This window comes from Rhineura floridana, chromosome 5 (genome assembly GCF_030035675.1).
Source record: "Rhineura floridana isolate rRhiFlo1 chromosome 5, rRhiFlo1.hap2, whole genome shotgun sequence".
NCBI classification, from domain to species: domain Eukaryota; kingdom Metazoa; phylum Chordata; class Lepidosauria; order Squamata; family Rhineuridae; genus Rhineura; species Rhineura floridana.
In genome coordinates, this window is record NC_084484.1 from 10,742,237 (window position 1) to 10,814,325 (window position 72,089).

Genomic DNA, 72,089 nt, shown 5'->3' on the forward strand with positions numbered 1-72,089 from the left:
GTCACCAGAAGGCCACTGTAGGAAGAAGGGAGCCTAGTGTTGTGGAGATGTTAGATGGGAGCATTCAGGAGTAAAGATGGACACCCCTGAAAGCTGTAATTCTAAAGACATTTACTAAGCCTCAACAGGACTTACTTTTGAGTAGATATGGTTAGGATTGTGCTGTTGGTAAAGCTTGACTAAGGATCCTCTGCAAATATATTGATATCTAAGCAGGGTTGGCAACACCCTGCCTGGAATGCCCTGCCTGTCTTTTAACATGGCTGCTCCAAACTTCTTTACACACTTGACCCTTCACTGCAGACAAAGGTTTGAGAAATTAGTAAGAGTTAAGAAGATTCTCTACTCTTTCCTGCCTATTCTGTGGGCTGCTATAAACTCACTTTGACAGCCAACCCAACCGAAGTGAGTAATAATTGACAGAGAGAAAACACACATGGTTTGGTCTACCTTCACAGGCAGTAGCTTGGGAACAACATCAATTGAAGCCACACTTCTCAGTATGTGAATTCTCTTTTACCACTATTGGGCAAGAAACAGACTGTAATGCAACCAACAAGGTACATCATCAGTGGGTTTAAGGGGGTTGAGCTGATCACATGGAATCACTGTTGTTGCTTCTATGGATGTATGGGAGTAAGGTCAGATGTAAATGAAATGCAAATAGAAAAACAAAAACAAAATACAGTGATGATTTCCTAAATGCAATACCATACCAACAACAACAAGATTCCTGTGAGTAAGACAGAAAACTCAGCATCCAACAATCAGTCAGGGTTCCTAACCAAAACTAAAAAGATCCTGGTAGCCAGTCAGCCAAGGTCACAAAAATCCCCATGCAGCAGAACCTGACCCGGGGGCTGCAGTTAGTGCAGAAAGCTGCAGCATGAGTCAGACCCTATCAGCACATAATATCTCTGCTTTGAAATCTGCATTGGTTGCTGATTTGCTAACAGGCCAAGTTCAAGATGTGCTTTCCATGTTATGGGTGCCACACAGTACTTGTTCTGCTCTTGTAAGAAATTGATCCTTTAGTGTGGCAGCACCTATGCTTTGGAATTCCCTGCCCACTGACATTAGGCAGGCACCTTCATTGTATTCTTTTTGGACCTGCCAAAATCAATTTTGTTTAGGCAAGCCTATCCGGGTATGTAGAAGCTATTATGTTTTTATCTGCTTTAACTCATTGCTGGTTTTATTATTTTGAATGTTTTTAAATACCTGCCTTTAACTGTTTTTGCCAATAATTTTATTGTTTTAATTCTTTCTACAAACCTCTTTGAGGTTTTTTTTACAATACACTGGTATATAAATGTTGTAAATAAAATACATAAATAAATTTGAGAGTCACTGTGGCCCTTGGGGCTCTTTCCACTTTTAGGAACAAAGAAATCTGCCTTATTTAAAGCACATTCAACATACTGTACATTTGAAGCACATAACTCCCTTCACAGAATCATGGCTAGTGTAGTTTGTTAAGGGTGGAAGGAACTATAACTGTGAGGGGGAAACTACACCTCCAAGGATTCTTTGGGAGAAGTCATACGCTTTAAATGCAAGTTGGATGTGTTTTAAATGTATTATGTGGATCTGCTTTAGTTCATAAACTTTGCCTGCATATAAATCATTTTAATTAAATTTTAAAATAGAAATAAGCTACAAAGTTTACTGGGTGATCATGGGCTACACACCATCTCTCAACTTCATCTGACCCTTAGGGTAAAAACAACAAAGGGAGACCATGACCACCCCGAGGACGACCATGGGGTTGTCTCAAGTTGTCATTGGCCCGACGCATAGGGCAGGACACACTCTTGACTTGGTTTTTGCTCCAGATGGAGGAAGGGGTGGACTGGAGATAGGCAGGGTGGATGTCACCCCATTGTCATGGTCAGATCACTTTCTGGTGAAGTTCAGACTTATGGCTGCGATCCTTCCCTGCAGGGGTGGTGGACAGATTAAGATGGTCTGCCCCCCGAGCCTAATGGAATCCACTGGATTTCTGAATGCCCTGGGGGAGTTCCCAGTAGATAGAGCAGGTGACCCTGTTGAAGCCCTTGTCACACTATGGAACAGTGAGACACGTTGGGCTCTTGACACAGTTCCCCCTGAGCGTCCTCTCTGGCATTGTGGAGCCCGGTCTGCACCTTGGTACACCAGTGAGCTAAGGACAATGAAACAGGCTGGAATACGGCTAGAGCGCAAGTGGCAAAAGACGTGCTGTAAGGCTGATTGGGCACAAGTAAAACATCATAACCATGCCTACTTCCTCCATTGCATCCTCAATTAGCCATCCAGTGGAACTTTTCCATATTGTCAGGAGTCTGTTGACATCAACTCCAGGAAATGGAGTTTTAGACCCTTCAGAGGCCCACTGTGAATTGTTTGCAAGACACTCTGAGGGTAAAGTTGCTCGCCTCCGTAGCAGTCTTGATGCCCCCTCCACATCTACTGTAATCCGCAGCGAGGTGTCCAGTGCAAAGTCTTCTGCAACTTGTTGGGAACGGTTTCAGTTGATGCAGCCTGCTGATGTGGACAAGGCGCTTCTGATGATGCAGCCAGCAACTTGTCCTCTTGACCCTTGCCCTTCTTGGCTTATTAAAGCTTGATGAGGGGGTTTGACCGAGTGGATCCAGAGTGTGATCAATGTAACATTGCGGGAGGGTGTGGTTCTGGGTGCCTTGAAGGAGGTGGTGATCCGACTACTCCTGAAAGAGCCCACCTTGGACCCATTGGTTTATGACAACTACCCACCGGTTGCAAATACCCCCTTTTAAGGGAAGGTGATTGAGAGGGTTGTGGTGCATCAATTGCAAGTACTCTTGGATGAAACAGATTATCTTGACCCATCCCAGTCTGGGTTCAGGCCTGGTTATTGGACTGAATTGGCCTTGGTTGCCCTGATGGATGACCTTTATCGGGAGAAGGACAGGGGGAGTGTAACCCTGTTATTCTTAGTTGATCTCTCAGTGGCTTTTGATACCATTGACCAGGGTATCATTCTGGGCTGACTTGGTGAGCTGGGTATTGGAGGAACTGTTTTACAGTGGTTCTGATCCTATTTCCAAGGTCATTTTCAGAGAATAGCATTGGGTGACTGTCTTTTGCCCCCCTGGCAATTGTGCTGTGGGGTGCCGCAGGGTACCATCTTGTCCCTCATGCTGTTTAACATCTATATGAAGCCCTTGGGAGCAGTCATCAGGAGATTTGGGGTGAGGTGTCAGCAGTATGCTGATGACACCCAGCTCTATTTCTCTGTAACATCTGAATCAGGAGAGGCCATGCAAGCCCTGGACCGGTGCTTGGACTCAGTGGTGGGCTGGATGAGGGCCAATAAACTGAGTCTGAATCCTAGCAAGATGGAGGCGCTGTGGGTTGGTGGTTCCCATGTTTGGGTAATTGGTCAGTTGCCTGCTTTGGATGGGCTTGTACTCCCTCTGAAAGAGCAGGTCTGTAGTCTGGGGGTGCTCCTGGATCCATCTTTGTTGCTAGAGGCCCAGGTGACCTCAGTGGCTAGGAGTGCCTTCTATCAGCTTCGGCTGATAAGATAGCTGCAGCCATTTCTGGACCAGGATAGCCTGATCACTGTTGTCCACGCACTGGTAACCTCTAGGTTGGATTACTGTAATGCACTCTATGTGGGGCTGCCCTTGAGGTTGGTCCGGAAGCTGCAGCTAGTGCAAAATGCAGCGGCGAGACTGCTCACTGGGGCAGGGTATCACCAACATGTCACCCTGCTGCTGAAAGAATTGCACTGACTGCCCATTTGCTACCGGGCCAAGTTCAAGGTTGTAGTTTTGGTGTACAAAGCCCTATACAGCTTGGGACCAGGATACTTGAAAGACCTTCTTACCTCTTATATACCCAGCCGATCACTGCGCTCTGCAGGTGAGGGCCTCCTGCAGATACCATCTTATCAGGAGGTTCGTTCTGCACAATATAGGAAATGGACCTTTAGTGTGGCAGCACTTACCCTGTGGAATTCCCTCCCTTTGAATATTAGGCAGGCGCCATCTCTGCTATCTTTTTGGCGCCTTTTGAAGACTTTCCTCTTCCAATGTACATTTTAAGTTGAGACCTATCCCAGTCTGTGTCTGTGTTTGAATTGCTTAATATGTCTTTTAATATCTTTAACCCTTTAAAAAATATATATATTTTAAAAGTTTTTTTAATGTTTTTAACGTTGTAACTCCTAGTTATATGGAATTAGCATTGCAACTTTACTCCCAGAAAAGCTTCATATTGAGAAAGTTTTCAAAACAGGTTATGAATAAGACAAATAAACTGCCCTCTTCAACAGTCCAGCAAAATTTAAACTTGTTTGACTCCTTAATTAGAAATTATAACACTGCAGCACGTACACTTTTTAAAACGTCTGTTGAAAAATTATTTGAAGGATAAAATGTATAATATACCATTTTTGCAAGTAATGAAAAATACCCTGCATGTACACTTTTATTATAATTATAACTAAAATTGTTTACTGTGTATGCCCACCAAGATCCTGATGTGATCTTCTGTTGTAGTTCAATCCTATGCAAGTTTACTCAGAAGCAAGTCCCAATCCTGTACAGGGAAAGTACTCTATGCTGCTGAGAGCCATAAATTTACTGAATTCCTGATGTGAGACAAGCAGGAAAAGGAAACTGTTCTCAGAACTTGAAATGGGGTTTAAGTATGGCCAGGGGTCAAATCTTGTCAATCACAACCCAGACTTCACTTATTGGCTAAAAATCTGACAGATTATTAACAGAAGTTGGAGGGAGGCGGCTGACATTTTAGCTTATATCTTTTGAACCAGACCACATTTTTAAAAAATCAAAGCTAAGAGTCCATAGATTAAGGTGACTCACCCAGAGACCCAGAGAGGACGCCCCCAAAACTGGAGTCTTTGGGCAAAAACCAGACACCTGGCAACCCTATTGCCCAACTATCTAGAACGCTTGGTGCCCACACTACCATGGCTTTACAGAGTTTAAAGGAAGAGTTGTGAAAAGGCCTTTTCTTCTCCAGAAGTGCAAACTATAAAGCTGAATTGACCCGCAGGCCAAGCTGCTAAAAGGAATCCTTTAAGCCATCCTCCCACATAGGGGTAAACTCATTGGCACAGGAGATGGCTTACTGGGATGGTTCTTTATTTCAAAACACTGAATAGTTTGTTATTTAGGACATTTCCACCGGCACTGAACATACAATGTTAATTTTGAGAAGAACTAATAAATATTTACAGCAATCCTAGTTAAATATATTTGTGTGTTCCGTCTCATGCAGCACATAAACATATTGTAAGAGGTATGCTTTTGTGTTGTGTTAGCAGAATGAAATAATTCTGCTTTTTGCAGTAGAGATGGGAAATCTGATTCTAGGCCATTTTTGTGGGCAAATGCATTATGTTGCTTAGGCCAGGAACAGTGAAACTTTTGTAGCTTCTCATTGATACAGTGCATGCTGAAACCTACCACAGTAAGCACATAAAATACTGTTGTTATGGGAGGAGATCAGAAAATGTGACATTCAACAAATGCACCTATAATGGTATTCTTAAATTGCAAGTTCTATGGTAGGGACATAGAACTGAGGAATCTCCCTGGGAGTACGAATTACTAGAAATGGCATTGGTTTAAATAGTTGGGAACAAGATACAACAAGATTTCAAGCAGTAACAAATGCCTCTTGCCCACAGACTTTCACAGTGGGAACTAGGATATCCTCAAATTTTCCAGGTTGAATGCTGTTCCTATCAACTGCAGTTATGCTGTTGAATGATGCTGTGCAAATATGAAGACAGTAGAAACAATTCTGATCTCTATCTGCATATTGTCCATGTATTTTCTAAATTCCAAGAACTATACAGATCAGGAACAAGACAAATGTCCCATCAGCTTATCTGTTCATATTACACTGTTGTACTCTATTATACAAAGATAAAGCAAAAATGTCAGTTGGTAGCTAAAGCCTTCCTGAAGGATATACGATTTGCTGTTTAGTCTTTGGTACTAAAATGTACTGTGTGCAAGTTTTTTTTCTGACATGTTGCTCATTACATAGGAAAATATTATAGTCATTTTTAAAAAAATAGGAAAGAGGCACTGAAATATTTTAAGAAAATTTTAATAACACTCAACTCATTTCCTAAATCCATTAGCATCTTTTATAAAACAATTGTAATTCTATTTCCTTTAATAACTTAAAAAAAACAAAAAAACAAGCTTTGCTTATCACTGGAAGAGCATTTAAACTGAAGTCCTAAAACTGCTGCATAAATAGAAGTAGTAATCATCATCACCTTCCAGAAGATTTGGCCTAATTGAGCAGTTTGAAATTTGGTTTTATATGAGTGAATGTTGAGAATCTCTGTTTTCACTTAGTTGGAACCAATCTATGCAAATACAAATAATAATTTAGTGATTTAGTTGAATAATGCTGATTGTGTGGATTCTTTTCAGTTTGGCTTCATGTCTGGTTTTGGAATGGAAGCAGCCTTGGTCATCTTGGAGGATGACTTATGCCAGGGAATGGATGGGGAGGGGGATTATCCTGGACCTCTCGGTGGCTTTTGGTACCATTGACCATGGAATCCTTCTGGACCAATATTAGATTGGTCTAGATTTGGCCTTGGAGGCAAAGTGTTAGGTGGCTCTGTTTCTTCGTGAAGAACCCGTTTCAGAAAGGAGGTGCTGGAAAATTTCTGATCCACTCTTTGGTGTGTGGAGTCCTTCAGGGTTCTAGTCTATCCCCATACTTTTCAACATGTGCATGAAACTATTGGGGGGAGTCATCTGGAGGTTTTGACTTAAGTGTCATTAATATGCAGATAAGACTCAGCTCTATCACACTTTCCACCTCCTCATCCCAGGGAGGCTGTTGAACCTGAACTGATTCCTGGAAGCTGTACTGTGTTGGATGAGAATGAACAAGCTGACATGTAAAATCGTGGCATTGCATTTGCAACCAGTCAGAACACATTACACTAATATTTTACCAGTTGCTTTGCTTTGCCAGATTATGTTTGGGCCCAAATCAAAGTGCCAATGATGACCTTTAAAGCTGCAAATAGCTCTCAGCTGGTGGATTACAGCCTTATTGACTGGACGTAGACAAGCTTGGGAAGAACCTAGATGAGACAATTGGAGACACCCTTATTGGGAACATATCTGCTGCATATCACCCTCTGAGGTTATATCAAGGGCAAGGGTTCCAACCCCTTTTGTTGTTTTTAATGGTATGGAGGGGAGATGAATGATTGTGGGTGCTCCCTGGTGAGGGCAGGGAACTCCAAGAGCATGGAGGGTGTCCATTTCCCCCTCCTTTTAGTGTAAGCTTGTACATTTGGTTATTTCTGCTGTATTTCTATATCTTGGTTTACCATTAGTTATGGTTCCCATATGTTGATTGCTTTCATTCATGTTGATGTTTAAGAGGATCTTAATTGTTCTTTGCTGCTTTAAAATGTGGACTTTTTATTTTTCTAATTATTTGTGATATTTTTATAATGTAATATGCTCAGACTTCTTACGTATGGAGCAGTATTTAAATTACCTAAATAAATAAACAAACAAATAAAATATGTATATGCAGGCTTCCTAAATTAACCAGATACATGCTGTTATATAACTGTGTAAAAATACTTATGTATTAAAACTTATAAAACTAATTTGCAGAACCATAGAACCACATGGGGCTTGACTCTTTTATATGTATTATAGGTATAATATACTTGTTTTCCATGTAATTTTGTAATCTTCCAAGAGAGATGCCAGATTTATTTCTATCACCTACAGTCCCACCACTTCTCCACATAATGGGGTACACTACTGCATGGAGAAAAGTTAGAGTGAACTATAGATGGAAAGAGCTGTCAGTTTCACTTCTCTCGTTTTTCCAATTTGAAATTCAGTTCTCCAAATTTCTGCAGCAATTTGTGATTTTTTTATTTTACAAATCCTTATGAAAATTCTTCAGATTTTAGTGCACATTTCTCCTAATAAACACATTTTTGTAGGCAGTTTTGACTAATGCACATGTTTTTTGCGAGGTAATTCTCATTTGTATGCACATTCTCCCTTAATATATGAATCTTTTAAAGCATTGTTTGGTTGGCAAACTACATTGCAAAATGTGAGTAAGTGCTAATTTTGAAGGATGGCTATGTTTCAGTTCTCATATTGTTTTATTAAGTGTGAATTGGATAGATTCAGCTTGAAATGTGAACTAAATCACATTTCTCAACCATCTCTACTGTGAACCAGTAGTACCTACAGTGAGCTGTCAGCCATCTCTGTGAACATGATTGTACCACTAGGAAAAGAATGTTTTAATCTCTCTCTCTCTCTCTCTCTCTCTCTCTCTGTGTGTGTGTGTGTGTGTGTGAGAGAGAGAGAGAGAGAGAGAGAGAGAGAGAGAGAGTCTCAGGCTATTAACTCTTGATTTCCATATACGTAAACAATGCTACTCTTGAGCAAGAACTTTAGGAATCATTACCGTTGTGACATAAATGCACACATTTGAAGAAGTCATGTTAAATATAGCTTTTAATCCTTCATCAAAATACAAAATATATTCAATGTTTTGAACATTTCTCAGCGCATTGGGAAAAGAGCGAGCCTTGTTTGTTTACTAGCATCGGAACTGCACATCCCACACTACTCCTCCTTCTGGTGTATCAATCTGACAATCTTTCTGCCTTATCTTGGAAGGAAAGGGGAAAACATTTGCAATAAAAAGCACTTAAAATGATCATTTGGGATTTGAAACATTTCCGCAAGAATAATATTTGGCAAATGCTGTGATTTTGTCAAAAAAATGATGTGTTTTCTTTTTTCTTCTTATGAGAAAGGAATGCATAAAATATTGGGCCTGTCACTGCATTTAGATTTTCTCCTTTTTTGTGCATGTATGTGCTGCTTCATTTTTCTGGTAATATCAAAAGAACACTTTTGCATGCTGCAAAGTAATCACACATACACATTTTGGTAAGACATGAAGGGCAATTTCATCATAGAATAAAGCAGAGTATCGGGTTGGTGGAGAAAAATGGTGCTGTATGTGAGGGAAGAAACATTTCTGAGAACAACAAATAAACACAAGATCAATGTGAAGTGTGATAGGTAAAGTTGATATGATCTTGCTTTTCCCTTTGCCCTCCCTTCTTCATCCCTTCTCTAAATGGAGATTATTAACTTTCAGTCCCAGTATCTGCCTTCTCATTTAGAAAAAAAAATGATTCATTGTCTTCCCAATCACAAATGACACATCCATGTGAGGAGGTGGGTGGCAAGGAATCTAAAAGAACTGGAAATGTTTTCTGTGGGCCTGTTCCTTCTTTGGGCTGTCAGTCCTTTTTCTGTATGGTGGAAGAGTGGGCACACCCTATTTACATATGTTAATAAGTGATGCAAGGGCTCCAAAGGTAGGCCCAATTACCACTTGTCATGGGAGAGTGGTAAAAATATGTCTGAAGCTTGTCCTGCTTTAATAAATAAGCCAGTAAAAAGATCAGAGATGCAGATATGGGTTAATCAGACCCCCCCCCCCAGAACTATTGTGATTGACCCCAATACAAATCCTAGATTTGGAATACCTTGAAGATATGTAGCAGGAGCACATCAGATCTCGGGCATGACCTTTAACTGAACCAGACTGTCATCTCCTCCCCTCGCCAGAAGGGTTGATGTGTTCAGAAATATAAAAAACAGCTTCAGAAACTCCAGATCTAACAGGAAATAATGTGGTCCAGCTTGAGGTAGCAACTCTTTAGAAAGGCAGGAAACAGCTGATGTTTAGTATGAGGCTAGCTTTATGCAGAAACCGCAAGAGGAACTTTGAATAACAGCAACCACTTGACTGCACTCTAAGAAATAGAACCTTTTTAATCTTAGTGGTTTGATGGCTTATTAGGTAAAGAAACCAATGTCTTATTAACCACTTTTTATAGGAATATTATTAGCACTATGTAGTAACAAGTTATTATGTTGAGGTGGCTTTTAGACAGGGTAGAAGGGTATATAATTATGTTTCTGTATTTCTAATGTTGTTCTTGTTCTTGTGAACCGCCCAGAGAGCTTCGGCTATGGGGCGGTCTATAAGTTTAATGAAATAAATAAATAAATAAAATATAAGGAGCTTTTTAGATTGTAAGGGTGCTCGCTCTCTAACTTGGCTGCGAGATGGAGACACAGGCTTGGTAAAGTATACTTTTATATTGTAAGATCTGATCAATGCTCTTTTAATCATTCTTAGGGAGAGTATTTTCTGTATTAGGGATAGATAAATAAAATAGAGTTGTATTATTCATGGTTGTTCTTGCTGGCTCTTCTTCAAAATAAGTTGTCTCTCTTATAATACTAAGAAGGGTATTGGAGGCTCTTTCATAAGGCCTTGCTTACTCACAAAGGGAACCATTGTTCTTAGGAACAGTAACGCAATTTGGGGTACAAGTGCCTGATGAAGAGGTTACCACGACACACTGTCTTTCCTATTCCTTTTATGAGATGGAAGAATCATGTGACTACACTTCATGTTGAAAGATGGAAATAAATAAACTAAAAACTCACAACCCAGTCATTTCCATCTATGGAAATGGTGCTTCTCACTCAATCAGAAACCTTTGAAATGCAATCCTGCAGACAACTAAGCTGTTTAACCCTCTTTGACTTTCATTCTATTTACATCGGATCACAGCCTTTATTCATCATTGGACTAAAGATGCGATCTTAAAGTGCACCCCATGCAACACTCTGCCATGCCATGCTAGCAGAATGGAAGTAAGGGTGGAACAGTGCTCTGTTCTTTTTCAGATCTCCCCCTATTCACATTTTCCTTTCCATTTGGAAGAATGAGAGGAGAATTCACTATGCTAGTTCCTTCTGAGCCATGTCTTCCCCGAGTCTACCTCTGGCACACACCCTTTTTGGCTGTACTGATGTTGGAACTCCAAGTAGGGTAGGGGCTGTGGAAATTTTCACTGTGGTTGGGAATAGACATCTGACATTGAAGCTCCCTCTTCAAGGTTGGATCCTTCTCCACACTTTCTTCCTATAGCCCTTGGGTTGCAACTTGCAGGGACCATAAACTTAGGTATAAGTTCAACACACTGTTTTAACATGGTTCACCAATAATTATACCTAACATTTGTGTAGCCCTTCCAAGGATGCAAAGCATTTTCCATTAGGGATGTGTATTGCCAAAGAGTCAAAGGTTCATTTTGGATTCAGGTACTCAAAGGAACACCAAGTTTGCTCTTTAACAAGGTTTATTCAAACAATGAGAGCATAAAGGACAAAGTAAAGGAAAAAGCAGATAATCTTATGGCCCTTTTCAGCTGTTGGAGAATACCCTCAATTTGACAGTGATTCCAAACTACCAACAGTCAACATGCATCCTCTCAAAGCATCTCACCTCAAGGTATGTGGTGGGATCTCTTTGGACAGGGCACTATCAAGCTTGTTCCTGCAGGCATTTAAGGTAGAATTTGGTTTTATGATTATTTTATTGTGTTATTGTTGATGTTATGTATGGCTTGTTTTCATGTACACTGCTTAGTAACACAAATAATCAAGTGGTATATAATGTTTTACATAAATAAATATACTATTTCTCTATGTCAGTGGACCTTCATCATCCATATTCCATTCCTGTGGCCTTGATAGTGTTCCTGCAAGGCCATTGACTAATTTAACTTCAAAGAAGTGGCAACCTGCCAAGATATATAGCTGGTTGCTCCTGTGCTGATCTCGTGCACTTAAGATGCTTGGCAACTGTCCAGTCTACATACTGTATTTCTTGGTGCTACATAGTTCCTAGTGGCCTTGACCTGAAGCCCACAACCCTTCTTATGACATACTACATTCCTCTACAGAATTAATTCCTTAAATGCCATAGCTTACAAACATTCTAATATTTGCAATGGCATAGCTACACGTAAAAGCATATATACACTTCTATGCAGATTCAGGCCCCTTCATAGGGCTCAGATAGGAGGTGTCCAGCAATTATGCTTTTAATGCCCTATCTCCTCAAAATCACAATATTCTTGTGCATATATTCCAATACAGGATGGAAAGATCTGTCAATTTCTGTGTTCTGTCACAGGGTAGCTACTCCTGTTCCAAGGTGACTGCCAATTCATTGGTTAGAGATAGGGATGGGATTCATTGGCTAGGGTCAGTGTGAAAGCATTCCATCAGTGAATAGGCTGGCATTGATTTGAGTTCATTCTTTTGCCACTAGCTGCTGTTTTTACTGATCTGTGGTTTTCTTTGCTCAGAAAAAATATCAATATTAATATCGATATTTTTAAAAGAAATATCAATAAATTATAATTCTTAAAATTGATATTTTAGAGGCAGATTTTTTTTAAAAGCCCATTTTCAAAATTAGCTGCTGAAATTCGCTACATTAAAATCTGATCCTCAACTATTGAGAAAGAGTGAATTAATGGAAAAATGGATACCAAATCCAAATTGGGTGGAAATCTTACACATCCCTAGTTAGAGGCAGTTATTAGTTAATCCAGGCCAGGCAATCAAGAGTACCAAAATATAAGCATGTAATAGCATTCATTGCTGAATATGCACATATAAGTCAGCATAAAATAGCTCACACTCCTTGACAGCAGTGTCTGGGAGGTACCCTGGCTGTCACTCTTATCATTCAGTCTGGATGAATCTTTAGCTGTGCAGCGTGATGTTTCTCCCCCTCTCACTGGCCTCCACCACTGACTTCTGTGTCTCTGCTGTTCTTTGCTCCTTGTCTGAAAGAGTAGCCTAATATGGTCTTATGATCTCTCCTGTATAGTAGAATAAGTTTAGAGATGCTTTCCTCCCAGCTACTCTTGTGCCTTTCATGATCTAATAGGGATACTGTGCAGATCTGTTATGAAAGAGTCCATAGCTTTCTCTTTATCAGTGAGGTGACTAATACATTTCTACACAGCCTACTTAACAGCTAATTCCATCCACTACTCAGAGTGGATGAGCTGTAATAATCCTATGCAAGACCCTACATGGACATTCAATATGGCATTTGAGAGCTAATTTCTGAATCTCACCTATACCTCCTCACCTGTAGAACAATCTTGCACATATCTTACAACACATTCTGTTCTCTCAGTCTCTCATTTCTCCAATCTCAAATTCAGTTGTCCACATTCTGTAGCAATTCACTTTTTTTAAAAAAGAAAATCCTCATGAAGATACTTCCACATTTTTGTGCAACTTTCTCCTAATAAACACATTTTTATATGCAGTTTTTGACTAATGTGCACATTTTTGCAAGCTATTTCTCCTAATGGAGTGCATTTTTATGTTATTTCCATTAAGATACTCATTTGTATACACACTTTCCCTTAAATAATTTTTGGTAAACATTGGTTGGGGAACTGCATCGCAAAATTCGGATGGCTGAAATACGAATTTCAAAGGATGGCTGGGTTTTGGTTCTCATTTTGTTTTGGAAAGTACAAATTTTATAGATTAGACTTTAAATGCAAACTGAATCAAAATTCTCCCCATCTCCATTTCATATGCATTATCTAGCATAGTTGTAATCCTTACAACATAGTATAATATTTTACTTATAAAGTAGTCAATATTGTTGTCCCACATATTACAGATGGGGGACAGAGGTTGAGAGAGAGCAGATTGCTTAGGCTACCTAGTGAGTTCTTAGCAAAGGTGAGATCCAAACTGCTGCACTTATCACTACCAGTGCTGAATACTAGTAGACAATATTGCACTAGCTCAGCAGCTAGTGCAATATCTACCTCAGTCAGATGAAACAATGAGCTTGTAAAAAACTTTGCCATGGTCTTGGCTCCTTAGTCTTAGCAACCTGTTACATGGGCCCTATCTGCAATACATATTTAAAGCATCATTGTACTACTTTAAATAGTCAACTTCCCCCAAAGAATCCTAGGAACTGTAGTTTGTTAAGGGTGCTGAGAGTTGTTAGAAGATCCCTATCCCCCTCTCAGATCTACAATTCCCAAAGTTCCCTGGGAAGAAAAATTGGTCTCAAAACCTGCTTTAGCTAATCACCTGTAAAAGTAAGCATAAGCCAGTGGCTCACACCACATAATGTGCTGGTGAAGGGGGGTTGTTTTATATATAAACAATAAGCAAAATATATTCTTTTATGAAGTTTTAAGGGGTTTATAACGAATCCCAAAATTCCCCATCACTGTTGAAGAAATCCTTTCTCTTCTGAATAGACTGCTCCCTTTCAGTTACCCTGGGGATCCTGAGTTCTAGTGCTACATACATTTTGAAAACCTAGGAATACCATTCAAACATTTGCACAAAGCAGTAATGGGAAGAATACCTAAAATACAACTTACATTCTCAGATATAAACTCGGAAGCATATCTACAATATGATATTGCTAATATGCTCAGGTCTGTGCCATGCAATCCTATGTATGCTTACTCAGAATTAGTCCAACTATGTTCAATGCAGGGAGTTTGCTCCATAATAATTTTGTTTGGAATTATTCAGTGATTGAAACTGAATATTTTGAAAGATCTGAAACTGCCACCATAATCAATAGAGCTGTCATGAGCCCAGCCAGGAGGGGGTAGAGAGATGAGAGCAAGGCAGCAGAGGAATTGGACTGGGAGGAACAGCCTTGGGAGGGGCCATGTGGTGAAGTGGACTTTGAAGGTGCCCCAGCTCCAGTCCTTGACAGCTCTGCCCCTACCACTCTGGACGCTCCTGTGGGAGAGCATCCTGGCCCATCAGATACTTCCCAGCCGGGCGCCCCCCACTTCCCGCACCCAGGCTGACAGTTAGCAGTCCTCCTCAGTCAGAGGGAGAAGATGAAGAGCTGGCCAAGGCTCTACCTTTGCCTCACACCAGGAGGCAAATGAGGTGGGAAATTCAAGAGACCCAGTTAAGGCACAGCCTTCACCTACATGCATGTTCTCAGCATTGACAGTTGGCACATGCAGGCTAGAAGCCCACCCAGTCTTACTTAAGCTGACTCAGGGGGAGGGAGCGGTTGCTGAGTCAACATCTTAGAGTCTCAAAGCCATGTTTAGCTATGTCTAGTGAGATGCCAAGTTCTGAGTAAGCATAAATAGATCCATGAAATGTACTGAATTGAAGCTGTCTCTTACTACAATAAGAGAAAAAACCTCAACCATGTCTGAGTCTGAGTTCTTCAACTTTGGGCAGGACAGGAACAATACAAATTAACATTTTGGTCAACACTTTGATTCAAGATCTAGGTTAGCAAGGAGTAGTACAAAAGGATCCTACTAATAGTTGGCTGTCAAAGTGCCCTCAAAAACCTGGAGTTGGCCCTGAGCTTGCCTTTTCTTTCATCCTAGAAAGGAGAATGCATCTTTCTTGTGGTAGGTTCACCAACAATCAGGAACTCCATAGAAGTTATTTTCTGCAAATACTTCTGCACAATAAGTGCAAATGCAAAATGTGGAAACTTTGCAGAGAGGCTTAGGCATGCCTGTCACTATGCAAGGAGCTGAAGTCCAGACACTAATTAAGAATTCACTATATAGTTTATTTACAGTACATACCTACTCAGAAGTAAGCCTTTTTGTGTTTAAATGGGGCTTATTCCAAGGTAAGTAGGTGCGGGACTGTGACTTTCTTGTGAGGAAGGGACAAAAAATATAGGCAATATTTGTTTGATAAAAGATGGATATGAAATAAAATAATTTTAATACAAATTATTATTAATAAAATACAAATTATTTTATAAAATATTAAATCCTGATAATTACCTCACTTATTTTGCTGTTGAGGCAGAACACTGGAAAATGGGATAGGGTTTTTGTTTTTGTTTTGCTTTTTTACTAAGCACGTAGGAAAAATGCTATGATTTTCCTTACTATTTTACTTGTAAAAGTAAAATAGCAATAAAGAATTAAATTATTTTTAAAATAAAAGAGATTTCCACACTCACCTCACCCCCCCCTCCAGGTTCAAGCTCTTTAGGAATAACTGTTTAGGAATTCATCCCTTGTGAACAATAATCAATTGAACCTAAGTGGAACTTGTGTATTTAAAACATGCAATAATCAAGCCACACTAGGGGCTCATTCACATGGGAGCTAAACTTTGAATTAAAGTTTCAGCTTTTGCCATCGTGATATATTTGCAAGATTCACACTTTTACCTTCCAATCTGCTGTTTTCCATTCACACTAGTCGGTGTTCCTCTGGAAAGGTTTAGTATCACTATTTCCTTGTGGTCTTGCCCCCAATTTACATGTTTACTCCCTCCAGAGTATTGATATTGCTAATGGAGAAGGGTTTTTTTTGCCAGTTTTGTTGTTTCTTGTCAATTGCACTTTGAAGCCGGGAGAGCGTGGGGGTGCAATTGACATGAAAAACTTTTTTTTGTCAGTTTCATTTCCTCCTGACATATTTAAAGTAAAACCCCTTTTTAAAAAGTGTGTGTGTGTGTGTGTGTGTGCTCCTTCTGTCACATCACTAGTAATTGGGCAATACAGTGATATTGGGGGGTACATCAACCATCTTGGTTTCAAGGAACTAGGGGAGGGAAGGAACTTAACGGGGGGAAAGGGTGGGAAAACAAAGGCTATAGCAAATATGGGAGCACAGGGCGAAGCTGGAAGTGGCTGGTTAAGCCATAGGAAACAAAATGGAACTCATGGAGAAAAGGGAGTATCTGAAAGTGACGATCCACCCACCCAGCAAAAAAACATTGGAGCAAAGCGCCTACAAGGAGCAACACAGCAAAGCAGAGACTTTTTTTCCTTTACTTTTGGCATTATCAGCTAACTGGGTTGATACGGATTTAAAGGGAAAAACTTCGTTATAGCTTCTCATTGCCTGATATGTCATGTGGACCATGAGAATTTAACAGGGATGCAAATAGCAGCAACTTCACAGAAAGTTGCCGTGTGAACAAACCCTAAGATTGGTTTGAGTTGTACTAATTTGGGCCAGGGAGACAAGAAAAACATGGCTGTTTATAGTACAAAGATTCATTGGAATGGATAAGAAAACAAATTTGATGCCTCGGATACAAGCACTAGGTCCCCTTTTGCAGCCATTCTATGCTTTATATTTTCACAACAGCCATATGAAGTAGATTATACTGAGAATTGGTGACTGGCTCAAAGCAGGAAGTGAGCAAAAATAATGATGAGTTATGGATGTTTAAAATTTGAAACTGCACATACTCAGAGTATTCTTTTTTTGTCTATCAAGATTGGCAAAATATTTTTGTTTGTTTTGCTGAGAATTGTAAAACTCCAGAAGCTCATAGAATTTTTTGTAGTCCATGAAACTTTATCCGATAATTTAATTTTAATCTTCAAGATACCACAAAATTTATTTTGTAGTTCCTTATTTCATGTGTTTACTTTTTGGGGAAGGAGGCCCTATGTTGGAAAATGCATCAGTTCCCCCAATGACTTTAATCTGGCCTTGGAGCTAGGATTCTTTGATTTAAAGCACAACCAGATTATCATTTGGCATTCAATATCAAATGGTCTGTCTCATCTTAATTCCAATTTTTTGGGTTTAAATGAATTGTGGATTGAGAATTTCTTCTTCTTCTATTATTATTATTATTATTATTATTATTATTATTATTATTAAACACTGCATGATATTTAAGTCTTTGCAAGCTCACATGGCTTCATTCTATCCTTCAGATTACACTCGGATGGTTCCCATAGTTACCTTTACATCATTGGGCAAGCACACACACAATGGTAGAAAACAGAACAATTTAATAAGCATACACCACCATTGTACACTATACATTTTAGTTTCCTGAAAAACAAGAGAATATTAATTTTTGATGAAAGTAAGCCCACTTGCCTATCACAATTAACATTTCTTTATACTATTATGAATGGGCCTCCAGCCTACCTCTTACTGTTTTCTTTTCCCTTTCTGGAATTCTCAATTCTGCCTTTACTTTTGTAATTGCAAACTCTTTTTTGTTAATGGATGTTCTCACTGTTCCACTTTTTCAGTATTTTCCTTTGCCTTTTAGTCAAGAATTTAGGGAGAGTGGTGCTGAGATTTGAGTCCTTAATTTTATAAAATAATTCCTGCATAATAGACTCCCTTTAGTAAACTTATAAAAATGATTGATAAACATGCAAGAAAGCTTACTGAACGACAGGTTCACATTTTCAGCTGAACTGCACACATTGGGGGAAATTAGGCCTGAGTTACAGGTTAGGTGGTCAGCCAACCAGCTAGCCAACTGTACTATGCACAGCAGTGTTCCTATTCCTTTAGGACTGTTTTCATATTTTGCCATCAGGTACTCAAGAAAAAGAAGAAAAAAAGTAGCCACTATGATTGTGAATATAATGAGTGCTTTAAAAGAGTAAAGGGTAATTTAGGGTCAATAATTTTCAGATCACTTTATCTCTAATCCTGCTCTATTCATTATAACTGCAGAATAAAACTTTTCTTACTGAAGTCAAACCAATATGCTTCTTTATTGCTGGCTGGGCAGAGAACACAGCTGAAACTGAAAAGCAGAGCAAAGGAAAGTCCAAGGGGTGGAGGCTAGCTCTAGCCCATAATACCAAGTTCTAATATTTAACTCTTGAAGGGTCATGTTACTATATAGGTGTTTTTTTCAGGATCAGCTAAGCTATTGTACAGTGATTGTGATAATGAAAAATCCATCCTTGGTCAGGGACAGTCTTGAGTGAGCAAACTTTTGAGGGCTCTTTCAGATGAAGCTTTTGTTGTGTACTCTCCCTGCATTATTCACTGAGGTTTGCAGAGGGTCCTATTCCTATTTTTAAAATAAGATGTTATTCTTTAAATGAAAACTGTCATTGTCTGTCACAAATTAAAAAGATAATTTCCCCAAAGAAATCTTAGGGCAGGGTGTGAAGCCCAGCTCTTGGAGGAGGGGGTGCACCATTTACCCCGTTTGGACTACAGGGCTGCCCCCACCCATTTAGATACTATTGTAGGATTCCCTGGTTCAAGGTTTGATATGAAGGCCTGAAAATCCTACCCTCTGAAGCTATTGCCTCAATGTTGGCAAAATGTTGGCAGAATGACATTAATGTTGGCAAAATCTCCTCTGAGTATTGTGAGCCACAACCAAGCTGAAATCTAGAGTGTGAACTACTTCAAAGGAAGGGCCGTTCTGGGTTTTTTTGTGGGGAGAGGCAAGGCAATTATTACAAACCCTGATTTCTTGTCCAGCTATAATTAAAATCTGAATCTTTATATAATCATCATCATTGTCATCATCATCATCATTCCCCTCTTCCTCCTCTTCTCCTTCAACCCAAAGGAGCCGAGGGCAAAATTGCTCTCCAGTCTCTCTTATATATACTCATTGTCATTCCCATCACCCTCAACAACTGTTCAAACCTTCTCTCCCTGTGAATTTAAGGCCCACCTATGCAGATGATGGTTGATAGCAGTGCTTCATCAGAAGCAAGCAGCCATGATGAAAGCAAAGAGAAGGAAGTTTCTCATTTTTCCTTTTCCTGGTGCCCAACGTGCTGTATGGTGTTGTGCCACAATGCAAACACCTTGGGAAAACTGTGTTTTCCATGGTATATGATGTGATGCACTGCTATGGTGAAAATGGGTGAAAGGAAGAATTTGGATTCATCCAGAAATACTACTACTACTACTACTACTAATAATAATAATAATAATAATTGTAAACAGCTCTTTTCTTTTCTCATCTGATATGAGAGTAAGGGGAGGGGGTCACTCACTTCTCATTTCCATTTTACTTGTCTTTTCCTACTGATTTATGCTGAATATGCGGCAGTCTATGCAATTGCATATGGCAGTTTTCTGTACTCTAAACTGTTATGTTCAGAAAAATCTAAACGAACCAATTTTTACTTCAAAGTATGGCATGGTATAATGAGGGAACCACAGGGCATTATGTAGCTGTGAGTGAACAAAGATGGCAAGGGACCTGGCAACCAAGTCCTATGAAGAAAGGCTGAAGGAACTGGCTATATTTAGTCTAGAGAAATTACAATTAAGAGCTGATATGATAGCCATTTTCAAATATTTGAAGGAGCAAATTTTTCTGTTGCTGTAGAGGACAAGACCTGAACTAATGCTTTCAAATTACAAGTAAAAAAAATTATACTCAGCTTTGGGGAGTATGAGCTGTCTGAGAGTAGATCAGATTGCCTTGGAAGGTGTTCGACTCTACTTCATTAGATATTTTTAAACAGACAGCCAAGTATGATTCTATGAAGGAGGAAGTGGAAAAATAGATAGGAGCTTGATTTTAGCCTGGAATCCAATAATGAAAAGGCTAGTGTGAATTTCTTTTATTTAACAAAATGTATAGATTGCTTAAAAAAAATAGAAATCTCTCAGCAGTGTAAAAGAGGATAAAATATTTATGTGGTTTGTGATGTTAGATGATTGACAGATAGGGATGGGGAAAAATTTGATTCAAGTTGCAACTGAAGCTAAATCTATCAAATTCAAACTTTACAAAACAATATGAGAACCATAACACAGCCATCTATCAAAATGAGCACTTATCTGAATTTTGCAATGTAGTTCCCCAACCAACCAATGTTTACAAAAATACATATATTAGGGGAAAGTACGTAAAAATGAATATATTTATGAAAATAACATGCAAAAGTGCATTATATGATGAGAAATTGTTTGCAAAAATGTGTACATTAGGCAAAAATTCCTACAAAAGTGTGTTTATTAGGAGAAATTCGCACTAAAATGCTGGAGAATTTTCATGAGCATCTTTGTTAAAAATGAAATTCTCAAATTGCTTGGATGACTGAAAAATGAGAAACTGAGAGAACTGACATTGGCAGATCTTTCCATCCCTAGTTGTGATACATAAGAAGAATCAGTTGAAACATCACATAGAATACTCCATTGTTTCCATAAATAAGGATTCATATTTCTTCTGGAAATTGATATTGGAGCATATGCTTTGCAGCAGTGGAGGATGGGTTTGGAACAAAGGGGGGGAAAGGCTCTCCCACCCCTTCGCCTCCCCTTCTGCTGCTGTGGCTGTCTCCTCAATAGGAAGCAAGACAATGACTTCCCACACCAGTAGTGGTGGCAGCAGTGGGGGTAGGGGAGAGAGAAGCTGCTTTCTATTTCTTTCTCCCTTTTGTTCCTCACCCATCCTCTCATTAGTAAGGGAGGGTTCACCCTTCCACACATAAGTACGTATAGGTGGGTGGACTAATAAATATTGTCATGGGATAGTAATTTGTCTGAATTTATTTTCAAATTCATGGTGTTGCTGCTATGCTGTCCTAACATTTAAATAAATATCCTACATCTGACTCTAGTAGGATAGAATACAGTTCTATTTAGCAATTTCCAAAGGGGTAGTCAGGTTGCAGCAATTATACAGCCACGAGAGATTTTTCACATTCCACAATGTTAAATTGAAAATACTCCCATGCCATTCTGATGCTTCCCAGAAGCTCATTTCAAAACAAAACCTTACAGAACTTATAGTCCTGAACTCAGAAACGCTTGCTTAACAACCCTGTCAATTTTCATGGTGATACACAAAACAGTCAGAAAGAATTGAGAGTTCAAAGTCTAAAGAGAGAGAAGAAAACCAAGAGCCCTTTTGGACTTTTTTCTCTGAGAGTTCTCATAATCTGTTGAAATTCATTAAAAACCAGCCATGCTCACAGAGTACCTGCAATCCTATTACGGACCTTGCCCCATACTCTGACCTTCATCTTCTGCAGTTTAAAAGTTGAAAAAATGCCTGGCTGATTTTTAATTAATTTAATAGATTTTGGCTGGAAGCCTATTATAACATGGGGCATGCTCAGTAAGGACCAACTGTCAGTGTTCTAAAAGCCTCACAGCTGCTTGGCTTGGCTAATCAGGGAGCCACTCCCACACCAGAGTTTGATTTCATGTGAGACAGTCATAGCTTCCCTCAGAGAATCCTGGGAATTGTACTTTGTGAAGGGTGCTGAGAGGAGACTGCTATTCTCCTGACAGAGCTCCAGTGGCCAGAGTGGTTTAACAGTCAGCCACTCTGATTGAAGCTCTGTGAGGGGAACAGGGCATTTCCTAGCAACTCTCAGCACCCTTCACTAACTACACTTCCCAGGATTCTTTGAGAGAAGCCATGACTGTCCAAAGTGAAATAAAGGTCTGGTGTGGATGTGGCCAGGGACAGCTTTGGTTTAAATTTGGGTGGGAGGCTACGTGTGCCTGCTGTAGAATAAAAAGGTAGGGGGAACCCTGAAAAGTAATGATACTGTTCACATTTTTTCCTTTCGGCAAGGAAAGAGGCTTCCCCTCTGCCCAGTGCCCACTCACCCAATCTCCTCCCCTCCCCCTCCTACCTCCCCTGCCCCTCATCTGGGTCAGTGTTGGATTACGACCTGGGACACCAGGGTTTGAATCCCCACACAGCCATGAAGCTCACTGGATGACCTTGGGCCAGTCACTGCCTCTCAGCCTCAAAGGAAGGCAATGGTAAATCCATCACTGAATACTGTTTACCATGAAAACCCTATTCATAGGGTCACCATAAGTCGGGATTCGACTTGAAGGCAGTCCATTTCTATTTTCAAACATGATTGCATAGAAATAAATCCCATTGAATGCAAAAAGTATGCAACTGGTGAAACCCACACTCCCTTCTCCCCCCTCATATGCCCTCCCTCTTGCTCCTTTCCTCCCCCTCCCCATGGTCAGTTTTATCTGTCTTAAGCATGAATGCATGGGAGTAAATCCCATTGAACTCTATAATCATGCAAATGTTCAAACCTGCCCTCCCCTGCCCCTTCCTTTGCCCCTTCTGCTCCAATCGCCTCCTTCCCCCTCCTACTCCTTCCGCTCCCCTCTCCCCCCCTTTCTCCTTCCCTCTCCTCTCCCCTCCCCCTGCTCCTCCCCCATGGTCAGTTTTAGCTATCCTAACCATGATTACATATGAATAAATCCCATTGAACTCAATAAGCATGCAAATTATTAGACCAGCCCTTCCCCTCCTACCCCTCTCCTCTCTCTTTCTCCTCCCCTCCCCTCTTCTTTCTTCCTCCTTCCCTGCCCACTCCAGTCATCCCTCCATCCCCCCTGCTCAGTTTTACCTATCCTAAGTATGATTGCATAGGAGTAAATCCCACTGAACTCAATAAACATGCAAATGATCAAACCTGTCCTTCTCCACCATTCCCCCTCCTTCCTGCTCCCATCTCCTCCTTCCCTCTGCCCTTACTCCCCTCCCTCCTCCTCCTCCCTTCCCCATCCCCTGTGGTCAGTTTCACCTATCCTAAGCATGATTGCAGGGAAGTAAATCCCACTGAACTCAATAAGCATGCAAATGATCAATGTATACTTAGAGTGTTTGCACAGGATCCCATTTCATACCTCCTGGATTAAAAAGCAGAGAAATTCACTAATAGGCAAAAAACCTTGCAGTTTAAGAAGATTGCTAGCTACTAATATCAGCTTTGGGGTTACTTTTGGATATTAAGTTACTAGATTTTTTTACCTGATCTTTATTGGTAAGCTTTATGCTTGTTTACATTTTGATGGATATTGAATTAACTTGTCTTTTTAGTATTGTAGTGCTATTATTCACTAACAGACAAAAAACATTGCAGTTTAAGAACATACCTATAGCCAACAGATATTTCTATCAAACTTTAAAAAGCAGGGAAATTGGGCAGCTATAGTGAATGCAGTAGGGGAGCAGGAGACCTGACCTCCTCTCTGAGATATTGGACTGCCCTACAAATTTGTCACAATGCAAACACAATTTGGTTTGGTCTTTCACAGTCCAATCCACTTGCTGTGTAGCTTGAAAGAATTTGGTATCATGTGCCTCTGGGCATATGGTGAGTGGTGACAACACCTGCAATCAGCTCAAATAATAGAAGCAAGACATGTACTGTGTTGATCCTGTTTTAGCTGGGAGGAAGCAATGCTATTAAGACAGTTGATATAGTTCAGATAGTCTCTTTAAATATGTCTGATTTCCTTTGCAATTTTAATGAAGTTTCATATAGGAAATCATTTTCTTTTGTTTCTATTTCTGTGAATATGTGAAGTACAGCAACACTTTGCAAAATTTGCACTAAAAAAGCTCCAAAAATAATTGTGGAATAAAGGCACTGACTATGCTGCAGAATAGTCTCCAGTGGACATTAGGAGTGTCTCAGTTTGCACAAAATAAAACAGTGGGAGGTGAAAAATATTCTAGCAAAATTCTTGGTGTGCTCTATGTTTTTAATTGACCGTGGCCACCTTGCCTTAAATGAAGTGGTTTAAACATAGCAGGCTGAAAGCATGCATCTTGGGCAGGCTTTGTTTTTTTCCAACAGCTAGAGTCATTCCTGAAGTAGCAACATATTGTAATCAGTCTGATTTTACATAAATTGCAGTTTCAGATCCAACTGTTAATGCACCCAAAATAGAAATAGAACATAACCTCCAATTTGAAACAAAAAAGGCTGACCAATAGAAAGTCTTTGAAATTAATATAAATAAATTTGATTCTGTATAGAAACATTAGTAACACAGGAAAGAAGCAAAGTAAGAAGAACACCAACAATCAAAAATGTCATTCTCGGACTTCCGGGAAGGGTTGCTTTGCCTGTGCTGGCTCTGAGCGAGCTCTCGTCTCAGAAGAAGCTTTTTCAGCTCTAAAATCAGTCACAACGTTCTTTTTGACTGATAAAGATTTTCTCCCGGGCAGGGAGAAACGTAGAGATCAACCCCAAAGCCTGTTTTTGTGGGGAGGACTGGATTTCATTTATTTATGAGAGAAAGTTCAAACTGCAATGCCGGACGGACTTTCATCAAGCTCTAGCTGATTATAGTGACACGTTTATATTTTCTTTAAAGAAAACGGACTCTAACAGGCAGATAAGCATCCTTCTTTCTATCTTCTTTTTTTACTTGGCTTAAATTGGTGCAGCCAAAAAGATTTGTCAATGAATCAGCTGTGAAGAACTCTTAGGTGAGTTTTGGCTTTTCTCTTTCACTAACGAAATTAAGGAGGAAAGAAATCGAAAAAGCTTATCTTTGTTTTTATCGCAAAAAGCTGTCCTGGAGGTGCATTCTAAAGATATCAACGGAAGAGGGATTTCTATTTCAAGGAGGGGGAAAAAAAATTCTTTTTGGTCTATTTCATTTTGACGAATCTGCTTGTTCATGACGCCACTAATTGTTTTGATGTTGGGAACTAAGTTTGTTTTGTATTCCTGAACACATAGAGATAAGGCAGGCTGTATTGTCTACACTGATACAAGCAAGCCTGAAATATTAACCCAATTGTGGCTGAAATAATTTTTGTCTCTGTGGTTTTAAGAATGACAACCAGGAAAGTGAATGAGACCATGGAAGAAATTATGTTTCAGAAAATAATGGGTGAGATTGAGATAACGAAACAAACCCTGAGACAGGGTAGACAGGAGATGAAAATTGAACTTAACAAAATGACGCAGGAGCTTAAAGAAATAGTGGATTCTGTGAGAGAGGAGTTTGATGGGATAGGGAAGCTACAAGCCCTGGAGATTGGAACAAATGTGGAATTTGAAAAAGATTTGGATTTTATGGATGTTAGAAATAAAGTTGACTGTTTGGAATTCAACGTTGTCTCTGAAGAAATTAATGAAGATTTTGGTGGTAAAGTTATCAATGTCTTGGATAATTTTCTGGACTGGAATGATGTGATGGAGTTTGACATAAAAAAAATCTATGGAGTTGGCTACAGATATGTGACAGTGGAGAAACTCTTAAGAGATGAGCCAGTGCATTTTGTAAAAAAGAAGAACAGAGATACGACTTTGCAGCAATACTTCAGTAACATATTCAGAATTCTTGACTGGAATGATGTGATGGGGCCTGACATGGAAAAAATTTATGGAATTAACTACAAATATGTGACAGAGCAGAGATGCACCCAGAGCAGAGATGTGACTTTACAACAATATTTCAACAACATATTCAGAATTGATGGCAAAGACGTATTTGTGATGGGGGAAATTCCCATTAGACTCTTGTTATATGACTATGGCTATGACAGCAAGATCATCATGGGATACTGATAATGGATGAATGGATACTGAAACCACTGGATTTAACAGGACTATTGAAGATGGAATTAATATTGATAATAGAAGAATGGTTATGGAAATTATTGGACTTAACAGATTTGACGAGATGGATTAATTGATATGTTTACTTGGACTATGGCTATGACAACAAGATTATTATGGGATATTGATAACGGAAGAATGGCTACTGAAATTACTGGACTTAACAGGATTATTGAAGATGGAAGATGGAGTTAATATAGATAATGGAAGAATGGCTATTGAAATTATTGGGCCTAACAGATTTGAATTAGATGGATTAAGCGACATGTTTATTTGGAGAAAAATTGAAAGATATATCTTTCAAGAAATTGAAACCTCTCTTTGACTTTTTGTGGAAAGAATAAAATAATGTTTATGAGATTTGATGATTAATTAAGATAATTACTGGAGGAAAGTGATTTTATAATATAATTTTAGAGATAGGATTGTTATATATTCTAGACCTATAACTGATCTGCAACAAATTGGAAGTCGACATTTTATTTTATTGTTTAATTGTTTTTGTTTTGTTTTGTTTTTTCGTCTTTGAAAATTTGAATAAAAATTAATGATAAAAAAAAATGTCATTCTCCATCTTTGGAGATGGCAGGTATTGCCACCACTCACCATATGCTCAGAGGCACATGTTACCAAATTATTCCAAGCTACACAGCAAGTGGATTGGACTGTGAAAGAATAAAATTCAATAAATAAATAAATAAATAACCCAGATTGTTTTTGCATTTTGAGAAATTTGTAGGGTTGTCCAATATCTCAGAGAGGAGTTCAGGTGTACTGCTCCCCTGGTGCATTCACTATAGCTGCCCAATTTCCCTGCTTTTCAAAGTTTGATAGAAGTATCTGTGGGCTATAGGTACATTCTGAAACCTCAAGTTTTTTGCCTATTAGTGAATAACAAAGATGCTTGTGGCACTTTAAAGACTAACAAATTCTATAATGGCATAGATATGACGCCTCGCTTGCTGCGCAGCTGACGAGCGAGGCATAGTTGCAGATGGGGCAAAGCTGCTGCCTCCATCTTTCAATGGGGCAATGTTGCGCGTCGCGACTATTATGCACATGTGATGTGCAGCATGGAGGGGCAGAACTTATGGGCCTATTTAAGCCCAGCCGCCCCTCCAACCTTCCTCTTTGCTTGTGCAACGTGGACGGCGAGGGACAGAGCAGCTGGGAGACAGAGCTGCAGAACAGCATTTTTTTGCGGTGCCAGGAGCCTTTTGCGGGCCGATTCTGGCCTCCTTATTTCCCCATTAGGGGTGTGGGCTGCAGGCAGGGTGGTCGCGTGCCTGGAGGAGCAGCTGCGGGTGGAGTGGGCCTTGTTAAAGGGGCCTACTCAGCCAAACGTGGCTGGCACACACACACACACACGGCTGGTGGGGAAGGGAGACGCCTGTACTCTCCAGCAGCACCACCTCAAGGCTGCCTTGGCAGCCAGTTAAACAAGAACACAACACAATTATAATCTGAACTACACAATTAGATTCTATTGAATATAAATAAATTATAGTGCTGCATGGCTTATGATTAGGGGCTTTATACATTAAGCAGTGTCTTATAATAGTTTAATAATAATATTGGTATTGCATTGTTTGACACTGATACTGTTTGTGTATTTATTGTTGTGAGCTAAGAACTGCAATAGGTTAATTTCACCACACAGCATTTCTAATAATTATTATTATATAATTATATTCATAATTATAAGCCAATGACTGGGAATAAGGGAATCACACATACAGTCATTGAGTATAATATTATTAATAATAATAATAATATTCATAATTATAATTATACGTCAAGGGTGGATTTAAAGCAATAATGCCACCCAAGAAAGGAAATGGGGGGTATGTAAAAGGTCCCCTCATAAAATGCAGGCCTTTGGGCATTTTTAAATCACCCCACCCATATGCCTGGTATAGGTTTTGGAGTAGTGGTTGAGGCTTGGGCTGCGACCCAGGAGATCAGGGTTCAAATCTTCCCAACAGCCATGTGCTGCAGGCTTAGAACTAATTATGGGAGAGGAGGCTGCACAAGCCTTTCGAGCCTCAACAGGCCCTATTTCCCCCCCTTTGGTTGCCAAGGCTGGGTGTGAGTTCAGCCTAGGTAGGGGGCGCAAGACGGTGAAGGATGTGGTTGACACATTGGCAGCCTCTCTTGGCCATTGTGCAGGGTTCTTTGGTAAGGCTTACGGCCTTTGCATGACTCGGGCCTATATTAAGTTCAAGGTACTTTATTCTATTAATTTTATTACATGGTGGCTGCTTTCGGGGGTGCAGAGCTCTTTGGTTAGGCTTCTGACTTCCTGCCAGGCCCAGGAATATAGTAGGTTGAGGTAGTTAATTCTATTATTATTATATTACATGTGGCCTTTGTAGGGCTGGGTGAGTCTTTTGGGCCTTTTGGTCTTCAGATTTGGATACTAATGGTGTGCAGAGATGACAGGGTTTGCTAGAAAACGTCTACATCACCATAACTTAGATAACAGTGATCCTTTTCCACGTGTCAGTTACACATTCCTTGTTAACCCTTTAGACAGAAGTTGCATTTATTTGAATTTGGTCTCATAACAACAAAGCATATGGCATTTGTTATATTCAAAGAGGAATATGTAAACTTCTGCAGGGAATTGAAGGTCGAGCAGATGATAATGTGGCTTGATGGGTGGATAGGAATAAAGAGGAAAGACAGGCTACTTATTAGGCTCGTATCCTCATTTCTAGGATTTTAGATCTTACTAAAACAGGGGGTGGCCTTGACAGGATCTTAGACTATTGTGACACGGAAGCTGCCTTTTAAGATTCAGGCAGACTCTTCATTCTTTCTTGATGATTTTACAACTACATTCCTGATATCATTTACCTGAAGTCATATATAGCATGCAACTTTTACATTGGCATGTCTATTTTGATATGTAGGATATCAGTTACTTGAAATCAATATAGCATGCAAATTTTGCCATTTGAACACCTATTCTGATTGGTGCTTTGGAAACCCGCTAGGAAAAAGCTGCAGTGGGTCCGACTATTGGTGACAGCAGCATATCCTCAGTCTCTGTGCTTTAGGGTAACTGGGTCAGCTGCAACGAAATAGTAGTAAGGTGTAGGTACTACAAACTTTGTTTGCAGGCTACCCGGTTTAAGGGGAGGTTTGTCTGTGTTATGGTGTTTTCCCCTGTTGGTTTCACAATCTCATACTCAAATTCCCAACTGGCCTTCATGGCCTCCAACTTTGGCCTACATCGCCCAAAATCTTCAATCTGTTTTAGTTATGGCAGTAATTGCCAGGGACAGAGTATAAAGATGTACAGTTGGGCAGAGTTCTTGGCCCCTTCCTGGCCACCCCAGTCGGGTAGGGCCTCAAAAGGCAGTGGGCAAATTACGCCTGATTCGCAACCAGTCTTATTTAAGGGGTCAGGCAGTAACGGGTTCATACCTGATAGTCTTGGAATGGTGCTCTATGCTTCATTTAACATGGTGCGCGCAGGTGGCAGAGCATTGCCTATGGATTGCTATATTTCTCTCATGGAGTGCTTCAGATCCTTTTGGTAGGGGGCAGTCAGGAGACAAGTGGACTCAGAAACAGTGGGGCACTATCGGTATGACTGGCTGTTCATCGGTAGGGCAGATTTTGGGGTGCATGTTAGCACCTGAGGTCACAGCTTATAGTATGGATATGTAACTGGGGGTTCCCTTGAAACTGGGAATATGGAGGATCCTGCCCCAGTGTTCACCTTTCTGGGTATCAAGATTGGCTCTGTGCCAGTGTTCACCTTCTGGGTATCAAGATTGGCTCTGCGGCCCAGGGCTGCAAGCTGCACAGGGACATGCTTTAACTGTTGCAGATTAGGATCCTGAAGTTTTCAGGGGCCATGAAAGGTTTCCTTTTGGTCCTCCAGGTGTTAGGGGTCTTTTATGGGGGTTAAGATGCCATGGCAGGGCTTGCACAGCCTTACTACAGGTTCAGGGTTATGGCTGCCTTATGTGCCGACCTGGCTGTGTGCCACTCTTTCCTGTGGCTGCAGGCCTGGATTAGGGAAGGGTTAACTATGGATGTCACCTTTCATTCTTTCCCGGTGTGTTTAATGTCGACATGGGTAGAAGGGCTCATTGGCCATGGACCAGATTTCGTAACCCCCCTATATTTAAGAACACTGGGGTTAGGGCTGTGGATTCCATGGCCCCCAGCACGCTCGCCAGCTACCAGAGAGCAGGTAGGGAATCACCTGCTGAAATTCCTAATGGACGGCAGGAGAAGGGGCCTGTCAGTCCGAGCACTTCAAGGTAAGCTGCGGGGACTTTCCTTCCTAGCTAGGCTGGTGGTTTTTCCCTATCCCCATCGCCCTTTCTCACTGGACATAATCTGGGTGTGGTGGGCCAGTGGGAATAGAGTAAGCTCCTCCAGTTATGAAGCCAGACTATTCCAGGCAGTAGCCCTTATGCTGTTTTTTTTTTTTTTTGAGCTTTTGGGATAAGTGAGGTGGTGTCTTGTTCCAAACGAGACCTGTCTCAACATGCCCTCCAGCTATCAGATGTCTTCATGGAGGGGGGTTGTGCCTGTATACAGTTGAGAAGGTCTAAGACAGACCACAGATGTATGAGGCAGACTGTACGTTGGCCATGGGATCTGGAGAAGGATATTTATTCACCCAGGCAAGTGATGATCCCCTCACAAAATGCCAGTTTTGGGCGCTCGCAAAGCGGGCTTTTGCAGGGGCTAGGGCATGATCCCTCAGATTTGGAATCCACTCCTTGGAATTGGAGCTGCTTCTACGGCAGCAGGTCTCGGGTTTTCCCAGGCATAAGTGCAGGCCGTTGGAGGCTGGTCCTCTGGTGCTTATAAGGGTTATTATTTATCTATTCAGCCATGCAAGTGAGGATCCCTTCACAAAATATCAGTTTGAGCTCTCATAAAGTGAGCCTTACAGGGGCTAGGACATGACCCCTCAGCGTTTGGAATCCACTCCTTGGAATTGGAGCTGCTTCTACGGCAGCAGGTCTTGGGTTTTCCCGAGCAAAGGTGCAGGCCGTTGGATGCTGGTCCTCGGGTGCTTATAAGGGTTTTATTCATTTAGTCACTCTTGCAAGTAAGGATCCCCTCACAAAAGCCCAGTTTGAGCTCTCACAAAGTGGGCCTTACAAGGGCTGGGGGCATGACCCCTCAGAGCTTGGAATCCACTCTTTTGGAATTGGAGCTGCTTCTATGGCAGCAGGTCTTTTGTTTTTCCCAGGCAGAGGTGCAGGCAGTTGGATGATGGTCCTCTGGCTTATAGGGCTATATTCACCCCTTTTAGAGGGCCTGGGAGTTCGAAGCCTAACAATTTATAATTATTTTGACAGGTTGCTGGATGGGGACGGAGCAGACGTGCATCCTAATATGTAGCCACATTACGGTCTTCTGGGCAGCCTGGAGGGCTGCAAAATTGAGCATGGGCTCACAGGTGGGCTTCAGTCGATGGGCTGCAATACAGTGGCTTGGCCGGAGAGGAATACATTGAGATGGGCTCCTACCCACTTTGTTCCAGCAAGGTTCATGCGGACGGTTCCACATGTGGTGGTCATTCCCCTGGGTGGGAATGACGTCAGTTACTTGAGGCAAGGGCCCTCAAATGGCAGGCATGTAAGGACATGCAGGTGATAAGGCAATGGTGGCCTTCATACGTCTGCTGTGGTCAGACATGCTTCCATGTTGGGTGTGGCGGGTATATGGGACCCAAGGGGCATTGATCGGGCAAGGAAGAAGGTCAACCGGCAGATTCGGTTGGCTCTTCTTGGGCATGGGGATTTAGCCATTCCTCATCCCCATATTCAGCATTCAGAGGTTGTATACTGGGCCAATGGGGTTCACCTGTTGGACACAGGTAACGTCTTCTTCCTGAAAGACCCGCAGAGGTGTCTGCGAGACGTCCTTCTCGGCAGTGGGGTAAAGGGGGACTAAATAGAGATTTGTCCCCCTTTTGTGGTAGGAAGGTGCGGGAAATGAAATAGGTAAGGACAGCTAGGTGGCCCCCTTAGGCACCTTTGGAGGTGATTGGCGGTTCCGGAGGCCTGTCTGTCGGGGCTTTTCTGGCTCGAGGGCAGGATATGGGCTGCCTCTGGGGCCAACTTATCTACCCAAGGGTTATCCGGCCCCAGGTGGGGATGACGTGGGAAGGGCCCCCAACTCACCTACAAGGTGTGGCCGGGGTAAGGGGTAAGCACATGGGCTTGCCCTTGCCCCAGCAGGGGCTGGTCGCCCGAGAGCTGTATGGCAAGATACTTGCTTATAGATAGTTCCCGCACCTAGGTTTCCTTCTGCCGGTCACTTTAAATTGGGTTTTGTTTACTGTAATTTAATAAAGTGGCCCTTGTTCAACCCAAGCTGATGTCTCTTGTGTTTTATTTTGCCCCTCAACTGCAAACTACAGTTCTGTCATATTCTGTGTTTCTACACATTTTGAGATAGAATTGTACATTTGCTGTATATAACAATCTACTTAAGCAGTAAGCACTTCTGAATTTTTAATTTTCTTGAGAAGTGCTATTTATGTACTATTGTTTGCAGGACTCCTAGCTGCCATCTGCCTGTTTATTGTCTTTGTTTCCAAAGCAAAGGACAGATTGATTTTTTGTATTCTTCTGTATCTCTTGTTTATATAGAAGTAGGTTTTTGTGATAAAACTGTGCATGTCTAATGTGCAGGAAGGTTAGTGCTAAATGTAAACATAAGCCATTTGTGAGATACAGGGAGGACAAGAGTTATATCACATCCAATTTCAAAAACATTTAGAGTATAGACAACTCTTCTGAACAGTTGCCTTCTAAATACCTGGAAGTGTCTATATGAGGTGCTTAATTGAGTTGCAGCCGAGGGCTGAAATAATACACAGACACAGCAAGCTGGGTTGAACAAAGGGCCACTTTATTAAACTTCAAACAACCCCCTTAAAATAAACCTGCAGAGGGGAAACATAGGTACAGGGCAAGCCATTCTGTTTACTCCGTACCCCGGCCACACCCTGTAGGTGAGCAGGGGGGCTTTCCCATGACACCCCCCGGGGGCCATACAACTCCAGGTGGATGAGGTAAGTTGGCCCCAAAAGCAGCTGACATCCTGCCCTCGGGCCGTAAAGCCCTGACAGACAGGCCTCCAGAGCCACCATTCACCTCCAAAGGTGCCTAAGGGGGCCACCAAGCTGTCCTTACCTACTTCCCTTCCCACACAAGTGACCAGACAGCCTAAACCAACTCGAGGAATTAAGCTTAACATTGTTGAATTAGCCAAATTAGCCGAAATAACCTAATAACCACAGCGCCCCCTAACCTGGTTCCACCTAACCACCACAGTGTGGAGTAGGCAAAAAAACTGCTTACCAATGAGGGTGGGCAGGATAAAAATCCCTGTTCGGCCCCAAAGCAACCGAGATCACACCATAGCAACAGGAGGGCAGGGTGGCCATCGCATGCCAAAAGGAGGCTTAGGGGGCTGAGCGGGCTTAAATAAGCCCCAATGCCCCATCCACCCCATGTAGTCACTCTGCGCAAGCATGCCATGTGTGTTGCACGACTGCTGCCTTCCTTCAAAATGGTGCCCAGGGCTTCAATTCCTGGCTGCAGCTATGTGCCACCTGCCTGGGTTGTGCTTGGGCAAGTGGAGTGGGACTTCTCAAAAGCAGACAATCATTGGTCACAAATGTTAGTGTAAGTATGCACCTAAGCATGTTCAGTTCAATATGCAGAAAACAGTGATGCTTAGCAATTATTATTATTATTATTATTATTATTATTATTATGCTGTATCTAGAGACCTCAGAATGAAGAATATTAAAATATTACTCAGGGAGGATGATCTATTCCACATTGTAGGGTCTTTTCATATATCTCATCAAAGTAATGTAACAATAACAACATCTATGTCACCATTAATGTGCATGATATTCTACAGAGAAACTACAAAAAGAGAGATGCCTCCTCCAAGGGGCTTCCATCTGGATAGGGTTGGAGAGGAAGAAGGAGGTGAAAGTATGCTTTCAGTTCAATTAATGTTCTTAGACTACTTTCAGTAGGCAATGAGACATTAATCTAGGCTTCAATTTGATGGAAGGAGATGCTTACATTAAAGTTGTTGGCAATTTTTATTGTAAAGTAGAATTCAAAGTGAATTTGGGGGTCCTCCTCAGGTGAAAAATCTGTAGAACTTCAAGGGAAATCAACATGGTTTCAATAACTGCAGTTACATTTCTCAGGAGAATTCTGCATGTTTACATTTGCATACTCTGTCATCAGATGCCACCTAAAAGCAAAGCTGGAAATGAAGATGGAGTGGCTACTCAGGCAAAACCTATGATTTTTTTTTTAGGTTAACTGTGCAATCTTGATCTCAGTGGGACTTAATCCCGTGTGTATAGGATTGCTGCCTAAGTTCATTTATATGTGAGACATTTCTTCTTTCCCTCACATTGCCTTCATGTGTTCAAGGCACTTGTTGTACATGTAGTTTTTAATATGAATTTGCACATCCGTTCCTTCTCTTGCCCCACCCTTATGCCCTGACAGCCTTCATAAGAAAGATGCTTCCAGAAGAACTGTGAAGGGAGAGAGACTGGCGTTCCCACCTTGTGTGGGAGCTTGTCTGCCCCCACCCCATTTATCAGCAGAATGCTCGGGAAGGTTCTGAAGGTTTCAAAGTGGGTCAGGTGGGATCTCCTGACCAACCAGATGAAAGGGTCTAGCGCAGAGCTTGGAAGTAACTAATTACGAGTAACAAATTACTTGTAATTTATTACTTTTTTGAGTAACGAGTGGGTAACTTCATTACATTTTGCTGGTAATAGAACGAGTAGTAACTTCATTACTTTTGAGGAGTAATTGTAATGTTTCCAGCATTACTTTTGCGCATTACTTGGGGGAAAGCAGGGGAAGTCTTCTGCTCTGATTTATGAATAAAAATCATGTGCTTCAAATTGGGCTTCTGTGCAGCATTGTTCTTCCTTCGTGCTCTATGGGTGCTTAGGAGGCGACGAGGGAGAAGGTGGAGAGCGAGACGGGGTGGAGAAAACAATATATATATACAAAAATATGTGTGTTGGGGTATCATCATTGCTGGGGGTGGGGTGAGGGGATGTGAGATTCTGTTATGCCATTCTGTTAATCTTATGGATAAAAAAAAATTCTACTACCCTCTGTATGTGTGTGTTTTTTTTTAATATTGTTTTAGGCTAAGATGTGTAGCAGCCAAGGCCAGCACCTTGTAGGCAATTTTTTTTATAAAAAGTAACTAAAAAGTAATTGTAGCAATTACTTTTGAGTAAAAGTAAAGTAATCAGTTACTTTCAGAGCAATTGTAATTGTAACAGTAATTACTACTTTTGGGTCTCCATGTAACTGTAACTGTAATTTATTACTTTTTAAAAGTAATCTTCCAAGCTCTGGTCTAGTGGGTATATAAGACCGCTCCTCCCTTAATATTCGCCTTTTTGCCTTGCAGCAGCTGACCTCATTTCTCACGCTGGCAAGGGCTCCGATCAGCATCTTGCTGGGGTCCTCGTGCTGCTTCTCCTCCTTCGCTGCTTCTTCATATGACTCTCTCCTATGTCTCATGGTCGGATTCCCGCCTCAGCGCCACGTGCTCCCACCTGCCTGCTGCGCTTAGCAGCTGGTTCAAGCTAGGCAGTGTGGTGGTGGTTTTTTAATTTACCAGTCATCAGCTGTGCGCTGGAGCGCTTTCCCCTTCCTGCTCATCAGCTGTAGGTCGGGTGTCTGGCTGGCTTTTGAATAAGCCAGTGGGGGTGGGGGCTATTGTTCCCACTCATCAGCGGTGCACTGGAGTGCTTCCTCCCTCCTTTTCTACTTCTCAGCTGCAAGGAGAATGTCTGGCCGGCTGTTGAACAAGCTGGTGGTGGGGCAATCTTCCCGCTTATCAGCTGTGTGCTGGGAGGGTTCCTCTTTCCTTTTCCATTTATCAGCTGCGGGGAGAGTATCTGGCCGGCTTTTGAATAAGCTGGTGGGGGGGGTCTTTCCGCTCCTCAGCTGTGTACTGGAGTGCTTCCTCCCTCCTTTACTTCCTGCTTATCAGCTGTGAGGTGGGTGACTGGCCGGCTTTTGAATAAGCCCATGGGGTTTTTTTACCGCTCATTAGTGGTGCAGCTAAGTGGGATTCTTTCTCCTATACCCGCTCGTCAGCTGTGCAGTGGGTGGCTGGCCGGTTATTGATCAGCCTTGCCAGCCAGTGTTGGTGCAGCGGCGCTGTTTCTGTGCCTGCCCATGGTTGATTTTCACAGTTCTCCTGCCACGTGTTCCTCTCCTCCCCCCTTCCGGACCCAGCCTTTTGTCTTGGTGCTTGTCACAAGGCTATTGGAGGGTGGTTTCCACATCATTTGCCCTGCACACTACGGCGCCAACGTTTACATTGTAAATAAATAAACAAAATAAAATAAAAAATAAATGAATACATAAATAAATTAAAATTAAAATTAAATTAATAATATATATTTTATAATATTTTTTTAAAAAAAGAAGTTTCTCCCTCCCCCCCTCTGTTTTTCAGCTAACAGCCTTGGTAGCTGCGTTGTACTTTCTGCCTCATTTTTCTTTTCTTCTTCTTCTTGTTGTTTCTGGTAAGCAAAAGGGAGTTCATCATGCCGCCTAAGAAGGTTCATCCGAAAAGAGGAGTCCATGTAGTGAAGCAGGCATCAAAGCGCCCCCCAGTGCAGCAACAGCCCCACTGTTCTGATGATGAAGAGGATATGGGGACAATTTGTGCCTTGGTGGCCAGGGTGGAAGCCCTGGAAAGAGAGTGCAGAGGTCCCACTGATTCGGAGGCGGGGCCAAGCACTGCTCCTTCGGGTAAGAAATCAGCTTGCTTGGCTGCCAGGATGCTTAAGTCACGTCTGTTTTCTGATTTGGTCACCAGGATCGGTGTCTTGGAAGGTATGGCACCCAGGGATGAGTCCGTTAGTCCTGCAGAGCATGCCTGCCCGCCAGTGACATCATTGCCAACATCTTCCGCCCCGCCTCCAGCCCTATCTGGAGTTGGTGTTCTTCAGGGTCAGCCCCCGGCTCTTCTTCCTTTGCCTGGCAGCCAGAAAATCCGTCCTGCGGCTCCTGGGGTTGTGGCCCCTGCAGTAGTTGCATCATGCAGGTGAGTGGGTCACACCACAACATATTCCTGTTACATCTGTACAGCCGCTTGGTACCCCTGCACAACAGTCTACTCCCATGACTTCTAATCAGGTTCAAGGGTTTTTTTCGCAACCCATGGTTTATATGGGAGACGTTTTGGTTCCCCAGCAACCTCAGCTTCCATGGCCTGCTGCAGCTGTGACTCCACGGCAGCCATCCATAGCTCCTTCCAGTCAGACAGCTATTTCATTGCCTCTTCCTCCTGGTGTCTACCCTCAAGGCGATACTTCCCTGCCTCTAGGTGATCACCTCTTGCAATCTACTAAAGAAAAAATTTGGTGTGGAGAGTATATTGATATTTTTAATCTCCTTTTTCACGAATCTGAGGCAAAAATGAAGGAAAGTGATGAACCGAAGGACAGGGAAGTCGCAAAGAAGAAAAAAAGCTAATCACATATGGCCTAATTGGCTGAATGCATATACAGTTTACATGGGCATGAAGACGCAGACCTATCCGTCCAGGGCCATGTCCATGATTAAATATCAGGACATAATTCATTATGAATTTCGGGAATTCTCTGGTACCGCGTGGTTGTGTTATGGTGAGAATTTCAGGCAGCGAGCGGCCTTGGACCCAACGCTTCATTGGGATGTGGAACACCCGGGTCTATGGCTGCGTTCCATGACTCCGGCCGAGCCTGCATTGGGTGATAGGAGTGAGTGCACAGACTTTGGCTTCTGGCTCCAGCCAGGGCCAGCAACGGGTTCAACCCCATCAGGTCTGTTGAACCTTTAATAGCACTGGGCGTTGTTCAAGACGTCCCTATAGATTTAGGCATGCCTGCGGAGTTTGTGGTGGCAGCCACACCAGTTCCACCTGCCAGCAAGTCTGTCAGGCTCATTGAGGATCCGGTGACCAACAGCACTCTAAACGTGGGGCTGGCAACAGCAGCAGTACGTCACAAGGCCAGTAGCCCTATTAAGTTGCTTCCTCTCGCCAGGTTGTTGAGTATTTATCCCAATAGACAGGCAGCCAGTTATTTATGGTATGGATTTTCTGAGGGTTTTCGTATCCCCTATGAAGGACCGAGGGTTGCCACTTCCTCTTCTAAGCAGGCTTCTGTTCGTGCCATGGCCACTGTTGTTCTGACAAAACTGAACAAAGAGACAGCAGCCAATAGGATTTCTGGCCCCTTTTCCTCCACCCCCTTACTAATTCGAGAATTTCCCCTCTGGGTATAGTCCCTTCAAAGCAGCCAGGCGAGTATCGCCTTATTCATAATTTGTCATTCCCAAAAGGTGGCTCCGTTAATGATGGCATTCCATCGGACTGTGCATCTGTCCACTATACTTCCTTTGATGAAGCCTTAGGGTGGTCCGGAAGGCTGGTCAGGGGGCCTTATTGGCAAAGTGTGACATCAAGTCCGCATTTCGTCTGCTCCCTGTACATCCTTCAGATGCCGACTTGTTGGGCATTATGTTTCAGGGCCAGTATTATGTAGATAGGGCCATGCCAATGGGCTGCTCAGTTTCTTGCGCAGCATTCGAGGCATTTAGTCCTTTCCTTGAGTGGGGCTTAAGAAGGAGGGCTTGTTCTTCTTTCACGGCTCATTACTTAGATGACTTCCTATTTGTTGGACCCGCTGGTACGTCGCATTGCCTTCAATTGGTCAGGCCCTTTGAGGCATTGAAAAAAGAGAGGGGATGTTCCCAGAATGTCAAGGAGGGAAGTTCCAAACTGTAAGCCATCCATAGTGAAAGTGAGAAATACTCCATTGAATAAAGCATTTCAACAACATAAATCCCCTGATGAAAGCCTAGTTATAAGGCTGAAATGCGTTGGGTATTTTAAGAAGAATTTTTTTCTCTTTTAAAGAAAATAAACAAATAAATCTATACAGTTTGGAACTTCCCTCCTTGACATTCTGGGGACATCCCCTCTCATTTTTCGATATTAATGAATGTCCACACCCTATATATATTTTGATTTTCATCCTCTGAGGCATTGACCAATGAATTAGGTGTCCCTTTGGCTCCAGAAAAGTCTGAGGGCCCTACTACTTCCCTTACATTCTTGGGGGTTCAGTTGGATACTCAAGTACAGTCTTCCCATCTGCCGCAGGATAAGTTGATTATCCTGAGGGAGCAGCTTCGTATAGCAGCCGCAGCAAGAAAGCTTACCCTTTTACAACTGCAAGAGCTAGTGGGCCATTTAGTCTTTGCTTCCAAGGTCGTTTCCCCTGGCCGGGCATTTCTGTGGCATCTTTGTGATGCCATGAAGGGTGTCCGCTCCTGTTCCCATTTCATTAGGGTCACTGCAGGCATGAGGGAGGATCTGTCTATGTGACTTGCCTTTCTGGAGGGCTTCAATGGTCTCTCCTTCTGGAGGGAGGATTTACTTCTGGAGGCAGAGTTACAGGTCCACTCCGATGCCTCAGGTGGTCTAGGGTTCGGCGTTATATTCAGGACTCAATGGTGGGCAGAACGGTGGCCTGACGATTCAAAGGCTTCCGGCCTCACTTCTGATATGACCTTTTTGGAATTTTTTCCAATTGTAGTTGCAGTACACGTGTGGCCTTTTGCCTTTCAGAATCGCACAGTACGCTTCTGGTGTGACAACCTTGCCACAGCTTGTGTAGTGAATTCCCAGACTTCTAAATCTGTTCGCGTGATGGGCCTTGTGCATGCGTTTGTTTTGCAATGCTTACTTTTCAATATATTATTTGTTGCTTGGCGTGTTCCGGGCTTGCAGAACAGCATGGCTGATGCTCTCTCCTGCTTACAGATGGTGTGCTTCCTGGAATTAGCACCTGGAGCTGCTCAGGACCCGGTCCCGATCCCGCCCTTCCTGTGGAGCCCTGGGAATTAGAAGTGGGGGCCGCCATAGCCTCTGCCCTTGCTCCCAGTACTCAGAAGGCCTACCAGCGTGGTTTAGTGAAATTTCAGGCATTCCGAGCTTTACATGCTTTGCCTCATGTGTGGCCTATTCCTGTACCTCATTTATTGCAGTTTATGATTTATTTAAAAGGGCAGAATAATTCTGTGAGCACTATTGCAGGACACCTCTCCGCCCTGGCCTTTATTTCCAAGACAAAAGGCATGCATGATCATTCTGTAGATTTTAGAGTCAGAAAGGTCCTTGAGGGTTAGTCGCATTCCGCTCCCAGGCCCCCTGACCGGAGGAGACCAATCACGCCTGATGTCCTTCTCCAGATCCTGTCTCTGTTTACCTCTTTATGTTCTTCTCTTTATGAGGCTCAGCTTTTTGTTGCAGTAGCCTTAACAGCTTTTTATGGTGCTTTTCGCCCTAGCGAAGTATTGGCCTCTTCTAAGCATGATGTGTCCTATCGAGCCTTATGCTCTTGCGATTGTGTGTTGGGCGCAGAGCATGTGAAGCTCTCTGTGCGTGTCATGGGTCATGGGCGTATGGTTACATTGCGTTGTTGCCCAATAACTAATTTGTGCCCTGTTTCTGCACTAATTTCCTTTCACTACAGACAGTGGGCCAGAATTATCTCTTCATACATGTGGAAGGACCATTGTTCAGCAGGCCTTGTTGGCCAGTGGGTGAGATCCTGGAGTTTATGGGATGCATTCCTTTTGGATTGGGGCAGCCACGGCTGCGGCCCTCGTGGGCATGTCTGCAGAAAGCATCCAGGGAATTGGCAGATGGTGATCTGCAGCTTTTAAGTCTTATGTGAGGTTTTAATTTAACTGGGTTTTATTCTTTGTCCTTTCAGGTGCACAGAGCGTTCCAGTCTCTGCAAGGATTGTCCTGTGTGGGCACTCCATCTTATTCTGGCTGGGACGCAGCTGCAGCTTTCTGTCTGTGCGACTGTCAGCTGGGAGGCTAGGATGGGCATGCTGTGGGGAGAGCTGTTGCCTCTGGTTAGCCGAATCATGTCTTCAGCTTTTCCACCGCATATGTTGTTAGTGCATTTGGGTGAGAATGACTTTGCGCAGTGTCCAGGTATGGACTTGTTGCTCAGGGTTACTCACGATTTTAATTGAATTAAACGCTCTTATCCAGATCTCATTCTCGTGTGGTCGGATATGCTTGTGCGGAGAATTTGGAGGGGTGCCATTCACCCCACTAAGATTGATAGGTCCAGAATGTGCATTAATAGGAAGGTGAGGGACCTGGTTTTGTCTCTTGGTGAGGCTTTCATTCCACATGATAGGATTCAGTTTCATTCTCCACACCTATTCTGAGATGATGGTGTTCATCTCTCAGAGCGTGGATGCGATTTGTTTTTAGAGGATCTTAGGTTGGGTCTGGGGGCTTTGTTTTCTTTGGGTTGAGGGGACCAAGCTTCAGCTGATCCCCTCTTGTGGCATGGAATTCAGGCAGGTGAGGGAAAAATTGAGGAGGCTGAGGCATTCTGGTAAAGGGCACTCCCTAGGGAACCATCAGTGCTTAGTGTCTGGTGGGGAGCTGGGGAATGTCCTGGTGGAACCGGCTTGCACCTCATGGTGAATGCCTGTACGGCGGGGCCAGGCTGCGAAGGTCGGAACCACATACCTGACTCCAATAGCAAGGAAGGATAAGTTTTCCCACATCCTTGAATGGAGAGTTACAGTCTGAGGTGACTGACTTGCCTTGAGGTTTTAAGGGAGTATTCCCTAACAGTTAGGTTGAGCCTCGCCTGCTCGAAGTAATTGAAATTTGGTTAATTGGCTGAATTTGAATCAGCTTTATTATGTGTTATATTTTAATAAATATAACACTATACCATCTGTGTCCTGAGTCTTCTTTGGTATGGTAGCAATATGTGCTTGCCATCATGGGGAGACTATTTCATCTGCCTTGCTGCACTGCCCAACTCTTAGGGCCCTCGTAAGGGAGCTGCTCCAAAAAGACATCTGAGGGGACTTTGTGGCATAAGATGGTAGAGGGAAAGAATAGATTGCTAGCTACTAATATCAGCTTTGGGGTTACTTTTGGATATGAAGTCACTAGCTTTTTTTTACCTGAGCTTTATTGGTAAGCTTTATGCTTCTTTACATTTTGATGGATATTGAATTAACTTGTCTTTTTAGTATTGTAGTGCTATTATTCACTAATAGACAAAAAACCTTGCCGTTTAAGAACGTACCTATAGCCAACAGATATTTCTATCAAACTTTAAAAAGCAGGGAAATAGTGAATGCACCAGGGGCTATAGTGAATGCAGTAGGGGAGCAGGAGACCTGACCTCCTCTCTGAGATATAGGACTGTCCTACAAAGTTGTCAAAATGCAAACACCATTTGGGTTGGTCTTTCATAGTCCAATCCACTTGTTGTGTGGCTTGGAAGAATTTGGTAACATGTGCCTCTGAGCGTATGCAGAGTGGTGGCAACACCTACAATCAACCCAGATAATAGAAACAAGACATGTACTGTGCTGATCCTGTTTTAGCAGGGAGGAAGCAACGCTATTAAGATAGTTGACATAGTTCAGATAGTCTCTAAATATGTCTGATTTCCTTTGCAATTTTAGTGAAGTTTCCTATAGGAAATCATTTTCTTTTGTTTCTATTTCTGTGAATATGTGAAGTACACAGCAGCACTTTGCAAAATTTACACTAAAAAAACTCCAAAAATAATTGTGGAATAAAGGCACTGACTATGCTGCAGAATAGTCTCCAGTGGACATCAGGAGCCTCTGAGCATACGGTGAGTGGTAGCAACACCTGCCATCTCCAAAGATGGAGAATTACATTTTTGTTGGTGTTCTTACTTTGTGGAAGGAGGGGGAGGGGGAAGGAGGGAACTGGAAGGGGAGGGGAAGGAAGGGGCAAAAGGGAGATGATGGGAAGGAGGAGGAGGGGATGACAGTTTTGATCATTTGCATGCTTATTGAGTTCAATGGGATTTACTCCCATGCAATCATGTGAGATGAGGAGGAAAGTTGGGGAGGGGAGGGGTTTTGATGGGTGGGTACTGGGCAGAGGGGAAGTCAAAAGGAAAACATTGTGAACTGTATCATTCTTTTTCAGGGTTTCCCCCACCTTTTTATTCTACAGAAGGCATATGTAGGCTCCCACCCAAATTTAAACCAAAGTTGTTGAAGATAGGTGAAACTGACCTGGCGGAGGAGCAAGGAAGGGAGGAGGAGGGGCAGGGTAGGAGATTGGGTGGGTGGGCACTGGGCAGAGGGGAAGCCCCTTTCCTTGCCAAAAGGAAAACATTGTGAACAGCACAATTCCTTTTCAGCATTTCCCCCACCTTTGGATTTTACAGCAGGCACATGTAGCCTCCCACCCAAATTTAAACCAAAGCTGTCCCTGGCCCACATCCACATCAGCCCTTTATTTCACTTTAGACAGTCATGGCTTCTCTCAAAGAATCCTGGGATGTGTAGTCAGTGAAGGATGCTGAGAATTGCTAGGAGACACCCTGTTCCCCTCACAGAGCTTCAATCAGAGCGGCTGACTGTTAAACCACTCTGTCCACTGGAGCTTTATCAGGGGAATAGGAGTCTCCTCTCAGCACCTTTCACAAACTACACTTCCCAGGATTCAGTGGGGGAAGCCATGACTGTCTAAAGTAAAATAAAGGTCTTGTGTCGGTGTGGCCCCCTGATTAGCCAAGTCCAGCAGCTGCGAGTCTGTTGTTTAGAACACTGGCAGTTGGTTCTTACTGAGTATGCCCGATATTATCATTCAGTTCAATGCAAAATTTATTAAATTAATTAAAAATCATCCAGGTATTTTTTTAACTTTTAAACTGCAGAAGATGAAGGTCAGAGTGTCTACTTATGTAATTATTTATTATTTAATACTACTACTACTAATAAATTTAATTTTTGTGTCGCCTATCTGGCCGAAACCACTCTAGGCGACGTACAACATTAACGTTCAAATACAATATAAATACATAATAAAATACAGTGCAGTCAACAATAATCATTTTAAAAGCAGCAGTACAGAACAGTTTAGGGCCATCAATAGACAGTTTTAAAACAATATAAAGAAATTAGCCCACCCCGGGGATCCCAAAGGCCTGTCCAAAGAGCCATGTTTTCAAGGCTCGGCGAAATGTATCTAGGGAAGGGGCATGGCGAAGATTGAACAGGAGGGAGTTCCAGAGAGTGGGGGCCGCCACTGAGAATGCCTTCTCTCTAGTCCCCACCAACCTAGCTGTTTTCGTTGGTGGGACGGAGAGAAGGCCCTGTGTGGCTGATCTGGTCGGGCGGCTTAGTTGGTGGTACTGGAGGTGCTCCTTCAGGTAAACTGGGCCGAGACCGTATAGGGATTTAAAGGTTAAAACCAACACCTTGAATTGGGCCCAGAAAACAACTGGAAGCCAATGTGGATGAATTAACACCGGTGTGATGTGATCACGGCGGCGGCTGTTTGTAAGCAGGCGTGCCGCCGCATTCTGCACCAGTTGTAGTTTCCAGACCGTTTTCAAGGGTAACCCCACGTAGAGCGCATTGCAGTAGTCTAATCGAGAGGTGACCAGGGCATGTACCACCAGTGGGAGCTGATGAATAGGGAGGTAGGGTTGCAACCTCCATATGAGGTGTAGTTGATACCAAGCTGCCCAGCTCACTGCTGAAATCTGAGCCTCCATGGACATGATTTATATCCCACCCTTCCTCCCAGCAGGAGCGCAGGGCAGCAAGAGTATGGGGCAAGGTCTGTAATAGGATTCCAGGTACTCTTTGAACGTGGCTGATTTTTAATTAATTTCAACAGATTATGAGAACTCTGACAGAAAAAATCCAAAAGGGGTCTGGGTTTTCTCTCTCTCTTTTTAGACTTTGAACTCTCTATTCTCTCTGACTCTTTTGTGTATCGCCATGAAAATTTAGAGGGTTGTTAAACAAGCATTTCTGAGTTCAGGACTATAAGTTTTGTAAAGTTTTGTTTTGAAATGAGCTCATGGGAACCATCAGAAGGGCATGGGGGTATTTTCAATTTAACATTGCGGAATGCAAAAAATCCACGCTGGCTATAGTATACAGCCACTCCCGTAGCTGTATAATGCTTTTTATTATATATTGTTATTGTACTACTGTATTAGACTGCTGTTCTATGTGAACTGCTTTGAGCACAGATGTATTTGTGTAAAATGTAGTATACAAACGAATGGACTCTGACTAGAATATTAAGAAGCCTAGAGGAGCAGGTAGCATCTGGGGAATTATTATATCTCAATGCTGAAAATAGCATGTACATTTTAAAGCTAATACTTTAAAAGACTTCAGCTTAAGGTTGATAACTCATGAAGGGATTTAAAGACACAGAAGTGTTCCTTTGTCATTCCTATAACTATAAATCAGGTTGTACAACTTGTGACTAGGGATGGGGGATAAATTTAACTTGGTTCACATTTAAAGGCACATTAATCAAATCCACACTTTCCAAAACAATAGGAGATGATCCTTCAAAATGGAATGATCCTTCAAAAGTCACACATATCCCAATTTTGCAATGTAGTTCTCCAACCAAACAATGATTTAAAAAATGTGTATATTAAGGTAGTTCACACTCTAGATTTCAGCTTGTTTGGGAGCCTTTATGCTTCTTGCAAAAATGTGTACATTAGTCAGAACTGCCTACAAAATGTGTTTATTAGGAGAAATTCACACAAAAATTATGGAAAATTTTCAGAATGATTTTTTTAAAAAAATGTACAGATTTCTGCAGAAACATGGAGAACCAAATTTAAAACTGGAATAATGAGAAACTGAAATAACTGAAATGGACAGCTCCTTCTGAGACCTACTTGTGGGTCACCAAGCAGAATGCGAGCCACCATGTGTTGTGGCCTGACAAAGAACTTGTCAAGTCACCTGTTTTCCAGTTCCAGTCAGGAATAAAAAAAACAGCTCACCAGATGAGTCTTACCAGATATGACTATTCAACAGATTGTTGAACAGCCTGTTTTATAGGCCTAAATTAGTTTTAACAAAAGAAGATATTTTAAGCAGTGGTTCTCAAACTGTCTTGTAAAGACCCACTGGGGGCATTAATATCTAAATGAACATACAACATTCCAAGAAGATACAGGCAGACCTTGGAAGATTACTTTTAAAAAGGAATAAATTACAATTGCTGTTACATGGCCCCAAAAAGGAATAAATTACCATTACAATTACAACTGTTCTGAAAGGAATTGGTTTCTTTACCGTTAGTCAAAAGTAATCACTCCAATTACACTTATTACTTAAAAAAAAACCTAGAGTTCCTACAAGGTGCTGGCTTTGGCTGCTGCACACCTAAGTCACCAAAAACACTAAAAAATCAACACAGAGAGAGGAAGTAGAATAATTCTTTTTTCCATAAGATAGCAGTGATGGTCTCTCCGCTGGTATGGGAGGCGGGGAGGGAGGCTGAGGCCACTACTCAGATCTTTGCACGTCAAACCAAGTGCAACCCCCCCCCCAGCCAGCCAGCATAATCTCTCTCACTTAACCACCTCCCACACCCTGCCCTGCCACCAACTAAGGGACACACACCCAAGCAAACATTTTTCATTTTCATTTTAATTTAAACTAACTTAATTTTAAATCTGTTGTCATTGATTTTAGATTGTTTTATTTTTATATGTCTTTGTTGTATTACTGCGTATTTTATTGTATTTCTTGTGTTCACCGCCCAGAGAGCTATTGCTAGTCGGGCGGTATATAAATTTAATTAATAATAATAATAATAATAATAATTTCCCCTGAGATGCAAAAAAGTTAAAACACTGCAAATGCAGCAAAGTAGCCAGGGAGGGCGGCGGAGGCTGCTTTGCATGGCAAGTGCAAACACAGTATTTACACACACACACACACACACACACACACACACACACACACACACACACTTTGTCATCTTTCACCTCCACATATCTTTATCTCCATTCTGCTGCAGCCTCCTTCTCCTTTATCCAGGTTCTTGCCCTCCAGCTCCTTTCTCCCTCCACTTCATTCTTCTCCACCACCATCCATTATTTAAAACCAATTATTTTCTCTACTCCACCCTAGTCTTACTCTCCAACAACAACAACACTTTATTTGCTTTTAGCCATAGGCCATTGCACAGTGTAACACAAACTATTAAAACCATGCAGCTTAAAACACACAGTCCTGTTGGATTTATAGTCTTTGGGCTCGTACATAATTTGCTCTTATCATTTTTGCAGCTAGAGCAAAATTCGCCACCACAATAGTAACCTGGTTATGGTTATCGGCCAGGAGCTCAACCACCAAGTTGCCGCAAGGTGTCCCCACTCTGGAGCTAATCAGAGGCGCTAAAAATTTATGTCTGGGGTTCCTGAACAAGGGGCAATGAACATGTAGTGCACAAGATCTTCAGGTACCTTACAGCCAAAAACACAACAGCTCTCCTTGGTTGGGATACCTAAATACCTGCCTTCCAGATAGGCCGTGGGCATTGTTTGGAATCTAAGTTCCGTGAATGCTCTTCGTAAAGAGGTGCATGTCAAGGTATCGAAGTACCGTGGTTTAGCGTGATTGGGTTTAAAGAAGGGGAACCAGGGTGAAAAAGGGGCCCCAGCTATCATTGCCCTGTCTTGGTTCGCATCATGGTCGAACACCCAATTTCGGAGCTCAGAAGGGTTGAGGCCTATAAATTTCCTTTGTGGGAGATCATAAGTTTCTAGTATTGCCTGACCCCCTTGAGCCCATCCCCCAATCCGATGTTGCTCCTGCCAGCAAAGCTTTGTGAGGGAGGTGTCCTCCATGGTAGAGATCTTCCTCCAGTACCTTAAGTGGGCCAGATCAATTTTGGCTGTCAATGAAAGGAGGCCTAATTCGGATCTTAGATGGGCAGCCGGTGTGCCTCAAGGGAGCCCCAAAATCTGTCTCATAAATGTGTTTTGTAGGGGCTCAAGCCTGGATTTAAGTGAGCAACCCCAGAGCTCCGATCCGAATAAAATTTTCAGCAGGACTTTGACCCTGAAGATTTTCAGCATCAGGTTGATCAGCTGGCCCCCATGGGTATAAAAAAACCTTTTTATTTGACCAGTCACTCTAGCACACGATACTTTGGTAGCCTCCAGATGGGATCTCCATGAGAGCTTATCACTAAAATTTATACCTAAATATTTAAAGGTGTGGACCTGGTCTAGTGGTTGCCCGTTTAGGGTCCAGTTTGATTTTGCCTTCTTATGCTTTCCGTAGATCATTATTTTAGTTTTGGAGTGGTGAACCTGTAGCTGGTGGACTTTGCAGTATTCCTCCAGGCGGGTCAGCATTCTTTTTAAGCCAATTTTATTTAGGGAGAGCAGGGCCAGGTCGTCAGTGAATAATAAGGATGATATTTTCCTGGACCCCACTGCTGGGGGAAAAAAGGAAAGAGAAGCCAATGCTGTGATGATACCATTTATGAAAAAATTGAAAAGGGGCCAGTATGCACCCTTGTTTGACTCCTCTCTCTACTGGAATTGCTCGTGAGAGGATTCCGTTCCTCCCCAGTCGAACTCGTAACAGATTTGCCTGGTGAAGAGACCGGATGAGCCATAATAGTCTTTTGTCAATATTAGATTGGCTTAATTTATGCCATAGCAGGTTTCTATAAATTGAGTCGAAGGCGGTGGTAAAGTCCACAAAAGCCACGTAGAGGGACCTGCTTGGCCCTGATACAGACTTTTTTATTAAATGGTAGAGGACAAAGGCCTGGTCTATTGTGCTCCTGCCTTTCCTGAAACCGGCCTGTTCTTGATGAATGATGGAGTACTTGGAGTCCCAATCAAGCAGTTTGTTTAACAAGTAATGCCCATACATTTTAGATGTTACATCTAATAGACTAATGGGTCTGTAGTTACAGGGGTCCGAAGGGTCGCCTTTCTTGAATATGGGCACCAGTATACTGGTGTGCCAGCCTGTGGGAATAGCGCCAGTAGAATTGATGTGTGTGAAAAGTATGGCTAAGAGAGGACCCCACCAGGTGATTTCAGAAAGAATTCTGGGGGCAGCATGTCTTCCCCTGGGGCTTTGCCAGCTCGGAGGGTTGTAATTAGATCCCCAATATCCACGCTAGTGATGGGGAGCCATGCCGGATCTCGGGGGGAGACAACAAGGCAGATGCCATGCTCCCAAAGGTAGTGCAATAGTGCACAACCCATGTTTCCGGGAGAATGGTGGGGATTGGCACAAAGTAATTTTGTGCCAGCTCCCCCTGAATTAGCCTCCAGAATTCAGAATCATTTCCTTGACGTGAAGCCCGGCCCAAGGCCTGCCAGTTATTAGAGAAAAATGCCTGCTTTTTCTCTTTAAGTAATCTTTTATATACCCTTTTTAATAAGAGCAGTTGGGAAATTGCTTCATCAGTATTATCTCGCCTGGTGGTTCTAATTTGGGTGCATAGTTCTTTTTTCTTAATTCTACAGTCCCTATCAAACCATGATTTAGGGCCATTTGGACTCCTGCCTAGAGTTGTTGTAGTCACCAACGGTTTGAGGGCCTTAATAGTGTCCTCATATACCCTGGGGATATCCTCCGGGGTGTCTAGAGCTGACTGGCGAAGCTCTCTCAGGGTGCTCGACTCTAATAATTGTCTTGTTGCAGACCCAATATCTATAGGCCATTTGAGGTGCTTTGTCCCTTGCAAACTGTCCAACAGTGAGGCAAATGTGTGTGAATGAGGGAGATGGGAAAAGCCACAGAAGGTTAGTCTCAAAGGGAGATGATCGCTGTCCGGTCTGGCTTCGACGGAAAATTCCTTGACAAAGGCAGCTAAGGGAGGTGACCCAAGGATATAGTCCACTGCACTTACTCCCTTTCCTGTGATGGAGGTGTAATATCCATTAGAGATGTCCAAATACGATCCATTGAAACAGATTAGTTGGGATCTAACAATCAAATGGAAAAGAGCATGCCCATTTTTGTTTATGGTCTTATCCCGGGACGACCGTGATAGGGTGGCCATATCGCTTAATAGGGCCCCAAGATTATTTTCTATGCTGGGATAACTAGCACCCATTCTGGCATTGAAATCGCCACCGATGAGCAGGAGATGGAAAGGGTAGTCGCATAAGAGCTTGTCCAGATAAGTCTCCAATTCCAACCAAATAGGCATTGCGAGGTGAGTTTGAAGAGGAGAAAAATATACATTACACATATGAAGGGGGGAAATCGGGGGTATGCATTATTAAGGCCAAACAGATGTCGGGGGCCGCAGTCTGAGGTTCGGTGACATGAACGTCCAGAGTTGTGGCAATCAAGATTGCTAAGCCACCACTTCCACGGCCCATGTTTGCTGTTCTCTTTGCCGGTTTTTCCCAAGCCTTGTAGCCCTGGAGAGAAAGAGAGTTGGTGTCTAACAGCCAAGACTCTTGGATGCAAATTATATCAAAAGATTGTAAAAAGGCAGTGAACTCTAAATCAGCCTGCTTGTTTTTCCATCCGGCGCTGTTCCACGAAAGAAAATTAGTGTAAAGTCCCAGGGATTTAGGATGTCTTATAGAAGGTGTTTTTGGCACTGATAACGGCCCCGGGGAGATGGTCGGGGGAGGTGGTAACCCGTTTGGTTTTTGGCTCTGTCATTCCGTAGAATTTCCCAGAGCTGTAATTTGCTCTATGTCTAGAATCAGGGTGCTTACATTGGAGGAGATTGGGCCCTCCTGGCATGCCAGTCTAATAGGATGGGGTGCTGGCTTCCCGGGAGATCCCAGTTCCTCCGTGTCCAGATAGCACATTTCTAACCAGGAGGGACCACCTGTGGGCTTAGCCCTGTTGCTAGGGGGGCTGGCCGAAGCCGTGCTCCCCTCATTTTGAGCTGTATTGTTGGAAGGAATCAAGTTAATTTCAGCTGTTACCTGATGGGTGGAGTGGCTTATAAAGGTTGGCCTGAATTGATTGGCCGGCCACCCAGTTTGTAGGGCCGTGTGTGCAGCCAATGGTTTGGGATGCTGGGGCCCTCCGTTATTAACAGGAATATGGTTACCAGCTTGCAATTTTCCTAAAAGTGATTTTAGGCGAGTCAACCTCAGGACAAGTGCACTTTGCTCATTCTTTGGTAATTCGCAGAAGGCTTCAATCAGCTGGGTTTCTTCTGGTTGCAGTGAGTCGTCAAGAGAGATTGGTATACCTTCCAGATCTTCTAGTGGGGGAGAAGTCCGATGGGCCAAAACCCTGGGCAGAGTATGACATAACTGACTTCTCGGAGCTGAAAAGGCTATGCCTTGCCTGCTAGTAGTTGAGTCCAAGTGGGCGGGGTCTAAGGATTGGGGTGGAGCCACATTCTCAAAAAATCTACTGATTGAAATCTCAAAACCCGCCCAAGCGCCCCTGCTTTCATAAACCAGTCTGGCTAAACTTGCATTCTTGAAAGAGACAATGGCGCGTGCTGTCCTGTAGTTGTTGAAAAGATAGTCAATATGTTTAATGTGGAATGCACGAATCTGTCCAGGGAGAATAGGCTCCAATAAGTCCAAGAAATGGAGTTTCCAATGGTATTGTGATTGGAAACCACGTGGCTTTGGGTAATTTATGAAGGCCAGCTTATCCTGGAACAGGGTCAAATTCCAGAGTGCTTTGGGTGGGTGCCTCTGGACCTCCCCCCTGTGTAGTCCAGTGATGGAAGAGGTACAGTAGCCTTGAGAGTGCCTTGAGTCATTGTCAGTTGATGTGGGCAGGGGGCCAGGCATTTGAGAAAATAGTGTAGGAATGGCTGCTACCATGGGCTCGATTGCCCTCTTTCCCTTTGGTGGCTCTTTGGGAGCCTTGGCTGTGTACATTTCAGGGGTCTGAGTAGAAGAATCGAGTAATTTAAAAAGCAGCTTGTTATTCAGTTTCTTATACCGGGAAAATCTTGGGTTTTTTATGTTCTTAGTCTTTTTTGCAATTGCCCTCTGCCGTCTAGGAATGATTTTATGCTTAGCAACTCCTTTCCTTGTCTGGGGGAGCTGGCTAGTGGTGGGGTCCACCTCTTTGTCTCCTTTCCCTCGGAGTGCCTTCCCCACACCATTCACCAGGGTACTCAGCAGGCTGTTACAGTTGCTTCTGTTTTCTCTTTTCTTACCCTCAGGTCTTCCCCCCCGCCATATAGTGTCCGTTGAATAATGACAAGGAGGGGGTGGCAGAGAACTTCAAGGACTTTGACGAGGGGCCATTAAGTTAATAGCCTTGGGGCTAACAATAAACAAGCAAATGAGCGAGCGATCAGGACTACAGCTGTTCCCAGGACGGGGCTGGTGTATATCAGTGCTTTAAACAGTAAGCAAGTTAAGACTATAGGAACTGTTAAGAACATAAGAACATAAGAAGAACCTGCTGGATCAGGCCAGTGGCCCATCTAGTCCAGCATCCTGTTCTCATAGTGGCCAACCAGGTGCCTGGGGAAAGCCCGCAAGCAGGACCCGAGTGCAAGAACACTCTTCCCTCCTGAGGCTTCCGGCAACTGGTTTTCAGAAGCATGCTGCCTCTGACTAGGGTGGCACAGCACAGCCATCACGGCTAGTAGCCATTGATAGCCCTGTCCTCCATGAATTTGTCTAATCTTCTTTTAAAGCCATCCAAGCTGGTGGCCATTACTGCATCTTGTGGGAGCAAATTCCATAGTTTAACTATGCGCTGAGTAAAGAAGTACTTCCTTTTGTCTGTCCTGAATCTTCCAACATTCAGCTTCTTTGAATGTCCACGAGTTCTAGTATTATGAGAGAGGGAGAACTTTTCTCTATCCACTTTCTCAATGCCATGCATAATTTTATACACTTCTATCATGTCTCCTCTGACCCGCCTTTTCTCTAAACTAAAAAGCCCCAAATGCTGCAACCTTTCCTCGTAGGGGAGTCGCTCCATCCCCTTGATCATTCTGGTTGCCCTCTTCTGAACCTTTTCCAACTCTAGAATATCCTTTTTGAGATGAGGCGACCAGAACTGTACACAGTATTCCAAATGCGGCCGCACCATAGATTTATACAACGGCATTATGATATCGGCTGTTTTATTTTCAATACCTTTCCTAATTATCGCTAGCATGGAATTTGCCTTTTTCACAGCTGCTGCACACTGGGTCGACATTTTCATCGTGCTGTCCACTACAACCCCGAGGTCTCTCTCCTGGTCGGTCACCGCCAGTTCAGACCCCATGAGCGTATATGTGAAATTAAGATTTTTTGCTCCAATATGCATAATTTTACACTTGTTTATATTGAATTGCATTTGCCATTTTTCCGCCCATTCACTCAGTTTGGAGAGATCTTTTTGGAGCTCTTTGCAATCCCTTTTTGTTTTAACAACCCTGAACAATTTAGTGTCGTCAGCAAACTTGGCCACTTCACTGCTCACTCCTAATTCTAGGTCATTAATGAACAAGTTGAAAAGTACAGGTCCCAATACCGATCCTTGAGGAACTCCACTTTCTACAGCCCTCCATTTGGAGAACTGTCCGTTTATTCCTACTCTCTGCTTTCTGCTTCTTAACCAATTCCTTATCCACAAGAGGACCTCTCCTCTTATTCCATGACTGCTAAGCTTCCTCAGAAGTCTTTGGTGAGGTACCTTGTCAAAGGCTTTTTGAAAGTCTAAGTACACTATGTCCACTGGATCACCTCTATATATATGCTTGTTGACACTCTCAAAGAATTCTAATAGGTTACTGAGACAGGACTTTCCCTTGCAGAAGCCATGCTGGCTCTGCTTCAGCAAGGCTTGTTCTTCTATGTGCTTAGTTAATCTAGCTTTAATAATACTTTCTACCAGTTTTCCAGGGACAGAAGTTGAGCTAACTGGCCTGTTAAAACTATTAAGACTGATAAAACTGTTAAAAACATCCGAACCTCGAGGAGGAAGTGTTACTTGCCGCCATCTTGCCACTCAAGTCTTACTCTCCACCTCCTGACTCGTCACCTCCTACCCACCCACAGAGCACGAGGGAAGAGTGATGATGTGCCGAAACCCAGATGAGGCACATGATTTTCTTCCAGAAATCAGAGGAGCAGATGACTTGCCCTGCTCCCCCTCTACAAGTAATGCCCCAAAGTAATACTGGAAACATTACAATTACTCCTCAAAAGTGATACAATTACTCCTTGTTCTATTACAATCAAAATGTAAAGGAATTACCCACTTGTTCCCCCAAAAGTAATAAATTACAAGTAGTTCCTTTTTTGTAACTAATTACTTTCAAGTTCTGGATACAGGCTGTGTACACACCATACATTTAAAGCACATGGCTTCCCCCAAAGAATCCTAGGAACTGTAGTTTACTTGACACAGAGCTACAATTCCCAGGACCCTCAACAAACTACAGTTCCCATGATTCTTTGGGAGAAGTTATGTGCTTAAAATGTATGGTGTGCTCACAGCCACAGAATCCTAATACGTTTTTTCTTTCTGGTGTAGATCAAATGCCCCCTGGAAGTGGATGCTCACTTGTGCCAACATGATGTGAAAAAAGGAAGGTAAGAAAACTTGCTACTTTTTTATTCTTTGGGCTCGTTGTTGATGGGGTTGCAAAGATGCTGTTCTATTTCTCCCAGTGTGGGAGATCCTTGCATTCAGCAGCAGGCTGGTAGATCCAAGTGACTGTATGTGAGGACCTCTGCTTATAGGTTCTCGTAGGGGTGTGGTGGGATGAGCAGAAGATGGCGTAAGTTTAGAAAGGGTCCTGAGTTTCACAAGTTTAAAAACGTTCTAAGGCATTTTCTCCTTTGGGATGTCATGTGACCTAACAAGATAAAAAATGTTCATAATGTTCACCAGTATCTATTATATTTCTTTGTTTAAGTATCTATGCAAATGCAGAACACATTTTTAAAAGTATGTTGCTAATGTCTTTTTTCTTTAAATCACATTTGCTTTTCTTCATGTGACACTTCTGGCCAAAGTGGACAATTTGCAGGTAATTAGCAGTCCAACACACTTTTCCAGATGTACTCATGATCTCTCAGTTCTATGAACCATAGAAATGTGTTTGTGTGTGATCATAGTCTATAAGCCATTGTACTTTTAGAAACCCTTCTCCTATGCCTGATAATGCAGTTCTCCCAATTATATTTTCTCCACAAGCAGAAAATGGAACATCATTTTCTGATGTTTTCAAATGCATTTCCATTCCCCTTCAAACATTTCCCTCTCTGTCTGCTCCTACCATTAAATCTCTTATTAATTGTCTTCTTACTTCCTAAATTGAACTTTTCTAATCTTTATCTTTGACTTTTTCATTCCAGTTTCCATGTACTGATCATTACTAAATCACTATTCCCAACATTACTGAAGGTTTCCTAATTAATCTGCCTTTTAAAAGCCCATGTTCAGAAGCAGTTAGTGTTTGGCATTTTTGCCAAAACAAAGACTCCTCACATTTTAGACTGAAGACCAAACATATATAAGTATTATGCAAATTGGGGGGTGAGATGGATGATATCTATGAATCTCCTTGCTAGCCTCTGATTTGGGATCTGCAAAGGAAGAAACTTGCTTCACTGGTCAAACCAGGTTTCTTTTGCATAAGCTAATAGCCAAGTTTAGCCAAGTTAGCCTGCGAGTTAATGGCATATTGAGTGGCCAATCTGCATATACGAAAGGATGTGGCGAGGACAGATCCTGTGGCTATTGGAACTGTTTTCAGGAGGGGGCCCTGTGCCCCCCTTCCTGGAGCCAAGGAGAGGCCTGTGTGTTTTTTAATCTAGTCTGGACAAGCTGGGAACTTGGGAGACATACAGAGAGGCCTGCTCCCTGCATGATGGCTTCAGGATGCCTCTAATCAGCCTGATGGAAAAGCAACATCTATTGGACTGCTAATGCTTTGAACCCCTCCATCTTAAGCTCAGGCTGTGAATCTGTGTAAATAAACCACATAGCATAACAACACCATAGTCTCCACTGACCTTCATTCCAAGGAAACCAAACCCTGGAACCGCTGGAAGCCTCACACTGCTCAGTGATTAGGGTGGTGTGCAACTGAAGTTTGAACAGTACCTGAGATCCAAAGAACTGCAGAACTGTTCCCCATGTGCCCAATATAACTTTTGGGTTGCGATTGGAGAACTTGTGATTTTTCAAGAGCAGCTGCCACATATTTCTTTCACAAAAAACCCCGAGGGGATGATCAAAAGCAGTGTTTGTAATATGGCTTGGCAGTCTCAACTTTAATATTTAACTAGAGGACTAACACTCCCATCTAAGCAAGAACTCCAGCAAGCAAATATATAGAGAAAGCAATACATGGTTACTGATTAAAAGTAGAGGCATGATGAGGCCTGCTGGGATGCTACGGCCTATTAGGCAAAACAACAAAGGGTATGGCTTCATGGACTGCTTGGGGAAGGGTATCCTAAAAGAGCAGGTTGGCCCATGCAAGAGCCAGGCTACTGGTCCATGCTCCTCTGGTCTGGCTCAGATGTGCTGGGAGGGAGGGTGTTCATCACCTTTGCCAGTGTGGAATTGTAGTCTGGGTCTGAATCTGGAACACTATCTATATAAATTGTGACCTATTCCACCCAGCTTGGGCTCCTCCTGTAGCTTCTGTGTTCTGGTATCTGACTATGACTGTGTCTTGAGGCTAGGGACAGAGGGAGACAAATGCTCCATGATGCCTGATTCCTCCCTGGTGCTGTGACTGATTGCTTAGAGAACTGGTCTCTGGTATATGGGTTCCTGGCAGCTGCCTCTCTTTTGCACCTTTCATTACTTTTCCATTTTGCCAAGCATGCATAAGATGAGTAGGGATGTTCCCTCTCCTTCTCCCTCGTGGGATTTGGACACTTGTTTGATTCTCAACCCATTGTCTTATGGAGTGAGTGACCGGAGGCTGTTTTTGTTGTTTTGTGCTTTTGGCTGCCTGCCACATTATGTGTCTTGGCCTCTCACTTTGGTTGCTTGGCAAAAGCATCTGTCCCTCCCTGGGTTGGCCTCAGAGGTGTAGTCATCTGGGGGCTCGGGGGGATCTTAGTCCCTTTCATTTTGAGGAGCAGGGTCCTTATATCTCCAGCATGCTATGAGCAACCAGCACGAAGGGGAGTGTGTAAGCCACTGAGAAGAGTCTTCTAACATGCTTCCTTATTCTTTCCTGCTGATTGGAACCAATCAGAGTGAAAGGAGGTGAGAAGACTGTTCTCAGTAGCTAACACTCTCCTTTTTCATGCTGTTTGATTCCTGAGAGTGTCTGTTGTTGTCAGAAAAGGCATTAATAAGGATCTCAATCTCAACCCTGAAGAAAAAAAGGGGGAAAGGGGGAAAGGAGGTGTGGGTGACTAACATGAAGGAACCCTGCACTTCTGAATTTGCCACTACGCTACTGGTTGGCCTTGAAACCTTGTCACAGAAAGGTGGTGTGTGCCTCTTGTCAAGGGTTGCCGGGTTGTGTGGGCTATCCAGCATTTCACTCTACAGGCTTTTGGAGAACCCAAATAAATAATACTATAGGGAATGCTCAGAAGAATGCAGTGGTTTGTGGTTTTATTTGTGTATGTTTTTACACTAAAAGGGGTAAGTATAGCCCTTCAGCTATGCAGGTATTTACAGCTAAGGTTGCAGTCTGAATATTGTATGGTTCTCAGCTACGTGTTTATGGAAACTATGCCTCTTTTGAAGTTGTACAAACTAAATTTCTGAGTGCCCTATTTGGAACTCTGAGTTGTGTCTGCCCAATGTAATCATGTAGCTAAAGGCAGGGTTAACTACAGAAGTAGGCCTACATGTGTGTTTAAAAGATACATTTTTGGTTCTAGATGATTTTTTTTTCCCTGTGGGATTGGCTCCACTGAATCTAAATGATGCTTTTCTGAAAGGATGGGAAAGGACATTTAATGACAAATTACGGAATCTTGGATTCACTCCCAGTGCTCTTTTAGCTCTTGGATATAACAGAGCTAAAGCTACTATTCAAAGGGGAATCTGGGATATAGGACTGCAAATTCATTTAAGTATAGCCACAATTTATCCATATTTCAGGAACAATGGGAGGGCATATGTGCCCCTAATTTACTTGGCAAGCTTCACTATCCCTGAATTCAGGAAAGCATTTATGTTAAGCTAGTTTCAATGTCTTGACATTTGAACTTGTACAGACAAGATTAAGGAGGGTTCTCTGTCAAGAGCAATTATGCCCTTGTGAGGTGGTGGGGGGAATGGAAACAGTTGGACATGTTTTAGTATACTGCTCCTCTTATTGTGTCATCCAATTCATCTTTATTACCACAATTTTAAAGAAAATCCCTGTCGGATCTGACAAATTTTATTTATCATATATTTTGTCAGATCAGAACTCCCAGGTTACAGCTAAAGTTTTTCTGCAGCCACCATCACCTACCGTAGATTGTTGATAAAATAATATTTTAATATTTTATTAGGGTTTTTTCAAATACAGGATCTGAGTGTTTTGCACTATCATATGTGATATGTTTTATTTTGTTCTGGGTTTTGTATTTTATATGTGCTGGTCTATGACCAAAATAAATAAATCTGAATCTAGCTCTCCTTCATTCCATTTGTGTTTTGTGCTCCAACACAGTGATTGTGAATAGCAGAGGATTCAAACCCCTGACAACATGGATGCCTCAAGTCTCGCAGTACGAGAGCCATTGCTGGTTGTGATCCTGGTGTTCATGGAGTGGAGGTACTGTACTCTTATTGCACTTATGATAAGTGTGATGAAGATGTTGATGTTTAACAACAACAACAGCAGCAACAACAGCAACAGCAGCAACATCAACAGCAGCAGCAGCAGCAGCAGCAACAACAATAACAGTAATAAAATTCCTCCCAGTAGGAGCCCAGGGCAGCAAACAAAAACACTAAAAACACTATAAAACATCATAAAGACAGACATTAACATATATTTAAAGAAAACATCTTTAAAAACATATTACAACAAAGCATCTTTAAATACAGAAATGTGTGCTTTGGGGCTGTTTTTATAATTGTGAGTTGATTGGTCCTTTCTGTGTGCGGGCATTGCCACTACCAAGTCCCTGAATATTACTGGTGTTTCTAGGGGTGTTGGGATCTTGTCTGCCATTTTCACACCATTTTTGAACTTTTTTGATTGCTGATTTAATTTTCGTTAAATACTTATAAACAGCACTTTTGTAAAAATTCCTCAAGACAGTATACACCATAGATACATTGCAACAACAATAAAAACATCAGTAAAACATCCATAAATGTTTCTGAAAAGAAAATGTTAGAAAAATATGCTAACATTAATGTCAGAGAATTCTGACGAAAACAGGAGTGGAAATTGCCAATGTTCACTTATTCAGCCCGGTGAATATAATTGGTATTTACTGTTGTTCCTTTCAATCGACTAATCCATAATTGATTATATTATATACCCATTTGCATTGTGTTTCCTTTGCACTGAAATGAATAGGGTGGAATAATGTAATGACAACATAACTTATATGATGTATGTAATTAATTGTATACATTATGTAACTTACATAATTTTACCACAGTGGACAGTGAGACAAATAACGTTATTTTTGGCAGTAGACAAACTGCAGTGGAACGGAATCAGTGCTTCATGTAGTGAATACATGGCGGAATGGAAAACAATTCCTTCTTAAGTTTCTAATCATTTATAAGCCTTTTCTCATTTAGAAATGAGTGAGGGAGATGAAAAAAGAGATGAGTAGCAGGACCTCCCCAATACATAGCCACCCATTAAAGTTATACTAGCAGTTTGTAGTCCTCTAGATTGGTAGGGCGTTAGCCAGTTTAAGTTCTACCTTCTCTAAAATCATGATGCATTAACACTCCGTCCCCTGCAGGTTTTTTTTAAAGTAAATGCTTTCCTACAACGTTTATCTTCACAATTATACATTTCCTCTACTTGTTTCATATTTTGCTTTAGAGAACTTTACACCTAAATATTGAATTTCTTCATATATTTATTGGAGGTACCCCACACTCCTACGCCCATATTCATTCATAGCTATTTTCTTTATTATAGAACAGACATACTTTGTAAAAGGTATTGCACATCAAAAGAGAATTTATTAATAATTGTAATAGCAATGCATGCCATGTTTTCATTACCACTCTAAATTGCCATTCTCTTAAAACTTCACAGATTATATGATTAATTGCATTCCGAGGAATACATTCATCCCAAGGCCAAAAACCATCTCATTTAACCCTCCACTCCAACCCCTATTTTATAATCAAAATTTCTAGCACTCTTAGCTTATGCCTTAACGTCCCAGCTTCTAACTATTCCAAATGTTCTCTCTTGCAGGTACATTAGAACTGTGCTGAGAAATGATCAAACAGTGTTAAAAATGTCCATTTATATTTCAGGGAGTTTGAAGCCATGATTGGTGTCTCTCTGCTCCTAAAATATTAAGAAACACTAACTTGTTAACAAGGACTTCTTATTAACTAAATAAAAGTGCAGTTAAAAAGCATTTATAGGGTCAACAACAAAACAATACTACCATCAAAACCACCATAAGCTTGGATGAAGGAGTGGATTTTAAGTCTTGTGCTGCTAAGTTAATTGATGTTCCAAACATATACCATGTATGACCAATTTTGAACTTTGTGTTTTAAATTGTTTTGGTTCATTTATTGTATTTACCGTACCTATACTTCTTTTGTACTAGGAAGAGTTATTTTTGTTATTTTTTTCTTTATTATTGTTGTTGGTTGCTTTGAGCTCAAATAGCTTAATAGAAAAGTGGCATGCAAATATTACATCAAATCAAAACAGTCAATGGTATATAAATCACCCTTTCCAAAGGAGGCCAGTATACAGGTTAGAATGGAAATTGCTGCTTTCTTACGTACCTTGTAATGGGTAAAAGTCCATGAGTACTTAATATTAAGGAGTTGTTTATAATAAGGAGCTGCCCTGGGCTCCTTCTGGGCAGAAGGGTGGGATATACATTTAATAAATAAATAAGTAATATTTATTCAGAGTCACCTTGGTATTTTTGACCTTTCTCAATTGAGTATTCAGGAAAAGAGCCTAATCTTGGCACATGCAGACCACTGTTGCCACATTCATGTGCATTACTACTATAGCATTTGGAACAAACAAGCTGCAGGCTTTAAGTGGAGAAAGGTGCTCCCAGAGTGCACCCCTAACATCTCCTTTCATGCATTTAGCACAAAGGTCTGAAGGGTGGTTTTTAGCAAGTTCAAGTTGAGAGTACTTAGAATCCTTCCTACAGGTGAGAACTTAGCATCTTGTAGTGACACCCCCTCCCAGTTCTATCAGAGATGTTAGTGAGTGTGTGATGGGGTCCACATTTCAGAACCAGCTCAAAAAGAGATGAGCTAGATTCTGATCTTTAAAGAAAATAATGTATTTTCCCATTCCAAATTAAGCCGAGAGACGTTTCCTTTTACCATAACTAGTATCACTACTATTGTATGTAGAAACAAGAATTTCAGCAGGCACAGCTTTCCCATCTCAAAGCTGTGGTGAAGGGAAAAAATACCCCTATGAAACAAGGTACAAGAGTGCTCTCAAGAGCTGGACCAAAACTCCCACCCATTCTGTTCCCAACAATACCACAAAGCCTTTCCTGATCTCAAGCTCTGCTTTTGTCCCCCACAAATCTGTTTTCATTTGTTTCTTCTTGTCTAAACTCGTGTCTGCTCTTTCCTTTTCCTTGGGTGTTCTCAGCTTCCCCTCTTCTCAGTTTCTTCTTCACTGATTTCTCTACCCAGTCCATTCAGCTACCCTGTCCCCAGACTTCCTGCTTCTAAGCTTCCCTACACCCTGCAACTTGCCCTACTCAGATTCCTAGACCTCGGTCCCCATAGTATGGTGACATACAGTAGGGCCCCGCTTTACAGCGTTCCGCTTTAAGGCATTCCACTGATGCAGCGCCTTTCATTTTCAATTTTAAAGGTTTATTTCCCCTTTTGCGACGTTTTGTGCCATTTTCGAGTCATTTTCACGCGACGCTGCCCATTAAAGTCAATGGGGTTCCGCTTTACGGCATTTTCCGCTTTACGGCGGGGGTCCGGAACCCGCTGTATAAGCGGGGCCCTACTATGCTCCTTTTCTTCATCGGGCCTGGGTGTAATTTATACTTTTGGTTCTCCCACAGAAGGGTCTCCTTGTGCATTTTCTGTTGCCTACTGTTTTGTTCTCCTGGGAGTTAGAATTTCCATAAACACTCCATGACATCACAGCTGCCCATTCAGTTGCTGCCAGGAGCTTTATCAGTGGTGGTGCCACCGGTCATATTAACAGTAACTGTCTTTCTTGAGAACAGAAATATTTATCAATCAATAGCCAACCCAGCAATATATTTAAATAGTTTTTCCCTATTCCTTTTATCTACCTTGTAGAGTAAGAGAAGATGGCCAGATATAACACCATTATTTAAACTGTACTCTGGAAGACTTCTTCACACATGCTTCTTAATATCACGTTTCAACCTCACTGAATTAATATGCTCTATAAATCTAGATGTATTATGCAGCAAATTTGTTATTCACTTTAATGAGCTCTCTTTCCCATTCATTACTGATTTAGCAATGTGCAAGTGTGTGGTGCCTCTGCATAATTACAGGTGTCTGTTTCAGTTTTACCAGACAAGATATAATTAATATGTAATTTTTTTCCCATTTTTGTGGGAGAGAGTGATATTAAGGTACTACAGGGAAATGCCTGAGCTACGGGGACAGTGACAGGATAAGTATAAGGAGGATGAGTTGTGTCCCTGTAGACAAAAGCAAATTATAACCTTCAGTATCCCTTTGCTACTTCCGGAACCATAAAAGTGGCACACTGAGTTAAAGATGCAAAAAAAGGCAGCAAATGAAACATAAGTTCATTTAGAAATGGCTGTCAAAAACAAAAGAAAAGGATATTGATAAGACAAACGCATAGTCGTGGAAACATGAATAGTGTTAGGAAAAGGAGACAAAAGGAGTGCAGGGGTGAACTGACAGCTATAAGGTCATGCCATAGAAATTAAGGTAACTCTGCCAGAATCAAAAGATCTTGCTTTTACAGTAGGGTAAATGGGATAGAGAGAGAAGCCAAAATCTAGAAGCTTTATATACAAAGAGCTGGATGTAGAATAAGTTGGTTGAACTTAGTTCCCATTGAAATCAATGGAACTTAAGCCTTGACTAACAGGTGGGTTTAGTATGTCTATGTCCAGGTGCTCCACTCACTAAGCTTGAGAATACGTAACTGTCCAGAGAGATGTTCCAAGCTGCTAAAGGTTTCTGGCTCTAGTTCTGGCCGCTCACGACAGTAGCCAAAGCTGGCTATGTGGCATTGGGTTTATTCAACAGAATAACAATATGTCTGGCAGTGGAGGGGGTGGGGAAGAGTCTTTTTTTTTTTTTTTTTTTTTCAATAATTTTTATTCAGATTTTCATAAAACATACAAGACGAAATCATAAAACATTCAAAGACAAAAAACAAAATCAAAAATAGTTAAACAAAAAGAAAAAAGAAAAAAAAACAAAAATAAAAAATAAAGAGTAAAATATTGACTTCCCATTTGTCAAAGATCAAATCAGTTATAAGTCTATAATATATAACAATCCTGTCTCTTAAGTCATATTATAAAATCACTTTCCTCCAGTAGTTATCTTACTTAATCATCAAATCTCATAAACATTACTTTATTCTTTCCACAAAAAGTCAAAGAGAGGTTTCAATTCTTTAAGAAATATATCTATCAATTTTTTTTTCCAGATAAGCATATCGATTAATCCATCTCATTACTAATTATGATAATCTTATTGTCATAACCATAGTCAAAATAAACATTTCAATTAATCCATCACATCAGAATCTGTTAGGTTCAGTAATTTCAGTAGCCATTGTTCTATTATCCCTATTAGTTCCATTTTCCATCTTCCATCTTCAGTAGTCTTGTTAAGTCCAGTAATTTCAGTATCCAATCTTCCATTATCAGTATTCCATAATAATCTTGCTGTCAAAGCCATAGTCATATAGTAAGAGTCTGATGGGAATTACCTCTATCCCAAATATTTTCTTGCCATCCATTCTGAATAGGTTGCTGAAATACTGCTGTAAAATCATATCTCTGTTCTTTTTTTCAAAATACACTGGGTCATCTCTTGAAAGTTTTTCCATTGTCACATGGCTGCAGTTAATTCCATAGATTTTCTCTATATTGGGCTCCATCACATCATTCCAGTCCAGAAGATTATCCATGCCATTGATAACTTTATCTCTAGAATCTTCATTAATTTCTTCAGAGATAACATTGAGTTCCAAACAATAGATTTTATTTCTAAAGTCCATAGACTCCAAATCTTGTTCCTGTTCCACGTTTGTTCCAATCTCCGGGATCTCCTCTCTCACAGGGACCCCTGTTCCAGTCTCCAGGGTCTCCTCTCTCACAGGGACCCCTGTTCCAGTCTCCAGGGTCTCCTCTCTCACAAGGACCCCTATGTCTTTAATCTCCTGTGTCTCCAAACAATAGATTTTATTTCTAAAGTCCATAGACTCCAAATCTTTTTCCTGTTCCACGTTTGTTCCAATCTCCGGGGTCTCCTCTCTCACAGGGACCCCTTCCAGGGTCACCTCTCTCACAGGGACCCCTATATCTTTAATCTCCTGCGTCATTTTACTCAATTCAATTTTCAGCTCCTTACAACCCTGTCGCAGGTTTTGTTTCGTTATCTCAATCTCATCCATTATTTTCTGAAACATAGTTATTTCCAGATTCTCAGCCACTTTCTTAATTGCCATTTTAAAAGAAAAATATAGGAAAACCACTTCTTATTTCAGCAACAATTGGGTTAATACTCCAAACTTGGTGACATCACAGTATAAACAGAGCAGACAGCCTTATCTCTCCATGCTTAAGTAAACAAAATGCAGTTCCCAGGATCGAAACAATTAATGGCGGTCGTCAGGAAACAGATTCGTCAAAATAAAATAGACCAAAAAGAGAGTAGTCTCAGACAATATAATATTCTTCAAAATAAAAATCTGGAATAGAAATCCCTCTTCTGTGTATATCTTTAGAATGCAAATCCAGGACAGCTTTTTGCAACAAAAACAGAGATAAGCTATTAATTAGTGAGTAGCAGAGAGAAGTTATGGCTCCCCAGTGAGATGTCAAAAACCGATCAATCTGGCAAATCTCTTTTAAACAGCAACAATTTAAGTCAAGTAAAAGAAAAATATAGAAAGAAGGGTGCTTGCCTGTTAGTGCGTTCTCTCTTAGAAGATAAGATGAACGTTCGCTTTATCAGATAGAGCTTGTTGTTGAAAATCCGTCCCACCTTCGTCGGCTGGACCTCGTCCCATAAATTAATGAGATCTGGTCGTCCCAACAAAGATAGGCTTTGAGGTTAATCTCTTCGTTTCTCCCTACCCGGGAGAAGTTTAATCAGTCAAAAAAAAAAAAAATCTGACTGATATATCTGAATAAGCTTCTTTTGAGGCAGGAGCCCGTCTCAAAAGCAGGCACAGGCTAAGTCACCCTTCCCGGAAGTCCAAGAAGAGTCTTGACATAACTGCTATTTTCAGTGACAGCTCCATGTTTTTGGTGTAATTCTAGTTCCGTCATACTTCAGTTGACTCAGTTCTATTGACCTCTCTCTCTCTCTCTCTCTCTCTCTCTCTCTCTCTCACGCACGCACGCACTCACATTTTTTCTCTTTTTGCCCTTTCCTTACAAACAAGTTGCAATTATATTGCAGGTCTCCTCTAGCCATTTCCCATCCCCTTCATTGTCTTTGCTGTTGGCTAGTGTCAAGCTCCCGTTGCACTGGGACTTAGACAACAAAGGCAATGTTATTGCAGCTCAGTTAGCACCTTCCCAGGACCTTTAAGTGTCACCTCAGTCATGCAGCCTGCTACCTCTAATCCAGTGCCTATCCTAGATTTGTTTTAAAAAAACAACAACCTTGAGCTATTTTAATTTTATTGTGATGTCAGAAAATGTAGCTCATATCCTGCTTTGAACACATAACACACACTGACAGGTTTTGGTGAAGGGGGGGGGCAAGGAGAAATTTTAAAAAATCAAAGTGAAAAAGTAGATGCATCTATCCTCCACGCAAATCCCACTCAGGATTAATGTCAGTAGTAATAGTAGACCACCTCACGTCAAACCGCTACACCACGCCCCTTTTGAGTTTGATGGGTGATGTCAGCGGAAGTCCCCCCGGAAGGCCCACCCGCGATTTCCGTTTCCCCTGGTGACCTCACTGGATAGCTGGGGCTTCTGGGGGATAGGATATCCGGTGAGGTCGCCAGGGGAAACGGAAATCACGGGTGGGCCTTCTGGGGGGACTTCCGCTGACGTCACCCTCAAACTCAAAAGGGGCGTGGCATAGCGGTTTGACGTGAGGTGGTCTACTATTACTACTAATGTCACATTCATGCTGGATTAATAGTGTGCAATCAAATTCCAAATTAAGCAACAGGTTCTACTGCCTGAAGCAGAAACAATGCTGGCCCCATATTATTGCACATTGTACAAGAGGAAGTGGGAGACAAGCAAGAAAGGAGAGCAAGATCCTTCTTTAATTTTATTTCAAGTACAATCTGTTTCAGTTTTAAGGAACTGAAGGCGAGCAACAGGCTTGGGTCTCTGCCTTAAATTACAATGAGCCAGCTCTGTATTCCATGATAGAGGTTGGCATGCAGAATTTTCAGCAAAGCTTTGGAATAAGCTACAATTAGTCCATGGATCATGTTAGAAGCCAAAGATTGGTTTTGATTTAGTTTGGGATACTGATATTTAGACAAATCTAAATCTGAATTAAATATGACAAAATGGTGGTATTTATCATGCAAGCTATTAATGTCTAGCTTATTGATGGAACACTCTCTGCTGGGGGGGGCAGAAAGGTTGGATCACACAAAGCATGGCTTCTCAGCTGAGAGATATAAATGCTTTTATTTTCATCAAGTATTTCTTTTTTGAAAATCTAATTTCACAATAATGTTACTGCAATACATATTTCTGTTGAACACAAAGCACTAAGGTCCAAAATGCATTAAGCAATTGCAAGGCCACAGTTTTTGGAAGGCCACAAGAAATGTCAAATCCAGGGCTGATATCAGTATTACCTAATGTGTACTAAGAATGCCTATTGCTGGTAACATCGTTGTAGTATACCATGTGGTTCTATAAAGCCTGAGGCTGCTTACACATCATGTTTTGAACATGTACATGCAAAAGTATATGTAAAAACATATTGAGCATGAACCAGAGCAAGCTAGTTGCAACAAAATTGTCCTTTTGATTTCATTTGGCATAGATATAACTGTTTATGGATCACCAAAATAGTGTATTTAGCATTATGTATACCATACATTTCAGCGTGTCAAGATTCACCATTGACTTTCTAATGTTTGGCACTTCTGTAGGAAAGTGCATCAAATTCACTAAGTAAAGCAAGTATTTTTAAAGCAAAATGTATATTGCAGAAGTAGCCAGAAGGAATGCCACTAGGGGAATTTTTCCCAAACACACACATTAAATGAACACATGAGGAGGGAGCAGGATGTGGCCAGCTATTCATGCCACCTGACACCAGTGCACCCATTAACCTCATTCCTCAGTGGCCAAACATTCAGCATTTGCGAGAATGCTGTGGGTGCGGTAAGTGGACATGTTGATATTTAACAAAATTTGACATATTGATTGTGCTAATGGCACAGTTCTATTTCCATGCATTTGTTTGTTATCCTACCACTAATCAAACATTTCTATTGTAAGTGGTCTTGCTGTTTGATTTATGTTAGAAGTTATAAAATGCAGCACTTGAAATTTTTGGAATCTGGTATGTCCACCGTCATGTAATTGATGACTCCAGACTTTGGTATAATGCCAATCTAAAAGTGTTTTAAGTGATATAATCCCACTGCCTCCCAATTTTTAAATAATAAAAATATATGTATTTCATAAAAGCAGGAATAGTTAAAATGGGATTAAGGGTGAGAAAGGTGGCATTAGTTTTTTACTCCACTTTTTCCAGATTATCAAATCAGTTTGGGCCAAATTTTATTGTCATCTTCTGTGAAGCCTGGGAAAATGTTTATGATGTGGGAAGCCTCATGATATAGTTGGACATTTGGAATTGCCAATCCTCTTCTTTTAGATGGGCATACAGGTACCTTTTTGACATGTTTTTCCTTGTGAATGAAAAAGTTGAAAATGAGGTTTTGCCGTTTATTTAGTTTGACTTTTTGAATTAATGTTGGTAACATTTGGAAGAGGAAATTAAATTACAGCAATGTTGGCATTTTAATTGTTGCAAGTTGTTCCCTAGTTCTCCCTGTCAGGTTCCCACCTGCTTGTGGCTACTGCCTTTCAGTAGGCACCACCAGGGATACCACCAGTCAGGACCGTCCTTTATATGGTTTCTCACTCCGCTGTAGCACAGATCTCACTAGATCCCACTGCTAGGCAGCACCACCAGTCACGTCCTGTAACCAATACTCCCAGAGACTTTGCCTGAGTCTCTCTCTAGCTGGTTACTTTTGTGACTGTGTGCTTATGCTGTTCCCAACCCCCTTGTATCTTTATAGATAACGCATACAACTCTGGGTTGCTCTGGATACCTGACTTGTTACAATTTCTCCCTTCACCGCTGCCACCATTAGATACTGTTTCTGTTCAGCCTTGGTAATTACCTTGCCCTCCCTTTGTCATGGCCCTGTCAGAGGACTCATCAGACGAGGATGACTCAGGAGTAACAGCAGCAGACCCAGAAGCAGCAGACCCAGAAGAAGAAATGAAGAAAACTCCTGAGAACCCAGCTCCTTTTCCCCCTTAGCTGGAGAGCACCCCAGACACAGCCAGTGAACAGGATACTCCCCCCTCACTTGCAGAACGTAGACAGCAGAAGGTCAGGCAGAAGAGGGGCAGGCCTGTCCACTTAAGGCCAAAACGCTGAGGGCTCACACCTGCTGACAAACCTGCTCCTTAAAAGTCAAACCTTGGCTTCAGCTTGTTGCTGACTACAATGTCAGGCGTGGCTTCATGTGTTTCCAGATTCCCTGAACCTTATCTTGGACTGACCCCTTGGCAATTGAACCCGGACCTCTACTGACCTCGCTTCTAGACTTCTGGCTTGGCTCGTAAGCTTAGGACGGGCCTTGCCCTTATCATGCTTCATCCTCGTTAGCCTGGCAGATTTACGACCAGACTGCCAGCCAAGGACTTTCCTGCCCTGATAACTACCCAGGAATTTCCAGCCCCCACCAGCACTGCTGTCTCAGTGTAGAGCTGACACCCTTCTGGTCTGTATATTCCCCAGCCAAGGATCAGGCCTTTGGTAAACCAAATAAGTATTTAATTACTAATAACAGGAAATAACAAGATTACTTTAGGAATGTTTCACAAGCATATGGCTTCATATATGGTTACTCTTTATGTTTCTGTTCATATATATCCTCTTTAAATATCAGCCAAATCCAATCCAAACTTCCCTCAGAACTCTGCCGACCAACTCATCAACCTCTCTCCAACTCTCTCTGACTCTCCACTCACAAACCTCCATTTATACCTTCAGCCAGCCAGCCAATCATCATCCAGCATACTTCAGCTTCTCACCCATGTACTCCCCTTTCTCTCTCAGTCAATTACCATATATCACCCAATAGACCCGCACTTACCATATTTACAGATGCTAACTTACAGGAACATCACACAAGTCTCTGAAGCTAAGACAAAGAGTATTGTTCCAATTCTTTCAATTTTAGTTTAATGTCCCAGATAAGTGGTTTAGGGTGCAATCCAACTGCTATTTACACTGGGCTGAGGGGAGTTGGATATGGTAGACCTCTGGCTGAACTGGCTGGGTCCCAGCTCAGCTGGGCTTTGCCAGACTACACTGACATAATCCGCTCAACTGGAGGTCCACCTGGGAAGCACAACCTGGTGTAAGGGAAGCTGGCAGAAGCCCAGAAAAAGGGACAATCTCGGGGTATATCAGAGTAGGTGTTGAGGGGGGGTTATTTGCAGAGCTTGGAAAAGTTACTTTTTTGAACTACAACTCCCATCAACCCACTCCAGTGGCCATGCTGGCTGGGGCTGATGGGAGTTGTAGTTTAAAAAAGTAACTTTTCCAAGCTCTGGTTATTTGATTGAGCTGCCCCCATCACTTCTAAAGTTTTAAATAAAAATCTCCATTCCAATTTGTCAAAGGCCTTGCACACAGTGAATACCATTTCATATCTTCCTTACTGTGTATTATAAATAGCATTTAAAATTCTGCACACAGGGTCAGCAGTTGATCTATATTTTATAAAAAAAATGATAGAGCAATATTTGTGAGACATTTTGCCAATATGCTGATGAAGATTTTCACATCTACAATTTATAAGGGAAAGAGGGAGGTAAGAATCTACAGTGTTCCAAATCTTTGGTTCTGTAATGACAATTGTTCTGGCCATTTCCCAAGAATCTGGGATTTGCCCCCCCCCATGCTGGATGTCAATGAAAATTTTATTAAGACTATTCATCAAACACTTCTTTTTTATTAAAAACAAACAGTGTAACAATCAACTCTTGGACTTTTATATGGTTTAAGTTTTGTAATTGCTCTTAGGATGCTTTTACAGTAGGCACAAGATTCCTACTGAAAACAAGTTTCCTTTTGACTAGGAATGGGAGAGAAATTCAGTTGGGTTACCATTTTAATTTGAACCTACCTAATCTCCACTTCCCCGAACCAATTTATGAACCAAAATGTACCCATCCCTCAAAATTAGTGCTTCTCCAAATTTTGCAATGTAGTTCTCCAGCCAAATAATAGGTACAAATCTATATGTTAGGGGGATGTATGTCTAAAAACTTGAAAAGAACATACAAAAGACATTAAATTAAGGCAGCCTTTCCCAACCTTTGGGTCTCCAGATGTTACTGGACTACAGTTCCCATCATTCCTGATTGCATAAGGAATGTTAGGAAAGATTGCATAAGGGGCTTTTTTGGTAAAAAATATGTCTATCAGGCAGAATTGCATACAAAATTATTAGGAAAAAATTGGACAAAAATGAGTTTTCAGTAGGACTTTAAAAAAATCACAACCTGATACAGAAATGTGAACTGAACTTTGATCAGAAAAATGAGAAACTGAGAGAAATCTCAATAACCTATGTATCATTACTACTTGTTATATCTGGCAATGAAACACGTGATTTAATAACATGTTGTTTCCTCCTCCCTCTTTTCTACATCATTAGCTATCACACATACATGGCTTGTGGTGAGAGGGTCCTCAGCAAAGGGGGTGAGAGGGTCCTCAACAAAAGGCTATCCATTCAGTGGGTCCCTCCCTATTGCCCACCTAGGGTTTGTGAAGGGCTTTAGCAAGACTTACCTTCATGATAGTCGTGGCACCAGGGTGCTGATGTGTGTTTGTGGTGGTAGCCATCTCCCCCCAACTCAGCCTCCAGGACATTTTTTGTGGGGCCCGAAACTTATGTCATCTTCCTGAGCATTGCTAAAAACAAAGAAGGTGGCTGTCTGTGTCAGGTAGGATCTTGCTTAAGGAAGGCACAGGGAAATGTCAGTGGTGGGCTGCAGGGTGCTATGGCACCAATAACTTCTCAAGGATGCTGCCTGCTGATGCCAGGCCTGGCATGGTGGGTGAATTTAGAGGAACACATTCATTACTAACACCCTGCAAGAATGATGAGGAGGGATTACAGGTGGGACCAATATTCAGCAACATTCCCATGTTTTTGTTTTTTGTAATAGCTGCTTCCACCCTGTGTAGGTGTATCTGAATCTCTGTACACAAGAGTGAAAGAGAAAGTAAGCACTAAGTATTGAAACTCGAGAGCAATTTTCACTACAGTATGCATTTGGGCCCCCTATGAAACACAGGAACAGGAAATACAGCTATTCAGTGGCAAAATAAGAAAGCTGTTTGCTTGCAGTTTCTGGCCAGGCATGTCATTTTTGAAAAGAAAAATTATTCTTTCCTTTCTTTTGTCAACATTGCCCTCAATGTATGAACACAGCATGGGCAAGGGGAGTGGAGGGATTCTGCCCTACCAGATGGAGTTTAGCCCTCTCCTGCCCGAGTGGTTTGAATTGGTTTTATTTCCTTCAT